At 42.5% G+C, this 54,598-nt stretch overlaps 1 protein-coding gene across 2 annotated transcripts; it reads right to left on the bottom strand.

The window, feature by feature from the left end:
• Nucleotides 1–492: 492 nt before the first annotated feature.
• bin2 (Bridging integrator 2) lies at nt 493–32,944 on the bottom strand. Of its 2 annotated transcripts, XM_014131735.3 has the most exons (12): nt 32,772–32,944; nt 29,046–29,126; nt 23,572–23,626; nt 20,162–20,256; nt 9,074–9,169; nt 8,791–8,898; nt 8,610–8,695; nt 6,776–6,851; nt 6,462–6,544; nt 5,529–6,216; nt 5,309–5,401; nt 493–931 (listed from the first exon to the last, which is right to left on the bottom strand). In XM_014131735.3, the coding sequence occupies exons 1-12, from the start codon at nt 32,862–32,864 to the stop codon at nt 860–862; spliced, it is 1,626 nt and encodes a 541-aa protein (XP_013987210.1). In that variant the 5' UTR covers nt 32,865–32,944; the 3' UTR covers nt 493–859.
• Between the last annotated feature and the right edge of the window lie 21,654 nt (nt 32,945–54,598).

The raw sequence follows: 54,598 nt of genomic DNA, 5'->3' as shown, positions 1-54,598 counted from the left end.
ACGTGCCACAGAATGCTGTAGCAGCCCACAAGCTGTGCTGGAGTATGACACAACTTTTAAATTAGCAACACTGTAGGGCATTAGGATTTATAAAGTTCATGCTAATATAGCTTCAAAATCACTGCAAAAAGAAAGGAAAAGCATCTCAAGTGGAAAAGGCTTGTCTCTGTAGTTTAAGTGTTAGACCGCTACTGCCACCTTGTGGTGTAAAGTGTGATACACAGGTGCTTGACTACTTAGGGCAGGGTTTCCCAAACTCTGTCCTCGGGACTCCAAGGGGTTCACGTTTTTGTTTTTGCCCTAGCACTACACAGCTGATTCAAAAACCAAAATGTTGCACCCCTTGGGGTCCCGAGGACCGAGTTTGGGAAACGTTGACTTATGGAAAAGTAACTGCCCTGAAAACAACACATGAAACCCATTTTAGACAGAATGGTAAGTATGCTGAAATCTAGCTTTTTTTTGTTACTGCTCTTTGAACAACACCTCCACTGCTCTCACGCTTAACTTTATTAAACTATACATCTTTCAACGGCATCAATACAAAAAGTGTTTCTATACATTTCAGTTTTTAGACTTACACAATAACAATACAAACAAGGGCAAAATACTGTAGATTAGACAATCATGTGTTAACAATCCAGAACATTCTGCAAAAATCTCTCGGTAGGAATGAAACTCATCAGTATCTACCAACAAGTTGCGACATGGAAGCATGTGAGTAATAATCACATGGGGCTTGCGTTCCTCTTTTTTCCTCTCTTTTTTTAAGAAGTCCTCCACACCATCTTGGTCCATTGCCATTTTGTGTGCAGCTGTGCTGAGTCATGACAGCAGGAAATGAAAGGCCACCATTGGCTCATTCTGAATCTGATAGATCGCCCTGCTTGATACACGTCTTCTCCCTCACCCCCTTCGCCATGCTTTCCTGCTGTAGTGGGTAAGGGTTAACAAAAAACACAACAATGTTATTCACATTTTAGTAGAGATCAGGGTCCATATTCATAAAGTGTCTCAAATAGATGTGCTGATCTAGGATCAGGTCCCCCCTCTCATTCATTATGATCTTAAAGGCAAAAATGATCCTAGTTCAGCAATCCTACTCAGACGCTTTGTGAAAACAGGCCAGGTTCTGCTATCTTGGTAAAAAGGTAACTCTAGAGAAACTCTCGTAATTTACATGCATTTGGTGTACATTGACAAGCACATTTAAAGTGACATGCATATGGGCAAACTGTTTTCAACTTCGGTGTCACTGAAACTAGGGCAGTCTGATGCACAGTTCTAATTCACAGCGCTAAGTTAAGACTGTGACCTTTAGTATTACTTACTTAGTGTTCCTATTTGGGAGTTACACTACACCAAGGAGCAGTGTTGCGATTGGTTACTTGAAAAAGTAATATTAGTCGTTACATTTAACAAAAGTAAAATGTTACTTTCCACACAAAGTAATATTGTAAAGTAATGTGTTTTTACTAATTATATGTGACCTGTTTCAGGAAGCTAGGCATATGTCGCATGTCACTACTTCACAGGAGAGGCATTTGAACGCAAAATGCGTTTTTGGGCAGAAATGCCTTCTGGAACATGTGAACTTTCTTAATAGCAAACTTGTATGCCATCTGTAAATACAAATAATATTGTTACTTTCATGAAAACTTCTCAAAATCTCACTGTTTGTTTGACTGTCGGAGGGAGCAAGGTGAGCCTCGCACGCTCTACCAAAGATAGTAAGTAGCCTAACTCAGGTTTGACCACTAGTTTCTCTTTTCATCTGTGGAGCTGCTTTTACTGTGCTAGTCTACAAGTGCTACACTATACAGTGCCTTCAGAAAGTATTCATACCCCATGACTTATTCCATATTGTTGCTACAGCCTGAATTCAAAATGTATTTAATAGATTTTCATTTACATATTCATTTACATATTCATACCCCCTATTTACATATTCATACCCCTTTGCTATGACACTCCAAATTGAGCTCAGGTGCACCAATTTCCTTTGATCATCTTTGAGATGTCACTACAAGTTGATTGGAGTCCACCGGTCACCAATTGACCTAGATGTGTGTATGTACTGATATGTAGGCTGTATGACTTTTACATTTATTTATTTCAGTCCTTGACTAATAATGTTCTGTACAATATATTATGTCATGTTTCATCTGGACTCCAGGAAGAGTAGATGATGCTTTTGCAGTGGCTTATGGGGATTATAATAAATACCAAATACAATTGGTTGGATATGATTTAGAAAGAAACACACCTGTCTATATTAGGGTTGTCACGGTACCAGTATTGCGATACAAGGAAGTCAGGAAGCAAAACATGAAGCAGACTCAATTTCTTGAGAAAAACAGTCCTAATCGGAAAACAGCCTGTTGTCACCGAGAGTCTAATTTGTTTATTTTGCAAGCTATAGCACACTATTTAACAAAAGTAGGTTTTAAAGGACCCTAGAGTTAAGTCTTCTTTGTGTTTTCTTTTTTTGCTAAATCTGGTATCGTAGTATCGCAATACTGGTATCGCGACAACAGTAGTCTATATAAGGCCCCACAGTTGACAATGCATGTCAGAGCAGAAATTATAGCATGAAGTCCAAGGAACTGTCCGTAGATCTCTGAAATATATACAGCATATATACAAAGGTATGTGGACACCCCTTTAAATTAGTGGATTCAGCTAATTCAGCCACACCCGTTGCTGACAGGTGTATAAAATCGAGCACACAGCTATGCAATCTCCATTGACAAACATTGTCAGTAGAATGGCCTTACTGAAGAGCTCAGTGACTTTCAACATGGCACCGTCATAGGATGCCACATTTCCAACAAGTCATTTCGTCAAATTTCTGCCCTGCTAGAGCTGCCCCGGTCAACTATAAGTGTTGTTATTGTGAAGTGGAAACGTCTACGAGCAACAACGACTCTGCCGCGAAGTGGTAGGCTACACAAGCTCACAGAACGGGACCGCCGAGTGCTGTAGTGTGTAAAAATCGACTGTCCTCGGTTGCAACACTCACTACCGAGTTCCACTGGAACTGTTCAAAAGAACTGTTCATCGGGAGCTTCATGAAATGGGTTTCCATGGCCGAGCAGCCGCACACAAGCCTAAGATCACCATGCGCAATGTCAAGCGTCGGCTGGAGTGGTGTAAAGCTCGCCGCCATTGGACTCTGGTGAGTTGGAAACACATTCTCTGGAGTGATGAATCACGCTTCACCATCTGGCAGTCCGATGATGAATCTGGGTTTGGCGGATTCCAGGAGAATGCTACCTGCTCGAATGCATAGTGCCAACTGTAAAGTTTGGTGGAGGAGGAATAATGGTCTTGGTTAGTTTTTCATGGTTCAGGCTAGGCCCCTTAGTTCCAGTGAAGGGAAATCTTAATGCTACAGCATACAATTATATTCTAGATGATTCTGTGCTTCCCACTTTGTGGCAACAGTTTGGGGAAGGCTCTTTCCCGTTTCAGCATGACAATGCCCCCGTGCACAAAGCGAGGTCCAAACAGAAATGGCTTGTCGAGATTGGTGTGTTAGAACTTGACTGTCCTGCACAGAGCCCTGACCTCAACCCCATATACGTATATTTACGTTCCAACAGGACAATGACCCCAAGCATACAACCAAAGCAACGCTGGAATGGCTTCAGAACAAGAATGTGAAAGTCCTTGAGTGGCCCAGCCAAATCCCAGACTTGAATCCCATTGAAAATCTGTGGAAAGACTCGAAGATTGCTGTTCACCACCACTCCCCATCTAACTTAACAGAGCTTGAGAAAATCTGCAAGGAAGAAAATCCTCAAATCCAGATGTGCAAAGAAGACACACCCAAGATGACTCATAACTGTAATCACCGCCAAAGGTGCTTCTACAAAGTATTGACTCATGTCTAAAAACATGTTTTCATTTTGTCATTATGTGTAGATCGATGAGATTAAAAAAAAGATTTTGTCCATTTTGAATTCAGGCTGTAACAACAAAATGTGGAATGAGTCAAGGGGTATGAATCCTTTCTGAACAGACTGTATATGGGCTGCTTTATTAGCCATATATCTGTACAGATGTAAAAAAAATATATATATAAAATCATTCACAATCTCTCAAGCCGCCAGCTCTGATTATAGACCGCATGTACACGGACCAATATAGATAAATAGAGGGCACACTTGCCACTAGATGGGAAAGCCCTCTATGGACTTTGCTATCACAGAAGCGATCAATGGCAAAGATCAGGTGCGCCCAGTATACATTTAAGGATTAAATGATTTCACTATTCGAATAATATCATGACATTTTTATTCGGATATTCGAAAGATATGTTTTAAAGAATTTTTTTTTTTGGGGGGGGGGGTTGAAACTTCAATGGAGACTTGCTCGCACGACTCAAGAGAGCCAGTGCTTGTTTCAGCAGAATGGTGGGGAGGGGTGAGAGAGGAACAGGGGCCAGTGTGTGTGACAGTCTGTGTTTGCACAGAGGGAGAGAGAGAACGTAGCCAAACCGGCTCACGCTAGTTAGACAAACTTGTTGCTGCCATAGGTTATCTATCATACCATCTGGTAGAGGCTAGCTAGCTACAGTAGCCAGCTAAGTTAGCTAGCTAGCGAGATAAAGTAGCGAGGCTCCATTCATATATAACAACAGCATACCTGTTGGTTGATCATTGTAGCCTACTTCTTATTTAGCCAACTTAATTCCATCATTTTTTGTCCATTTTGCATTGATTAGAAATCTCCCACTTCACTTGCTACACATGAAGCCTGTGACTGTATTGCCGCTTTGATTGACCGACAGTAACAAAAAGCTACACCTATGAAGGCTACCGGTGTATCTTTTTTAATGGGGAGCTGTCATGAAACTGTTGTTTTATACAAATGTCAAATGTAATGGTCTATCCTTGTAGGCTATGCATCAATGTCAGTTTTATTTCATTTTAGACAAACCCTTTTCATTGTTAAAATAGGCCTATGTTTTTTTTATTCTCAAATGAATATTCTCCAAGTAATCTAATTCCAATGTCCGTTCGGATATTCAAATAAATGTGCCCATTCCTTATACATTTCTATGGACAGCAGCTGTCATGACATTTCTCCAAACAGCCTTTCTCTGCTCGCTCGAGAACTAAATTAAGAAATAAGTTGAGATACATTTGACAAAGTAACTGTAATAATATTACCAAATGTCAAAAGTAACGTGTTACTTGTAACACTGTTACTCATAAAAGTAATGTGATTACATAACGCATTACCCCCAACGCTGCCAAGGACACAGAGGCTGACATACATACAAATATACACACAAACATACCTTCTCCTCTGTATCGGCGAACATGAGAATCACGTCTTCCACATCAAACTGCAGCGTCCCGTCTTCTGAAGCCTGACCCTCAAGCGCCACTCCCTGATATCAATCACAGCACCACATAAACAACGTTGTTAGATACACTCAGCAGAAATGCTAATAGTAACGTTGAATTAAACCTATAATATATTATAAAGAGAGTACCACTACTACAAAAGAGAATCACCTTGATAAGGAAACCAGGTGGATTCTGGGAGTCTGAGTAATTTCCAGTCCTCTTTGCATCACCTGCCTGCAGGGCCTGGGAAGCCCCTTCTCCCTCCTCCACCTTCATCTCCACCTGGCTGGCCTCCACAAGGGGGGAGGAGTGCCTCTCAGAGGGGGGGAAGGAGCAGCGTGGAGCAGGACGAGGTGGGGGCTTGGCTTTACTATTCTCTGGAGAAACAGGCGCACTCTCCTGCTCGGTGTCATGTGTGACGTTGCTCTCTGTGGACATTGGAAGAGCCTCCTGACTGATTGTGACTTCACACCCAGTCACCTCTGACATTTGAACTTGCCCTATTCCGACGGATTGGCTAGGGCCCTGCTCCTCTGAAGCCCCACCCTCTGGGACATCACTCAGACCCTCTGACGCAACGTCGCTCCCGACCCCGTTGTCGCTGTCACACGCCGACTGTCTGTTGGGCGTAGCAGCACCGTTGGAGCTCAGCTCGTCTGAGAAGTCGGACGTTTCTGACGTGAGGACGCTGTGAGTGCCCTCATCTGCCTCTCCTGCGAGGGAAACGTGCTCCTCAGAGATAGTATCTTTGCTGTTTTCGGGGGCTGCGGATGCTTGGAGGGATGTGTGGTCCGAGGGGAAGGCAGTGTTACAGGGGATGGGTGCTGAGATGACCAGGGATTTCTTATTCTTGGTGCTAAGAGAGGAGATAGAGGATGAGTTGATCTGGCTGGTGTCAGAACATTTGGTCTGATATTCTCAGATAATTTCCCAAATTTCAGACGTATTGAGAGAAAGTCAAGAGTAAATATTTGTTTTCTCAATTGAAAATAAATTGACTGTTGACTTTTACTTGATTAGCAATATACACAGTATATCACATATGGACTATGAGTGGTTAAACCAATGTGATACATTCTCATGGTCATCTAAATCACTGACCTGTTGAGGCCCTTGATGATGAATGCTTTTCCTGAATGCTGAGTCTCCAGCTTCTTCATCACACTGTAAAGCTCATGGTTCAGCTGCAATCAATAGTGGTTATTCTATTAGTCAATATCAGTTGACTTGCAGTACATTTCTTAATCTGAACAGTGAGATGCCATACTACATCACACAGAGTAACATCTATTATTTATATCAGTGATACAGATGTGTCAAAAATACTGTAACACCTTTATTCCTTTTGGGAGAATAAAATCCATATTTAGAATGTAAAAGAAAAAAATAATTTAAAAAATTTAAAAAAAACTCACCACGCTCATTTCCTTATAGAAGACATCCCTCAGGTTGGAAATGTTTTGAAAGACGGTCACATAACAGCCAATCCGGCTTTAGACAAAAGGGAAAATATTCTGTTACACTGGAGCCACTTGGTGCAAATAAGTTCAGGCTGTTTGCAGATAGAAATACACTAGACACAAAGAATTATTCATTCTACCCTGAATAGAAATATGAACTCAACATGAGACAATTTCAAAGATTTTACTGTGTTACAGTTCATAAGGAAATCAGTACATTTAAAATGATTGTATTAGGCCCTAATCTATGGATTTCAAATGACTGGGAATGCGACGCATTTCTATTGAATAGAGTTGACCACGCTGTTGATTGTGGTCTGTGGAATGTTGTCCCACTCCTCTTCAATGGCTGTGCGAAGTTGCTGGATATTGGTGGCAACTGGAACAAGCTGCTGTACACGTTGATCCATAGCATCTCAAACTGCTCAATGGGTGTCATGTCTGGGGAGTATGCAGGCCATTGGAAGAAGATGGACATTGTCAGCATCCAGGAATTGTGTACAGATCCTTGTGACAAGGGGCTGTACATTATCATGCTGAAACAGGGGATGGCGGCGGATCAATGGCACAACAATGAGCCTCAGGATCTCGTAACGGTATCTCTGTGCATTCAAATTGCCATAGATAAAATGCAATTGTGTTCGTTGTCCGTAGCTTATGCCTGCCCATACTATAACCCCACCATGGGAAACTTTGTTCACAACATTGACATCAGCAAACCGCTCGCCCCCACACGACACCATCTGTCCGGTACAGTTGAAACCGGGATTAATCCGTAAAGAGCACACTTCTTCAGTGTGACAGTGGCCATCGAAGGTGAACATTTGCCCACTGAAGTCGGTTAAGAAACCGAACTGAAATCAGGTCAAGATTAGCTTCCCTGAGACTGTTTCTGATAGAATTTCTGCACAAACTTCGGTTGTGCAAACCCAAAGTTTCATCAGCTGTCCGGGTGCAATTCTCAGATGATCCCGGAGGTGAAGAAACCAGATGTGGAGGTCCTGGGCATGCGTGGTTACACATGATCTGCAGTTGTGAGGCCGGTTAGACGTACTGCCAAATTCTCTAAAATGATGTTGGTGGCGGCTTATGGTAGAGAAATTGACATTCAATTCTCTGGTAACAGCTCTGGTGGAAATTCCTGTAGTCCGCATGCCAATTCCACCCTCCCTTAAAACTTGAGACATTGTGGGATTGTGTTGTGTGACAAAACAGCACATTTTAGAGTGACCTTTTATTGTCCCCAGCATAAGGTGCACCAGTGTAATAATCATGCTGTTTAATCAGCTTCTTGATATGCCACACCTGTCAGGTGGATGTAATATCTTGGCAAAGGACAAATGCTCACTAACAGAGATGGAAACAAATGTGTGCATAATTTGAGAGAAATAAGCTTTTTGTGCATATGGAACATTTCTGGGATCTTTTTTTTCAGTTCATGTAACATGGGACCAAGACTTTACATGTTGCGTTCATATTTTTGTTCAGTATACATGTTAGTTCAATTCTACCATGTCTGCTCTACACATTCTGAACACTCCATCCCATTAAATAGGCCCCTGCTTACATAGCCATTTTCAGGGCCAGTCTTTTGGAACCACTACTAGTTTACAGTAAGCTGGTCGAGTTCATTACGGCATGCAACTGAAAAATATTTGAAAACATTTTGTAACAGAAAATGAACATTCCTTATTTCATAAGTACAGTAGTCCACCCATTTCAGTAAAATATATATATTTTTCATGCATAATGAACATGACCCTGATGTGCTGTGGTCCATTGACTTTACCTTTGATAGAGAACGGGAAGCTCCTCCCTCATTTCTTTGTTGATTTCCTCAAACACACTCTGGGCTATGTTAAACTCCTCCTCTGCCTGGTTTGAGAGAAATGGCATTCAAATGCCTTCAGTACCTTTATCCAAATACATTGACAAGAAAATATAGCATTTACGTTTAATTTTCAACACACCTTTGTGATTTTGGCATCATCTTTCTTCTTGGCATTCTGCAGCGCCTCCAAGTGGTGACGTGAGGAATCGTAGTCTACTAGCTTCCGACCGCGTTTGGCCAATCGTTCCTAAGAAGCACGGGGAGAAGTGATATTTCTCAACATAATCCCCATGAGTCAAGTGACACGATAAGTCTCTTGATTGTAAGACAAAGCAGCAATGTAAACACATAGAGATAAAAGTTTTGATGTGAACAAGGTATATTGCACCAAAAACAGTTGATATGAGTACATCAGAAGCTACCTTGACTTCATGAAACTGGCCAGTGTAATTCTCCATGGTGCGGACTATTTGGTCTGTTAGTTTCTCTTCGTAATCGTTCCACAGCAAGTCCTCACTCTGTAGTAGAGGGAAGAAAAGGTAAAAAATAAATAAAAAACCTTCAGCCTGCTTTCGACATTTCCAAAATATTCACCGAAAGAACTGCCTCTGCCTCACCTGAAACATACTGACATGAAAATAATATACTGCCCAACACTAAGAGAATGTACAGTATAAGAGAATGTTGAAACATTTAAAATCAACACTATTCTATATGAGCACCAATATGGTTTTATTAAGAACTACAACACAGATATTGCTCTTTTGCAACTTGTGGATAAAATCTTTAGAGCCCTTAACAACAATGAATACGCTCTTGGCATATTTTCAGATTTATCCAAAGCATTTGACACGGTGGATAATGAAATATTACTTTCTAAATTGTATTATTACATTTTTTTCATAATAATACATATAGCTATGTTTATTATGATGAAGCACAATTTGTTCATGCAAATGGCAGTGTATCTACCAGGGCCAATATATCCTGTGGTGTGCCACAGAGTTCGATAATTGGACCTTTGTTATTCCTAACCTACAGTATATTCATGAACTTGCTGCTGTGTCTTCTACCATACTTCCCATTCTCTTTGCTGATGATACCAATTTGGTTTTATTACACAATTTTGATTCACTAATTAATGAAGCCAACTCAGGTATGGACACATTTTCTGAATGGTTCCAGATAATTTGTTTATCTTTAAATGTAAAAAAATTCAACTTTATTGTATTCACTAGTAAGAATAAGAAATTCTGTAAAAAAGAACCAGAATATTAATTAGGGGAAATGAAATGGAACAAATCACATCCACTAGATTCCTTTGAGTTCTAATTGATGAAAAGTTAACCTAGAAAGATCATATTCAATTTGTCCGTAGCAAAGTTATGAAATCTGTTGGTATCATCAGAAAGATTAGTGGTTTGGTGATAAGGGATTTATATGTTTAAATGTAATGATTAAATAATTCTACGCTGAAACTTAACTATTAGTGATTATTAGTTATGTAGCATGTATAATGAATGATTAAAGTGCTAAAGGTTTAGTAGAGACCTGTGAGGTTTAGTAGTAGAGACCTGTGTGTGCCTAAGAGTATACCGAGAACAATGAAGACTGTTTGGCTCGACCTGGCTACAACTGAGAAACCTATGATAGGACAGGGAGTACTCCTCAAGGTTCCTCTAATCTCGGGGGAATGAAACGGACAGCGCTGGGTAGTGATTAACAGTGGTGAGAACTCCGGGGAGGGATACAACTCACCTACTGTTTGTGTGAATGTATGTGTGTAGGATATCACACTGTTTGTGTGGAGGTATGTGCGTAAGTAGGGAGTGAGCATAAAATGAATGTCTTTGTATAATGGACTTCAGAATATTCTCTGAATAAACTGTACGAACCTTTTGCATAAGCTGAGTCTTTGCCTAATTATTATTAACCCTGTGTCTTACAAACCTTGTCGATTAGTCAAAGCTTATTGTTAGTTATTATCATTTGGATTGAAAATTCTCATGACATTTGGTTCATCAGGCTTCCTTCCTAACTCTATACTATAGCTTAATTTACCCATATCTCATTTACTGTAATATTGTCTGGGCCAGTACATATGCCTCCTACCTACACAAATTATTCATAATGCAAAATACATTTGCAAGTCTAGCCATATCCTTTAATTACCTGGCTCCATCTGCACCTTTGTTTAAGAAATGAAATATCTTGTCCATTTAGAATATTAATGTACACCAATTATGCACTACAAATACTCATACCTCCCAGACAGTTTACCTAAACCCTTCAATGGATTCTTTCAGGTTAATTCTGAAATCTATCTATATAACACAAGACACAGCGATTACCTTCATCCTCCCCACTGCCACACCTCACATACTTAATTCTCTATCAGATACAGTAATCATACCTCGGGAATTCTTATCTTCACATTGCCAAAACCTCATCATCCCTCAATAACTTCAAGTGAAGACAGGGGGTCAGCTTGATGAACCAAACTAGCCAATAATCCCCTCCAAGTAGCCTCAAACATGTTTTTTCTTGTTTACTGAGTATATCATGTACAATTATAATTAATATGCTTTGTTTAACTTATATTTGTGGTGTGGTTTTCATATACAGTGCATTTGGAAAGTATTCAGACCTTCACTTTTTCCACATTTTGTTACTTTACAGCCTTATTCCAAAATGGATTAAAGAAAAAAAAAATCATCAATCTACACACAATACCCGATAATGACAAAGCGAAAACAGGTTTTTAGAAATATTTGCAAATTTACATTAAAAAAAATTTGAAAACGTATTTACATAAGTATTCCGACCTTTTGCTATGAGACTCGAAATTGAGCTCAGGTGCATCCTGTTTTCATTGATCCTCCTTGAGATGTTTCTACAACTTGATTGGAGTCCACCTGTGGTAAATTCAATAGATTGGACAGGATTTGGAAAGGCACACACATGTCTAAATAAGGTCCCACAGTTGACAGTGCTTGTCAGAGCGAAAACCAAGCCATGAGGTAGAAGGAATTGTCCATTGAGCTCCAGGACAGGATTGTGATGAGGCACAGATCTGTGGAAGTGTACCATAAAATGTCTGCAGCATTGAAGGTCCCCAAGAACACAGTGGCCTCCATCATTCTTAAATGGAAGAAGTTTGGAACCACCAAGACTCTTCTTAGAGCTGGCCGCTCGACCCACCTGAGCAATCGGGGGAGAAGGGCCTTGGTCAGGGAGGTGACCAAGAACCCGATGGTCACTCTGACAGAGCTCCAGAGTTTCTTTGTGGAGATGGGAGAACCTTCCAGAATAACAACCTTCTCTGCAGCACTCTACCAATCAGGCCTTTATGGTTGAGTGGATAGATGGAAGCCACTCCTCAGTAAAAGGCACATGACAGTCTAAAGGATCCTAAAGGACTCTCAGACCATGAAACCAAGATCGAACTCTTTGGCCTGAATGCCAAGCGTCACTTCTGGAGGAAATCTGGCACAATCTCTACGGTGAAGCATAGTGGTGGTGGCATCATGCTGTGGGGATGTTTTTCCGCGGCAGGGACTGGGAGACTAGTCAGGATCGAGGGAAAGATTAATGGAGCAAAGTACAGAGAGATCCTTGATGAAAACCTGCTCCAGAGTGCTCAGGACCTCACCTTCCAACAGGACAACGACCCTAAGCACACAGCCAAGACAACGCAGAAGTGACTTCAGGACAAGCCTCTGAATGTCCTTGAGTGGTCTAGCCAGAGCCCGGACTTGAAATCATGTCCGATCAAACATCTCTGTAAAGACCTGAAAATAGCTCTGCAGTGATGCTCCCCATCCAACCTGACAGAGCTTGAGAGGATCTGCAGCGAAGATTGGGAGGAAACTCCCCAAACACAGGTGTGCTAAGCTTTTAGCGTAATACCCAAGAACACTCGAGGCTGTAATCGCTGCCAAAGATGCTTCAACAAAGTACTGAGTACGTACGTACGTACGTACATGTGAAATTTCAGTTTTTGTTTTACTTTTAATAAATTTGCAAAATTTAAAAAAAACAGTTTGTGGGTTGTGTGTGTAGATTGATGAGGGCAAACTATTTAATCAATTTTAGAATAAGGCTGTAATGTAACAAAATGTGGGCTTACAAACCTGTACACCGTTTTTACCAGTTTTTTTTATCTGTACTGTTTTTTCTTTCACTTCTTTTCTTTGGTGTGAATAATTAAATTAAACAAATTAAAAAGCAATAGTTTTTCAAACTGAAATTCTGGTCAACACACTGGTATTCTTGTCTTATTTGTAATCTCAAACAAACGTTTCTGTCAATAGAATCCTGATTAACGATGATTCATAACTATAGTCTAGAGATTTAGAGACATTTGAAATGATTTCACTATTCAAATATACCATGATATTTTTTCAGATATCCAGATAGTAGAAATACATGTGTTTTAAAGAAAACATTTTGCGGGGGAAACTTCAATGGAGACTTGCTTGCGCTACTCAAGAGAGAAGGTGCTTGTTTCGGCACAAGGGTGGGGGAGAGGCGAGAGAGGACGCGGAGGGGCCAGTGTGTGTGGTAGGTAGGGAGAGGTAGAAAGTAGCCAAACCGACTCACTCTAGTTAGACAAACTTGTTGATGTCATAGGTTATCTGTCATACCATCTGGTAGAGCACATCTTGACCGCATCAAATCGTTGTAAAGAATTTAGCTAGCTACAGTAGCGAGGTAAGTTAGCCAGCTAGCTAGCTAGCTAAAGTAGCAAGGCTAATTAAGGCAATTTTCCTATATTCCTCGTACATGTCTACAACAACTACATTCATATAAACAGCAGACCTGTTGGTTGATCATTGTAGCCTACTTCTGTAGAAGAGTTAAAATGGTTATTCCATCAAACTTCAAATTATTAGAATAGTACACAATGCAGAACAGAAAATCCAGGTTAAGTGTCAGTGGCCCAAGCCCGCAAACAGGATTGTTCCAAGTTCAGACAGAAGGGGAATAGATTCACAGTCCTAACAGATAATGACCCCTGACATATATATAATGACGAAGCCGAAGCTAGATGCCTGTGAGCAACGAATGGTCTCTAAACTGGCCCCCTTCGACTTTGACGTACATGCCCGGGGGAGCGGCTGCTCTTCCAGTCCTTTCTTCTGACGTGATACGGAGAAAACAGAAGGCGGATCAGGTGCTGGCCCAGGGTGGCATACTTTGTTGAGAGGAGGAGGAGACCTTCGCGGAGAGAGAGAGCTCATGAGACTGCCCGTTTTGAGAAATCTGAAGCATTGGGAGAAACTCAAAATCAAGGACGGGATCATCTACCGAAGATCTAAGGACAGAGATGTCAAGAAGAGGCACCGGCTGGTGGTGCCAGACTCCGTAAAAGCCATCGTTCTGAGGGGAACCCATGACGACGTCGGCCACCAAGGCCAGACTAGAACCCTCCATCTGGTACGTCGAAAGGTTCTTCTGGACTGGGAAGTCAAGAAGTATGTCTCCTACTGTAAACGCTGTGTGGTTGGCAAGGGCACTGTTGTAATCTATACAGACCAGCACAGCACTGGAAATGGTGTGCAGACTTCTGGTCAGCAGAAGGAAGGGATGGAGAGAGAGCGTTGATGTACTCGTCGTCACAGACCACTTTAGGAAGCTGGCACATGTGTTTCCTTGCCCGAACCAGACAGCAAAGGTGGTTGCCCAGAAGTTATGGAACCAGTTCTTCTGTGTTTATGGTTTTACCCAGCGGATACACTCAGACAATGGAGCGAACTTTGAGTCACTTAACTGCAAAAGTGTCAGGAGTCAAAAAGTCCCATACCACTCTACAGTGGGGGGAAAAAAGTATTTGATCCCCTGCTGATTTTGTACGTTTGCCCACTGACAAAGAAAGGATCAGTCTATAATTTTAATGGTAGGTTTATTTGAACAGTGAGAGACAGAATAACAACAAAAATATCCAGAAAAACGCATGTCAAAAATGTTATAAATTGATTTGCATTTTAATGAGGGAAATAAGTATTTGACCCCCTCTCAATCAGAAAGATTTCTGGCCTCCCAGGTGTCTTTTATACAGGTAACAAGCTGAGATTAGGAGCACACTCTTAAAGGGAGTGCTTCTAACCGCAGCTTGTTACCTGTAAAAAGACACCTGTCCACAGAAGCAATCAATCAATCAGATTCCAAACTCTCCACCATGGCCAAGACCAAAGAGCTCTCCAAGGATGTCAGGGACAAGACTGTAGACCTACACAAGGCTGGAATGGGCTACAAGACCATCGCCAAGCAGCTTGGTGAGAAGGTGACAACATTTGGTGCGATTATTCGCAAATGGAAGAAACACAAAATAACTGTCAATCTCCCTCGGCCTGGGGCTCCATGCAAGATCTCACCGCGTGAAGTTGCAATGATCATGAGAATGGTGAGGAATCAGCCCAAAACTACATGGGAGGATCTTGTCAATGATCTCAAGGCAGCTGGGACAATAGTCACCAAGAAAACAATTGGTAACACACTACGCCGTGAAGGACTGAAATCCTGCAGTGCCCGCAAGGTCCCCCTGCTCAAGAATATATATACAGGCCCATCTGAAGTTTGCCAATGAACATCTGAATGACTCAGAGGACAACTGGTGAAAGTGTTGTGGTCAGATGAGACCAAAATGGAGCTCTTTGACATCAACTCAACTCGCCGTGTTTGGAGGAGGAGGAATGCTGCCTCTGACCCCAAGAACACCATCTCCACCGTCAAACATGGAGGTGGAAACATGCTTTGGGGGTGTTTTTCTGCTAAGGGGACAGGACAACTTCACCGCATCAAAGGGACGATGGACGGGGCCATGTACTGTCAAATCCTGGGTGAGAACCTCCTTCCCTCAGTCAGGGCATTGAAAATGGGTCGTGGATGGGTATTCCAGCATGACAATGACCCAAAACACACGGCCAAGGCAACAAAGGAGTAGCTCAAGAAGAAGCACATTAAGGTCCTGGAGTGGCCTAGCCAGTCTCCAGACCTTAATCCCATAGAAAATCTGTGGAGGGAGCTGAAGGTTCGAGTTGCCAAACGTCAGCCTCAAAACCTTAATGACTTGGAGAAGATCTGCAAAGAGGAGTGGGACAAAATCCCTCCTGAGATGTGTGCAAACCTGGTGGCCAACTACAAGAAACGTCTGACCTCTGTGATTGCCAACAAGGGTTTTGCCACCAAGTACTAAGTCATGTTTTGCAGAGGGGTCAAATACGTATTTCCCTCATTAAAATGCAAATCATTTAATAACATTTTTGACATGTGTTTTTCTGGATTGTTTTGTTGTTATTCTGTCTCTCGCTGTTCAAATAAACCTACTATTAAAATTATAGACTGTACATTGCTTTGTAAGTGGGCAAACGTACAAAATCAGCAGGGGATCAAATACTTTTTTCCCCCACTGTATATCATCCTATGGGCAATGGTCAGACGAAAAGATCCAACCACACGCTTGGTAACATGATCCGGTCGTTGCCAGCAAGAGCAAAAGAAAGATTGCCCCAGATAATACAGGCGCTCACCTTTTTGTACAATTGTACCACAAACTAAATGACAGGATTCGTACTGTTCTACCTGATGTTTGGCCGAGTTCCACGGCTACCAGTGGACATCGTGTTTGGAAGCACCTTGAAGAGCAAAGATGTTTTGACTCATAACGAGTATGTCGACTCGTTCCAAAAGGTCTGTCAGAATCGCCCAGACCAACACCACTGACTCTCAGAAAAAGCAAGCAAGGCAGTATAACAAGAGAGTGAAGGGTACTGGCCTAGAGATTGGAGATAGAGTTCTCTTGGCAAACTGAAAGGAAAGAGGAAAAGGAAAACTTGCCAACTTGTGGGATTCAACGGTCTATGTGATCACATGGAAAGTCTACAGAGTCAAAAATCCTACTACCAAGAAGAGTAAGGTAGTACATCAAAACTTCGTACTGCCAGTGAACTTCCTACCGGTGGGACAGACAGACAAGGTGTCCACAGTCACCTCTACTACTTCAGAGTAGGACATAAATGCAGACAGTGGTGCCGAAAGACCGGTATTCGATATGGTTGAGGATTCAGAGGATCGAAGGACTGGTGCCTGGATTCTCGATGGCCAGAACCCTGAGGGGCCACGGAACCTGGCCAGAAACCTGAGGGGCCCACAGAAGCCCCAACATATTCGGGACTGGAAGATGGAGTAAACATGAGAGAAGCCGATCCTCCAAGTCCACGAAAGGACATGATCTCCAGAGACGCAGCTAGCTCGAGCACAGGAAGCACCTCAAGGATCCCGAGTGATGTTTCAAGTGATCTTTCCGAAGATGACACAAGTAGAAAAGGGATGTCAGTGAGCAGTCTAGATGGCATCAGCAGTAGAAGTGCATCAGTCAGCATCTCTAGATGCATAGGATCTACTAAGAAGAGAATGAGTAACCAGAGTGAGGAAGAGCACAGAAACAGCCAGAGGGCTGAGCTCACTGATACAGTCCTGGATCCAGTGAAGGCACCTTGAGAACTCAAACTGGAAGAGTTGTAAAGCCTGTCAGAAGACTTTTAGAGTCAACGAGTCAAGTGATTGCTGAGCCTGACAAAAGATTGATTGAAGTCCCATCAACTTTTGTTGAAGTGTAGGCCTAAGTGACAGTACCCCAGTGAAAAAAAGGCCCAGAGGATAGATTAATAGAGAAATAGATCTCAAGAAAGAATCAATAGATTAAGGGAATGAGAAATACTTTATTAGAGGTTATATGTATAAGGGCATATTTCTACCTGGCAAAGTCTCTTTGCTGTCCTTCTGGACAACTTTAGGTTAAGGTTACCCCTGTGAGGAAAACGTCTTGCTGAAATTAAGAGTGAGTGTAGGAGAGTTAAAATAGTTATTCCATCAAACTTCAAATTATTAGAACAGTACACAACGCAGAACAGAACATCCAGGTTAAGGGTCAGTGGCCCAAGCCCGCTAACAGGAGTGTTCCAAGTTCAGACAGAAGAGGGAATCAGATCGCTATGACCGCCAGGAACTTTACTTTTGGTTTATATTTCCATTTATTGTGCTACTAGTACTACCTGTTGATGTTAAGTTGGCAATTACAGTAGCTGGATGATATTAACATGAGCTGCCAACGTATGCTAGGGTTGCATTATGGGAGATGTAGTTTTAGCTCTTTAAGATCTGAATGGGATAAATGCAATTTCACTTTGTAGCTTGTTTGTATTACAGTGTTTTTGTACATAAGTTGTATTTTAATACTGTCAACACTGAAAGCACCTAGCAATGTATTAGAGATGTGAGACAGGATACGCGTTTCACTTTTCTTCATGCTCTTGTCATGACTGTCTCTCCTTGGTGAGGATCAAATGGACCCATCAGCTAGGCACAGATTTGAGGATGGCCTGTTTTATGACATAAATACCTTGCTGAAACTCTCCCCGACGCTGCAGAAATGGAAGGCTGAAAATCAGAGACTTTGCCACCAAAACTCCAACATCCAAAAGTGGATAATGAAACAATATTTCTAACAAAGAATGTTGGGAATGATGATAGATGGAATATGCAAAATTAATGTATATTTTGTGATGTCATTAAAACGATCAGAAAGATGTTATAACAGAAACATTAACTTTTTATTTTACCTTTATTTAACTAGGCAAGTTAGTTAAGAACAAATTCTTATTTTCAATGACGGCCTAGTGGGTTAACTGCCTTGTTCAGGGGCAGAACGACAGATTTGTACTTTGTCAGCTCAGGGATTTGATCTTGCAACCTTTCGGTTACTAGTCCAACGCTCTAACCACTAGGCTACGCTGCCGCCCTGCTGCTGCCACTTAAGAGCTTTCACAATGTACATATCAGATTTACATCTAAATGTTGTAAAAATTATAGGATTCATTATTTTTGAAAAGATAGAAATGTGATTTTAGCCTTTAAATGAGATGACTTTTCATATAAACCTGAGCACAGTCATAACCACGCCCACGTGAGCAGACATTGTGTCAACAGGACGGAACACCCTCCAAGGCCAGAGTGCTTAAAAGGACTTGCTGCGAATTTAAAAACAGTCCAGAGGACGTGAGAATGTGGTCCACACGTTGAAATGGTTAAAACTACAACACCAGAAAATGGTAAGACCCTCTGAAACTCTCGATGAGTGAAGAAGGTGAAGACTAGACCACCGTCTGCAGCTCTGCATGTAAAGTAGTCTAGGACAATTGACCAAAGAGGGGTAGACAGAACCCTCTCACCACTGTGTGGTACACCTGAAGCATCCATTCTAAGAAAACTCCAGAACAAAAGAAGCCTACAACTAAGAAGGACATTGTGACCTCAGGTGGTTTCAACAGAGAGACGACAGAGAAAGACACCTACAAGTAAATATATGTTACATTTCTAATCCGAATGAGTGGTTGTTAGGGTGCTAAATATTCATATTTACGGTGAGCATAGTTTCCAAATGTATGTACGATAAGTTCACCATCTTTGTCTCTCCCGCGCTTTATCTTTCCCCATCCTCTTTCCATTGTGTAACATGCCATCATATCGGGTTAGTCCACTAAAGGACTGTTTTCATTGCATCGTGTTAGTAATCAATAACCTATACCTTGTGTGTGTATGTGTGTGTGTGTATGGGTGTTTATGTATTTCTGTGTGATTATTTAGTTAATTAGTAAATACATAATTAAGCCAATTTGTGTATCGCTGATTCATCACTTAGGTTAGGGTTTGTGCAGATTTATGAAGTCAACGACGTTCAGAATGAGACTGATATGAGGAAATAATTAATAATTGACTGTTATTGATGTAAGAAATATTTAGATCATCTTTAGAGTTTAAGTCGGGAGATAGTAGCTCTGTAAACAACTTTTCCCGTGGTGCCCCAAATTCCTAATGAGTTAATTGTTATATGATTAATTTAATTGAGTAATAATTAAACATAGTAGGTAATTATTCGATAAATAGCAGTCATCACATTAATGATAGTCAGGTCACGACCCTCTATAGAACAACTTGTCAGATGGTGCATTGAAGACTGAAGTATCCCTGTCCTGTCTTTTCATAATACCATTGCAGATCTACATAAAAGCCCAAAAAGACAGCTGAGGTGTCACTCTTTATTTCTTGGTTCTTCTGTGGTACATATAAATACCGCTACACTTTCCATTTTGCATTGATTCTAAATATGCCCACTTCACTTGCTACACATGAAGCCTGTGACTGTAACGGCAATTTGATTGACCAAGCGTAACAAGCTACACGTGTGAATGCTACAGGTAGTATAAAAAAACTTGTATTATAATATATATCTATATCTATTATAATATATGTCTATCCTTGTAGGTTATGTAGCAATGTCAGTTTTATAAACATTTCGACAAAGCCTTTTCATTGTTAAAAATATACCTATATTTTTCTCTCAAATGAATACTCTCCCAAGTGATCTAATACTAACATCTGTTTGGATATTCAAATAACCGCACCCATCCCTACTATAGACCACAACAAAATACCCAGCTGTAGCCCACCTCCATGATGACAGACAGGTCCTCTCTTCCCTGCCAGTCAGGTTCGTAGACGTCTCTTAACGTCTGGGACAGTCGCTTGGATGTCTCATGCATCACTGTAGAGAAGGACAGAAGGAAAATTGACTGCATTTGCCATAAAAATGTTTGTGGGTAGATAACAAGTGATCTGCTAGGCAAGTGGTGTTGACTAGGCTAGGGGACAGTGTCTGGGGATGTTTTTATTTAATTTTTAATTTTAACTTTATTTATACAGGTTTATTCTCATTGAGATAAATATCTCTTTTCCAAGAGAGACCTGGTCCAATAGCAGCAAGGGGAACAACGTTTCAGACAAACCAAATTACATACACTCACACAACAAAAAACAAAACTATAAAACACACATACAGTACAACAAAAACATATTTCATTTAAAAACAAACATCTTGACTAAAAACAGCTGGCCTAAAAACAATTACACTCTTCTATAATATATACATCGATCAAGTGTTTCAACTCCACCAACGAAACTAGATCACATTTTACAATGTTCAAAAGAGAATTCCAGGACCACGGTGCTAAATAACTAAAACTATTTCTACCATGACCTGTTCAAATATTTGGTACTGTTAGAAGCAAATCAGAATGGGACCGTAATTGATACTTATTTACTGACCTAACTAAAAAAAGAACAGAGATAAAATGGCATTTTACCTAATATGGCCTTATAAATCAGTGTATACCAGTGTTTAAGCCTACGCAAGGTCAATGACGACCAGCCAACAGCGCTGTAGAGATCACAATGTGTTAGACGTTTCTGATTTGTAATGAACCTGAGGGCTGCATGATACAATGAATCAAGTGCTCTCAGGGTAATGGCTGAGGCCTGCATATATATAACATCACTAAAATCTAAAACCGACAGTAATGCACATCGTACCAGCTCATTCCTGGCCTCAAAAGAAAAACAAATCAAATTTATTTTTATATAGCCCTTCGTACATCAGCTGATATTCTCAAAGTGCTGTACAGAAACCCAGCCTAAAACCCCAAACAGCAAGCAAAGCATGTGAAAGAAGCACAGTGGCTAGGAAAAACTCCCTAGGAAAAACTCCCTAGAAAGGCCAAAAACCTAGGAAGAAACCTAGAGAGGAACCAGGCTATGAGGGGTGGCCAGTCCTCTTCTGGCTGTGCAGGGTGGATATTATAACAGAACATGGTCAAGATGTTAAAATGTTCATAAATGACCAGCATGGTCAAATAATAATAATCATAGTAGTTGTCGAGGATGCAACAAGCACGTCCGGTGAACAGGTCAGGAAAAGAAAAACAAGCCTTATGCCGGTAATAAAATCCTATTTTCAGCTTGAGCTTCCTTATCAAGTTGCCTACTAACTAAGGACTCCAGTACCTTTGATAGTACAGACAATTTTGAAATGGGTAGATAGTTGTAAAGTAGAGAGGGATCTCCACCTTTCAGGAGAGGCAGTACAAAAGCAGATTTCCATAACTTGGGGATTTCCTTAACATCAAGTGTAAGGTTAAAAATACATGTTAAGGGGGGAGCAATGATGTCAGCGGCTAGGTGTTGAAGGTGAGGGTCTAGTTCATCAGGGCCAGGGGATTTTTTTCATAAATTTCTTTCAGGGCTTTACACACGATGTAGTATTCACTACATCCCCAGACACTGTCAAGGGTAGTATTCACTACCAAACAAGTTGGGACTACATGAACACTTATTTTCTGCAGCAAAACATTTTGCTACGGTGTACACCAATAAGGATGTGTCTAAACTTCACAGTTCATGCAGCTTTAGTATTCTGATCGTAGTTCTGATCATGGAATTCCGAAGGCGTCATAAGTCTACATTTAAATGTGTCAAACGTGTCCACAGTGTTTCTGGATTCCCTTTTCCCGCTCTATATTCAAATGCCAGTATGCAGTCTACAAACGGTGGAATGGGTTAAATATGATAACACAATTGGCAGTAGCTAACTAGGCAGCTAACTTCTGTAGCTAGCCAGCAAGCTGGCAAGCAATGCTAAAGTGATTGCAAATGGATTAGCATAACTCTAGCCAGCCAAACATTATTTTCTAAATATTAGTTAGCTGGCTAGCATTTGAGTCCAGCAAACACTTTCCTCACACACTTGGTACCTATTTCCTCCGACGTTATAATGAAAAGGTGCCTCGGTCCCAAAATACACATTTTTTGGAGAATTGTGGGAGGGGTGCTGATGACATCGCCCACTGTATGCACTTTCGGTAGCCTGATTACATCAAGACTGAGGAGAAATCCGCACATAATCCATCCCTGACCACCTCCTGAAGGGGTCAGCCAGATCTGAACACAATCAGACCCGTCTTTTCAATGCGATCTTCGTATTCTGATAGCAGAAATCACAGGTAAGTGTCAAGTGTAAACCTAATAAATACAACCTGGCATGACAGAAATCATAATGGAAAGAACATTAAGATAAAGTTTTGGATTTTAGGCACAATGCTACACCTACGCAAGGTCAAAACAACATGGGCTTCATTTGAAGTGGAATGCAAACGGTTGCACTAAAAAAAAAAAAATATATATTAAAAAAAACAGTACTAACACAATAATTTCTAGCTCAAATGAATCATACATTCATTTGCTGAGTCTGCCCTTTTTAATGGTCCTCAGTTCTTTGCTTTTATAAATTGACAGTATAGACAGGATTGCAAAAACAAATAATCTAATAATAGATGGAATTCACTTCCCTCTTTACTTTCTCTCCCATGCCACCAGAGAGGATTTGAAAGTATTGTCAGTTTACAAAAAGAGACTTGGGCCAATGTGTCAAATTGAACACATTACTGTACAAAATATAGGCCTACAACTACATCAAAGCCAAAAGAAGAAAAAAAATAGGGTAAAGATTTCTGATCTTGTGGCCATGACAACACAAAGATTGTAGACATTTGGTTTTGACCTGAATATGAATATGGCAGCCTGAACTGCCTAAATTCACAGGGCAACACTAACAGCTAGCAACAATGACAAGAAACTACCTTGTGGGGAATCATAAGTGGCTCGTTTCAGCTAGTTTCATCTTGTTCTTGATACCATGTCTCATTTTGAGGTGTTTTGACTGATTTCATTGGTAATATGGCAAAAAAATTGCTAGCTAGCTAACCAACAATTGTAACAATGTATTTGAGAGACAAGTGCTCATTGTGCAAATGTATTTATGTTTTCAATAAAAATGTGATAACATTTGTCAACATTCTAAGCCAACCCTGCCTGTTTTGCCAGTTTTGTTGTTTAACAACTTAAATTAAGCCACCGGTTATGTAATTGATTTGATTAGACTAATCAGAACCGTAGGTGCTCCTGTGCCCATGAGAAACCTCTGCGATGGAGTGAGATGAAATAGACAACTCAAATAGACAGCTCCTACCTTTCACTGCACGGAAGTACGCTTGGACTTCTTTGAATAGTCTTCCCCCATCATTCTGTTGGTTGAAAAGACAGAAGATTCAATGAGCGAGTTGTTATAGTACATTTCTTACAGTGAGAGCATCCATCAATCAAAGACCCATTCCAGTAGTTGACGTCACCTTTACAGAAGACAAACCTCCAAAAACACTGAAAGAGAAAGACACCAGGATCTTCACAATTCAAGATGTACAATCATACCACAAACAATAACAGCAAAGAATGTACAGTATACATTCTTTACTGTTATTGTTTGTGGTATGATTGTACATCTTGAATTGTGAAGATCCTGGTGTCTTTCTCTTTCAGTGTTTTTGGAGGTTTATCTTCTGTAAAGGTTTTTTAAAGGTGTTTTAAAAGTGACACTGTCCTTTTCGAACAAGGATTACCTTTTGATGCTTCAAGGAGCCAGAGAAACTAACAACAACAAAAATTTTATCTGAATAAGGAGTATATAGTTTTACGCAAGGCATGGTGGACCAACCTGGTCTCAGAGCATTTCATATTATTCTCTACAGAAATCCAAGACACTCCATTTTTTATGATATGTTACCAATTACAATTCGTATTATGTTACCAATTTGCAAAATGTATGATATGTTATGTATTCTGTCTAGGTGGCTAACATTAGCTAGTTCGCTAACGTTAGGTAGGCTTGGGGTTAGGGTTAAGTTTAGGAATTAGGTTAAAGGGTTACGGTCAGGTTAAGTGAAGAGTTAGCTAAAAGTGTTAGGGGAAGGGTTAGCTAACATGCTAAGTAGTTTCAAGGTAATAAAAAGTAGTTTAAAAGTTGCTAATTAGCTGTGATGAGATGGATATACACCCACCCATCCACCCCCATCAACAACCCTCCTTTAATTTTAGCCTTAAGTAACCATCTGTCTTATGTAACCATACCTAACATATACTAAATGGAATAACATATACTAAATAGAGTGTCTCAGATTTACGTACAGAATAATACGAAATGCTCTGAAACCAGGTTGGGTGGACTTGTTTGGTTAATTAAATGCTAGCGGCAATGACTGAATTCAAACTTGAGTTAGTTATGGGGTAAGGTTTGATGTGGGTGTCTCGTGTGTGCTCATAGGTGGGAAGAGTGGCAAATTTGTTTTGACTTTGGATAGTCTATCTCTGGGGATAGTTAGGGACCGTCAATAAATGTCAATGTAAATGGGACAATATTTTCATGTTGTCTCATTAAATGCTGTCAATATTTATATATGAACTTCTACAATTTATAGTTGGTTTAAGATTTTTAAGTCATTAACATTTGGAGATATTGACCTTTAAAATATTGTCCCATGTACATTGTGTAATTTCCTGATGATCCCTAAGCCCAATAGGGATATCAAATGTCAAACCAAATTGACCATGGGCATTATGATCAGCTTACTTGGGTGCTGCCAGCTGTGGGCAGGATTAAAATAAGCCCAACCCACAGAAAACTGTTATGGTACCCTTCCTTTTCTCTTCTCCCAAAACAAATTTTTGGACAAGACTACTTTTTGACCAAAATTAACCCATTCACACTTTGTAGTCCATTTTGACACTAGAATAAATGTTTGACATATCAATGCCACATCGGCCATTTTCCAAACAAGAAATAGCTTTTTAGCGTCAGTCGCTCTTACATTTTTTTAATAAATTGTATATATTTAACCTTTAAGTCAGTTAAGAAAAAAATCTTATTTACAATGACAGCCTACACCGGCAAAGCCCTAACACGGACGACGCTGGGCCAATTGTGCTCCGCCCTATGGGACTCCCAATCACGGCCTGGAATCAAACCAGGTCTGTAGTGGCTCCTCTAGCACTGAGATGCAGTGCCTTAGACCGCTAAGCCACTCAAAAGCCCCTTTAAGACAACTTTTTCTTAATATGTGTTGATTTGGTGAAATGACCCAAAATACAGATATTTAAAAATGCACACAGATCTGAGGGCAGAAACAGTTAACCAGACGTCAGAGAAAGCTCCCTTGCAACATACAGTGCATTCAGAAAGTATTCAAACCCCTTGATTTTTTCCACATTATGTTACGTTACAGCCTTATTCTAAAATTGATAAAAATTATACATTTTTCTCATCAATCTACACACAATTCCCCATTATGACAAAGTGAAAACGGTTTTTAGAAATGTATTAAAAAAAACAAAATACCTTATTTGCATAAGTATTCATATCCTTTGCTATGAGACTCCAAATTGAGCTCAGATTCATCCTTTTTCCATTGATAATCCTTGAAATGTTTCTACAACTTGATTGGAGTCCACCTGTGGTAAATTCAATTTATTGGACATGATTTGATAAGGTCCTATAGTTGACAGTGCATGTCAGAGCGAAAACCAAGCCATGAGGTCAAAGGAATTGTCCATAGAGCTCCAAGACAAGATTGTGGTACAAGCGCAGATCTGTGGAAGGGTACCAAAACACTTCTGCAGCATTGAAGGTCCCCAAGAACACAGTGGCCTCCAGCATTCTTAAATGGAAGAAGTTTGGAACCACCAAGACTCTTCCTAGAGCTGGCAGCCTGAGCAATCAGGGGAGAAGGGCCTTGGTGAGGGAGGTGACCAAGAATCCGGTGGTCACTCTGACAGAGCTCCAGAGTTCCCCTGTGGACATGGGAGAACCTTCCAGAAGGACAACCATCTCTGTAGCACTCCACCAATCATGACGTTATTGTTGAGTAGCAAGACAGAAGCCACTCCTCAGTAAAAGATATGACAGCCCGCTTGGGGTTTGCCAAAAGGCACGTAAAGGACTCTCAGACCATAAGAAACAAGACTCTTTGGTCTGATGAAACCAAGAATGAACTCTTTGGCCTGAATGCCAAGCGTCACTTCTGTAGGAAACCTGGCACCATCCCTAAGGTGAAACATGTTAGTGGCAGCATCATGCTGTGGGGATGTTTTTCAGTGGCAGGGACTGGAAGACTATTCAGGACCGAGGTATATATATATATATATATATATATATATATATATATATATATATATATATATATATATATATATATATATATATATATATATATATATATGAATGGAGCAAAGTAAAGAGAGCTTCTTGATGAAAACCTGCTCCAGAGCACTCAGGATCTCAGACTGGGGTGAAGGTTCACCTTCCAACAGGACAACGACCCTAAGCACACAGCCAAGACGACGCAGGAGTCTCTGGACGTCTCTGAAAGTCCTTGAGTGGCCCAGCCAGTCTGGACTTGAACATCTCTGGAGAGACCTGAAAGTCGCTGTGCAGTGATGCTCCCCATTCAACCTGACAGAGCTTGAGAGGATCTGCAGAGAAGAATGGAAGAAACTCCCCAAATACAGGTGTGCGTCGTACCTCAGAAGACTCAAGGCTGTAATTGCTGCCAAAGGTGCTTCAACAAAGTACTGAGTAAGGGTCTGAATACATATGTAAAATGTGATCTGTTATTTATTTTATTTTTTTAAACCTGTTTTTGCTTTGTCATTATGGGTTATTGTGTGTAGATTGATGAGGAAAACAATTTAATGCATTTTAAAATAAGGCTATAACATAACAGAATGTGGAAAAAGTGATGGGGTCTGAATGCTTTCCGAATGCACTGTTCAAGATGAATCAGAGGACATTTCTATGTGAACACAAAAACAGTAATTTAGCACAGGGGTTCCCAAACTTTTTAACTTGGGGGGCCCCCCTTCCAGCATTGGGGAACATCCCACACCCCTAGCACACGTGCCACGTCTATATTTATGGGAACAAGCACTGTTCATGACAAACTGTTCACACTCCTCTTGCTGGTGGAAAGATTTCTTTGGGGTACTTTTACACCTTTTTCTCCCCCAATTTCGTGATATCCAACTGGTAGTTACAGTCTTGTCCCATCACTGCAACTCCAGTACGGACTCAGGAGAGGCTAAGGTCGAGAGCCATGCGTCCTCCGAAACACGACCCTCCCAAGCCGCACTGCTCGCTTAACCCGGAAGCCAGCCGCACCAATGTGTTGGTGGAAACACCGTACAACTGGCAACCAAAGTCAGCTTGCAGGCGTCCGGCCCGCCACAAGGAGTCACTAGAGCGCGATGGGACAAGGAAATCCCGACCAGCCAAACCCACCCCTAACCCGGACAACACTGTGCCAATTGTGAGCCACCTCATGGGTCTCCTGGTCACGGCCGGCTGTCACACAGCCTGGGATCAAACCCGGGGTTATAGTGACGCCTCCAGCAATGTGTACAGTGCCATAGACTACTGCACCCCTTGGGAGGCCCAAGTGGAGAGAATTGTACAGGTTTGAAGCTAATTTCCTACAATTCTACACGTTTTGTCATGGGGTGCAAAGAAAATGTTGCAGTTTTAAAGCTAGTTGATCTGGACATTTGACAAATTATAAATAGCTCTAAGGTATGCAATAACTAACATGACAAGAGGAAGTGATGTGTCTTGTGCATTCTACTATTACAACTTTCAAGACTAAATTTAAAGCCGGACCCTCACGCCCCACAGTTTAGGAACCACTGATTTAGCAGACAAAACAACCTCTGGTTTTTCCAATGCTTTTTCAAATGAGCGACCAACCAGTGGCTAGTCAGTTGGCCATTTGACAGCATATCAGTCAATGAAATTACATAGAAAAAATAATAATGTAAACAAAAAATGCAAGGAAGGCCACCATTCCTAATGCTCAGAGTTTGGATCCTAAAGTTATCAATGCAAAAAGATTTCATTTGAGTGAATATGGTCCTTATGTGCCTAAAGGCCCACACGGACTGTAAGATTTTTCAGTCTTATGCCACGGCTTTGCTGTCCCAGACAAAATGTACACGTCGTGTTCAGTATGACAGGGTATGTATAGATCTGATGATTATGTACCACTACGTGTGTTGTAAGCTCCGACAAAGTTCTGAAAGTGTCAGAAATGTTGAGCCTTTATCGTGGAGTTTGGCTAGTGTTACGAGCTCATATGAGTCACCAGGGATCGGGTGACTGACCAATAGGAGGAACACTGCAGGCAATGACACCTTGCTGGTGTGTAGTCGTTCTTTCGATGCCATGCTTGATATGCCCAGTTGACGCAGTTGATGTAGCCTACTTTGCTGAAGTATCCTTGCAATGCATGACAATCGCAGAATGTGACGAGAGAACTGAAGCAAATCATATAATCTGGCCAGGTTGATAATCAAGATTTGAATTTGATCACATCGCAAAGTGTGACATGTAACATGTGTGACATGTAATAAAGACTGAATCCGACGTACAGTGTGGGAAGGCCTTTAGGGGATGGAGAGACTTGAGCAACCAACAGTAACAGTCAGTATGACTCATATAGGCCTAGTACAGCATGTTACAAAAAGTGGGCTTATCGATACAAACATCTATTGCATCAGTGTTGCAGTTCATCATGGGAGACAGAAACAGCATGACATTGAAGCAGAGCTTTTCTTCATCAGTACCTGTTGTTTGAGAAGGTTCTGGGAGTACTGTTCAAACTGTTCATCTTTAGTCTCCATGTTCTTCCCCAGCTTCTGCATGACCTATGACAGGACAAAAACAAAAGCAGTTGATATATCCACAGCTTTCTTTCAATCAACATTAATGGGCATGACTCTCTATAATAGGTGTCGTACTGTTGTTCAGGTTGACCTGTGTGAGGTACTAACAATCACCCTTCAAATCAAATCTTATTGGTCACATGCACATATTTAGCGGATGTTATTGCGGGTGTAGCTAAATGCTTGTGTTCCTAGCTCCAACAGTGCTGTAGTATCTAACAATTCACAACAATACACAAATCTAAAATTAAAAGAATGGAATTAATAAATATATAAATATTAGGACTAGCAATGTCGGAGTGGCCTGACTAAAATACAGTTGAATAGAGTATATACATATGAGATGAGTAAAGCAGGATGCAAACATTATTAGAGTGACTAGTGTTCCATTATTAAAGTGGCCAGTGATTTCATGTCTATGTATATAGGGCAGCAGCCTCTTAAGGTGCAGAGTTGAGTAACTGGGTGGTAGCCGGCTAGTGATGGCTATTTAACAGTCTGATGGCCTTGAGATAGAAGCTGTTTTTCAGTCTTTCGGTCCCAGCTTTGATGCACCTGTACTGACCTCGCCTTCTGGATGAGAGCGGGGTGAACAGGCCGTGGCTCGGGTGGTTCATGTCCTTCATGATACTTACAGTATCTAGGCCCTACATTGTATTCCATAATGATCTTACTGGTGTTATGTTCACTATTTTCCAAACCCAGGCCAACAAAATTTATATTATTCCCCTTTCCCAAAAATGACATCTGTTGTTGACCCAAAATGATTGGATGGAACTTGGGCACAATTGAACCGATTTCATCTGTCAGACATTTCAAACCACACTCCCTGTCCTTTTTTGGGGGTTTCAGCAGCAAAGTGAAACTAGCAGAGCAGTACGCCAGCACCAAGGCCAAGTGAACCACAAAACCACCGAGTAAGAGCAGTGAGTGAGAGGAAGTGTATGCAGAGGCAGGAAGTGGAAGATTTTGTGTCCACATGCAACATCAACAAAATGGCATTAACAGACTAGCACAACATTAATGTGGATGCTTTCTGTTGGGATAGACAACTAACTTGATATAGGCTAGTTCACAATAAAAGGTAAATTGAATATTATTTGAACTGTTGTTTTTTTTGTCTTTTGAGGAATTACCCTGGGGTCATTGAGGTATCAACATCAACTACATTCAGTAGGTTATGATTCTTCAAACAGATTAAACTCTCAAACCTGTCTAAAGCCCTTTCACAAGCCATCAATTGCTTGGGTCTGTCAGTGGTAAAGAACACGCCAACAGTCAATAGAGAGACTGTCTGAAGAAATTATATTACTGTCAGGGGCGGAAATCCCGGGGGGGGACGGGGGGGACACGACCCCCCCATCCTGGGAAAAATATGATTTGTCCCCCCCAATATATCACTGAAACATAACTATGTAATTTCAATAATATTAATAATACGCAATGAAAGCAATTGTGCTGATTAGACACTTAATAGCGCGTTCTTAAGTTTCAAAAGATTGCGACCCCCCCACCCTTTGCCTCACAATGGTTTGATCCACTGCCAGTTCCTTAGTTGGCAAGGTAACAGAGGGGTCATATCCACTGTCTGAAAGGCACTCAATGAACGTAACTGACGTGAGGTTAATCCAGTCAATCGCGCACACACACTAGCTGAATATGCAGAGCTAGCGAGCAAATATTAACTATTAAGCTAGCTAGTACCTATTCCATTTATGTGGCCTCGTCAAAGATGGAATCTTTGCTATCGTCAATTTATTCCAAGATCGGCATGCAGATGATGTAAGTTAGTGCTTCAAAGTCCCTGTGATAAGGTTAGCGATAAACTGGAGTCCAAACTGAACAGAACTACACTCTCTTCTACCATTGTCTTAAATATATTTAATGGTCTCGTTGCAAAAGCTAAATTGTCGCAAGGGAACTTTTATTTATTTATTTTATTTCACCTTTATTTAACCCGGGTAGCAAAGATTATAGCAAACACCACTGAAACGGAATTGGTGCTCGCTAGCTTTGCAAATTCAGCTATTGTTGGAAGCCAGCCAATATGAAACAAACTATTAAAATTACAAAAGGTTGCAGCATATGTTGTGTAAATGGTGAACTCATACAGCTGTCAACTCTTGTCATTTTAATCCGTTTCACATTTGCTAGCTACCTTTTAGATCGAAGCCCAAATAGAATGATAAAAGATAAGATGATAGAAGCCCATCTCCTACTGTAAATAACCTACACACTGTGTGTGGGTGTAGCCAGCCAGCCAGGTAGAAAAATGGCAGAAAAATAAAAGACGGACATCAGAGTATTTTTCAGTACACCAAAACGCAAAGTAAGAACCCTAGTAGCCTAATATCTCAAAGACTAGTTGATAAAATGTTCATAAGAAAGAAATGAAATTCTAATGGAAATGTTTCACAATGATGTCATTAGGCAGAGCAGGCAACAGATGGCACACAGACAGCAGAGTTGGGGACAGATATGCAGGGACAGACTGGCAGAGACAGGGAGTCTCAGGTAAGTTTGTTGAGTCTTTGTTTGGCAACATTATGAAAGGTTCTCAATTTTTTTTACTTGTAAAATAGGAACATAATTGGAAAATGCCATGGATACCCCCACTCTCAACTTAAACTGGTGACTGAACTAAGATTTGTTAAAGGCAATGGTATTGCTGTTGTGATTAGTTGTGTAGTTTTGGGTACCGGTAGTTAGGAGTACGGCAAACACCTTATTTCTTTGGTTCCTCAATATACATTTACCATATTACAATGTAGGCTGTGTTACAGCACTACTTTTGGTGTCCCCCTCAGGAATTACTCTTGAGAAAATTTCATGTAATTGTCCCCTCCAAAGTTGATATCAGATTTTCGCCCCTGATTACTGTAGTGGACAATGTAGGCCTACTGTCACCAATATCATGTAGTTCAACTAATAATTTAACTACATTTTGCAGTAGCTTGGTGGTAATTGTTTTCAGTAGTTAATTACTTTTTTTCCTACTGGAACTACACACAACGTTTTTTGCAAAAAGAAAAGATCAGTGAAGTTGGCAAAAAAAATCCTTTATTTTTCGGCATCAGACCTGCCTAATTCGCACTTGAAACATCGTTTTTGTGTTTGATAGGATAAATGACATATTCTGTTAACATATGACCCCAAATTGTTCTGTTCTTGTAATTTATAGTCTGACATTTCTGATCTATACATGATCATTTTTCACAAAGTAGTTTGGATGTAGTTAACTACGTTTTCACAGTAACTTTAGTTAAGTAAACTATATTTTTTTGTAGTGGTAGCTTTAGTGTAGGTTAACTGCTTTTAATGTGAACTAATTGGTAGCTTGGTAAACTATCTTTTCAGAGTAGGTTCCTCCACACTGACCAAAATACATAAACAGGGCCTGGTTTCACAAAAGCATCTTAAAACTAAGTTTATCTTATGGTTCTAATGATGAACTTAGCCTGAAGATGCTTTTTGGGAAACCGGGCCCTGGCCAATAACAGTTAAGCGTCATTAAGTTCAAGTACCCCAAATGACTAAGCTAGTAGTTGTAGAATTGCCTAATGAATTGTGGCAATCTTGATTTCAGGATAACATAGAGATATCACGTTTCACTAACTTGTTGCTTACCTTTTCCTGAGCACGATTCAATGACTTTTGTACTCGTTTGGCAAGAATTCCAGCCCCAGCCCCAATGTTTTGCCCCATCTTGTTCTCTGCCATAGTTTCTTCTTCTCTCACTCTGGTCTGCTAATGCTTCCTCTTGTGAAATCACTGCTCTGGTGCTTATATCTTTGTTGAAGTACTTAGGGGCGGAGAGCAGAAGAGTCAGTACCAATGTCAGACAGGAATCTCTCTCTCTCTCTCACACACATGACTTTGCCATACCCATGTAACATTTGTGTCAGCCTTGTTAAAAAGGTTGCCTTGCAGTGAAACGGACACTAGCTTTCCTAAAAATCAGTCGACAGACATCATGAAACATGTTCCATCCTCTTGTTGAAACTTGTAAACGAGTCAGTCAATTACCCTGCGGCCGGTCTTTGTATGAGTGTTTAAATTACTATTTTATTTTTTACAATATTCTAGAAATCGCTTCCACAGGATAAAGCCTACACTTAACTCATCATGTTAATCCTACCATCGTCAAGGTAGACCGCAGGATGAATACAAAATATTATTTATTATATTGACAAGATGGTTGTCCGCTGTAACCATGTAAATAAGTATTGGCGGGAGGGAATATTCTAGCCCAGTCTTTCCAAAACTCTGTGCTGGTTACCCCAATGGCTGCACGTTTATATTTTTGGCCGAGCACTAGACAGCTGATTCAAATAATCAAAGCTTGATGATTAGTTGATTATTTGGATCAGCTGTGTAGTGCTAGGGCAAAAACCAAAACGTGCACCCCTTGGGGTCCCCAGGACAAAGTTTGGGAAACCCTGTCAGACGAATCTGGCCAATTATCTTTTGTAGAAAACATCAATATACTCGTAACAACCTACCATTGTAAAACTTAAATTTGATCAAATATTCCTCACCTATAAAAATACTGTAGGAATTCACTTTTATCTTGAACAAATTCGACACTCATTATCCCCCCATACAAAACGTCCTTACTTGGTTTGCTTACTTAACATCTGCTTAATCTGCATGGTCAAATTTACGGTGGAATCAACCTTCACCATTTGCCTCTTCCTCTGTGAATACTCACCTGAGAAATATGATACCTTAATTTGTTGTTACATTTTGCCGTAAAGAGCGGCAGGCAGCATCAAATGATGCGTATAGGTAGATGGATAGCCAATCAATGTTTTTTTTCTGTATAGTTTTTTTTCTGGTTCTATGAATGTCAATGATCTAAGACCAGACCCAACTGCTATTGCATTGGTGTCTATGGGAGATATACCCAGTTGTTAAGTATACTGGAACTGACGATTTTCTTCAATGGTAAAAAGCCTAAGTGACCTATCTACATTTATTCACCATCTTTGGTGTCTTTTGCCAATCAAATCAAACTTTATTTGTCACATGCGCCGAATACAACAAGTGTAGACCTTACCATGAAATGCTTACTTTTACAAGCCCTTAACCAACAGTGCAGTTCAAGAAGAGTTAAGAAAATATTTACCAAATAAAGTAAAAAATGATTAAAAAGTAACACAATCACATAACAATAATGAGGCTATATACAAGGGGTACCAGTACCTCACTGCATAGATAATAAACAGCGAGTAGCAGCAGTGTACAAACAAATGGAGGGGGGGGGGGGCAATGTAATAGTCCGGTGGCCATTTGATTAATTGTTCAGCAGTCTTATGGCTTGGGGATAGAAGCTGTTAAGAAGCCTTTTGGTCCTAGACTTGGCGCTCTGGTACCACTTGCCGTGCGTTAGCAGAGAAAACAGTCTATGACTTGGGTGACTGGAGTCTCTGACAATTTTATGGGCTTTCCTCTGACACTGCCTATTATATAGGTCCCGGATTGCAGGAAGCTTGGCCCCAGTGATGTACTGGGCCGTACGCACTACCCTCTGTAGCGCCTTACGGTCAGATGCCGAGCAGTTGCCATACCAGGCGGTGATGCAACCGGTCAGGATGGTCTCGATGGTGTAGCTGTAGAACCTTTTGAGGATCTGGGGACTCATGCCAAATCTTTTCAGTCTCCCGAGGGGGAAAAGGTTTTGTCATGCCCTCTTCATGACTTTCTTGGTGTGTTTGAACCATGTTCGTTTGTTGGTGGTGTGGACACCAAGGAACTTGAAATTCTCGACCCGCTCCACTATAGCCCCATTGATGTTAATGGGGGCCTGTTTTGGCCCACCTTTTCCTATAGCCCACGATCAGCTCCTTTGTTTTGCTCATATTGAGGGAGAGGTTGTTGTCCTGGCACCACACTGCCAGTTCTCTGACTCCACCCTATAGGCTGTCTCATCGTTGTCGGTGATCAGACTTACCACTGTTGTGCCGTCAGCAAACTTAATGATGGTGTTGGAGTCGTGTTTGGCCACGCAGTCGTGGGTGAACCAGGAGTATAGGAGGGGACTAAGTACACACCCCTGAGGGGCCCCAGTGTTGAGTATCAGGGGCAGATGTGTTGTTGCCTACCCTTAACACCTGGAAGCAGCCCGTCAGGAAGTCCAGGATCCAGTTGCAGAGGGAGGTGTTTAGTCCCAGGGTCCTTAGCTTAGTCCCAGGGTCCTTAGCTTAGTGATGAGCTTCGTGGGCAATATGGTGTTGAATGCTGAGCTGTAGTCAATGAACAGCATTCTCACATAGGTGTTCCTTTCGTCCAGGTGGGAAAGGGCAGTGTGGAGTGCGATTGAGATTGCGTCATCTGTGGATCTGTTGGGGCGGTATGCGAATTGGAGTGGATCTAGGGTATCCGGGATGATGCTCTTGATGTGAGCCATGACCAGCCTTTCAAAGCACTTCATGGCTACCGACGTGAGTGCTACGGGACGATAATCATTTAGGCAGGTTACCTTCGCTGCCTTTGGCACAGGGACTATGCTGGTCTGCTTGAAACATGTAGCTATTACAGACTGTCAGGGAGAGGTTGAAAATATCAGTGAAGACACTTGCCAGTTGGTCTGCGCATGCTTTGAGTACACGTCCTGGTAATCCATCTGGCCCCGCGGCTTTGTGAATGTTGACCTGTTTAAAGGTCTTGCTCACATCAGCTACCGATGTGAGCAAGACCAGCTGGTGCTCTCGTGCATGCTTCAGTGTTGCTTGCCTCAAAGCGAGCATAAAAGGCATTTAGCTCATCTGGTAGTGTTGCGTCACTGGGAAGCTCGTGTCTGGGTTTCCCTTTGTAGTCCGTAATAGTTTTCAAGCCCTGCCACATCCGACGAGCGTCCGAGCCGGTGAAGTAGGATTCAATCTTAATCCTGTATTGATGCTTTGCTTGTTTGATGGTTCATCTGAGGGCATAGCAGGATTTCTTATTGGCGTCCAGATTAACGTTCCACTCCTTGAAAACGGCAGCTCTAGCCTTTAGCTCGATGCGGATGTTTCCTGTAATCCATGGCTTCTGGTTGGGATATGTACGTACGGTCACTGTGGGGACGACGTCGTCGATGCACTTATTGATGAAACCGACGACTGAGGTGTAATACTCCTCAATGCCATTAGATGAATCCCGGAACATAATCCAGTCTGTGCTTGCAAAACAGTCCTGTAGCGTAGCATCCGCGTCATCTGACCTCGTCCGTATTGAGCGAGTCACTGGTACTTTCCTGTTTTAGTTTTTGCTTGTAAGCAGGAATCAGGAGGATAGAATTATGGTCAGATTTGCCAAATGGAGGGAGAGAGCAATGACTGTATATACAGTATGAATGGACAAAGCCATCAATCACGTGACACCATTCATTCATGTGAAGACTCAATAGCACATTGTAGCCAAATGAAGTCGGTTAAGATGGCGTCTCATGGAGACATAACATTTGCAGTTTGAGCTACAGTTTGAGCTACTCTAGGAAGTGACGTTGCAGCCTAGCTCAGTGCTGCCCCCTCTTATTGAGTAACTCAAGTTGAAGGCTGACTGAGGTACTGCAGGCTGCCATTAGCAACTTAATTATCCTTATAATTTCTATGTGATTTTTAAATATTCGGTTCAAGGACATACGTCTGGCGTATTAGAAGCAATTATTGGTACCTTGATTGTCTTGAAAACTTTTTTATTTACTGGAAGATTGACCGGTCGTCACTAATTAACACAGCCACAGTCATACACCCTGCCTATTTCTACAAATGATCTTCTTAAAATGTGATTTTAAACCTAACCTTATCCCTAACCTTAACCACACTGCTAACCTTATGCCTAACCCTAACCTTAAATTGAGACCAAAAGGCAAAAGAAAAAACCTGGAATTGTGGCTGTGGTAACTAGGGAAAGCAGAATAACCTCAAAGATTGCAATTTTTCCATTCACTGTAATAGGGGATCATGTTTTCTGCTAACAATGCCTGCAGTACTGCGGTCAACCTTGGATTTCCGTAGCTTCAATGAAAGGGGGCAGTCATCATTCTCCCATGGTAACTGTATACGCGGAGAGTGTAAGTGGGTGTTGCGAAATAAGTGGGAGGATCAAAATAAGCTGATCAACATAACTGAAAACATAGCTAATTGGGCAGATTGGTTGCCAAGATCGTTTTGGGTGGCTGCTTAATTGCTATTTCCTTGTAACATTTTAGCTAAGCTGGAGAGGCTGGTTAGGATAATTAACCTGGGAGGTTAGGAGAACTAATCTAGCAGGTTATGAGAACTAACCTAGCAGGATAAATAAAAATATAGGACAAAACACACATCACGACAAGAGACAACACAACACTACATAAAGAGAGACCTAAGACAACAACATAGCATGATAGCAACACAACATGACAACAACATGGTAGCAACACAACATGGCAGCAGCACAACATGGTAGCAGCACAAAACAGGGTACAAACATTATTGGGCACAGACAACAGCACAAAGAGCAAGAAGGTAGAGACAACAATACATCATGCGAAGCAGCCACAACTGTCAGTAAGCTTCAGTCTTTGAATGAAGAGATTGAGATAAAGTTGTCCAGTTTGAGTTGCAGCTCGTTCCAGTCACTAGAAGCAGCGAACTGAAAAGACGAGCGACCCAGGGATGTGTGTGTTTTGGGGACCTTTAACAGAATGTGACTGGCAGAACAGGTGTTGTATGTGGAGGATGAGGGCTGCAGTAGATATGTCAGATAGGGGGGAGTGAGGCCTAAGACGGTTTTATAAATAAGCATCAACCAGTGGGTCTTGCGACGGGTATACAGAGATGGTGTCACATCCTGACCAGTAAAAGGGGTTATTTGTTAATGTAGTTTGGTCAGGGCGTGGCAGGGGGTGTTTGTTTTGTGTGGTTCGGGTTTTTTGGTTTATGTTCTACATTTTCTATTTCTATGTGTTTATCTAGTTGTTCTATTTCTATGTTGGGGTTTTGGTTGGACCTCCAATTAAATCAAATAAAAATCAAATCAAATCAAATGTATTTATATAGCCCTTCGTACATCAGCTGATATCTCAAAGTGCTGTACAGAAACCCAGCCTAAAACCCCAAACAGCAAGCAATGCATGTGAAAGAAGCACGGTGGCTAGGAAAAACACTCCTAGGAAAAACTCGCTAGAAAGGCCAAAAACCTAGGAAGAAACCTAGAGAGGAACCAGGCTATGAGGGGTGGCCAGTCCTCTTCTGGCTGTGCAGGGTGGATATTATAACAGAACATGGTCAAGATGTTAAAATGTTCATAAATGACCAGCATGGTCAAATAATAATAATCATAGTAGTTGTCGAGGGTGCAACAAGCACGTCCGGTGAACAGGTCAGGGTTCCATAGCCGCAGGCAGAACAGTTGAAACTGGAGCAGCAGCACGGCCAGGTGGACTGGGGACAGCAAGGAGTCATCATACCAGGTAGTCTTGAGGCATGGTCCTAGGGCTCAGGTCCTCCGAGAGAAAGACAGAAAGAGAGAAAGAGAGAATTAGAGAGAGCATATTTAAATTCACACAGGACACCGGATAAGACAAGAGAAATACTCCAGATGTAACAGACTGACCCGGGGGGCCCGACACATAAACTACTGCAGCATAAATACTGGAGGCTGAGACAGGAGGGATCAGAAGACACAGCTGGTTGTCGTTGTCTCTAATTGGAGGCCATATTTAGTTGGGGTTTGTTTCACTTGTGTTTTGTGGGTGGTTGTTTCCTGTATAGTCTGTGCACCTTATGGGACTGTTTTCGTTGTTTGTTTATTTAAGAGTTTTTTCCTTCAATAAAGAAGAAGATGATAAATTTACCTGCTGCATTTTGGTCCACTCCTTACGACGTTCGTTACAGAACCACCCACCAAAGAAGGACCAAGCAGCGGAGGAAGGAGCAGAAGGAGAGCTACTTGGAGTCATGGACATGGGAGGAAATATTAGATGGAAAGGGACCCTGGAGGCAGGCTGGGGAGTACCGGCGACCGAAGGAGGAACTGGAGGCAGCAAAGGCAGAACGAAGGAGGTATGAGGCATTATATCCTCCATTTCAGGAGGAGAGGAGGCAGCCCCCAAAATTTTTTTTGGGGGGGCATACGGGTAGTTTGGCTGGGCCAGGGGTGAGCCCTAAGGCAACTCCCAGTGCTTATTATGGGGAGCGTTTGGCATGGAGAGCACCGTGCTATGCGGAAGTGTGCACGGTCTCGCCCATCTGCAAGCACACCAGCCGATACCAGCCTCCCGCAAGTGCCGTGCTAGAGTAGGCATCCAGCCAGGAAGGAGTATGCCTGCTCAGCACATCTGGCCACCAGTGCGTCTCCTAGGCCCAGGCAACCCTGCGCCTGCTCTACGCAAGGCAGCCATCATTCCTCAGCACAGCCCAATTCGCCCTGTGCCAGCACTCCGCCCGTGTCAGGCTACAGTAACAACTCAGCCAGGACGGGTTGTGCAGGCCGTGCGCTCCAGACCTCCAGTGCGTCTTCAAGAACCAGTGTATCCTGTTCCTGCTCCTTGCACTAGCCCTGTGGTGCGTGTTACTGTTCTGGCGCCTCCAAAGCCAGCCCCACACATCAGGCCTCTAGTGCGCCTGCCCAGTCCAGTATGTCCTGTTCCTGCTCCTCGCACTAGCCCCGAGGTGCGTGTCAATAGTCTGGCGCCTCCAAAGCCAGCCCCACGCATCAGGCCTCTAGTGCACCTTCCCAGTCCAGTACGTCCTGTTCCTGCTCCTCGCACTAGCCCTGTGGTGCGGGTTACTAGTCTGGCGCCCCATAGCCAACCCCACGCATCAGGCCTTCAGTGCGCAGTCCCAGACCAGAGCTTCCGGCGACAGTTCCCAGTCCAGAGCTTCCGGCGACAGTTCCCCGTCCAGAGCTTCCGGCGACAGTTCCCCGTCCAGAGCTTCCGGCAACAGTTCCCTGTCCAGAGCTTCCGGCGACAGTTCCCCCGTCCAGAGCTTCCGGCGACAGTTCCCCATCCAGAGCTTCCGGCGACGTCCTACAGTCCGGAACCGGCAGAGACAGCCCACAGTCCGGAGCCTGAAGGGACGGCACACAGTCCGGAGCCTGAAGAGACGGCCCACAGTCCGGAGCCAGCAGAGACGGCCCACAGTCCGGAGCCAGCAGAGACGGCCCACAGTCCGGAGCCAGCAGAGACGGCCCACAGTCCGGAGCCAGCAGAGACGGCCCACAGTCCGGAGCCAGCAGAGACGGCCCACAGTCCGGAGCCAGCAGAGACGGCCCACAGTCCGGAGCCCTCCAGCGACGCACCTCAGCCCTGAGTCTCCAGCGACGCACCTCAGCCCTGAGTCTCCAGCGACGCACCTCAGCCCTGAGTCTCCAGCGACGCACCTCAGCCCTGAGTCTCCAGCGACGCACCTCAGCCCTGAGTCTCCAGCGACGCACCTCAGCCCTGAGTCTCCAGCGACGCACCTCAGCCCTGAGTCTCCAGCGACGCACCTCAGCCCTGAGTCTCCAGCGACGCACCTCAGCCCTGAGTCTCCAGCGACGCACCTCAGCCTGAGTCTCCAGCGACGCACCTCAGCCCGAGGTCTCCAGCGACGCACCTCAGCCCGAGGTCTCCAGCGACGCACCTCAGCCCGAGGTCTCCAGCGACGCACCTCAGCCCGAGGTCTCCAGCGACGCACCTCAGCCCGAGGTCTCCAGCGACGCACCTCAGCCCGAGGTCTCCAGCGACGCACCTCAGCCCAGAGCCTTCAGCGGGGGTGGGCAGGTTAGAATGGGGACTAAGGTCGGAGCCAGAGCCACCTCCGTAGTTGGAGGATTGGGGGGGGGGGGGGTGTAGCACGGGAGCCGTCGTTGACGTTGGCCACCCTCCCTTCCCTCCATTTAAGTTTGGGGTTTATTTTTGTGGGGTTTTTGTTTTGAGGTGCATTTGGGGTCTGCACCTTTTGGGGGGGGGGGGGGGGGGGGGGGCTACTGTCACGTCCTGACCAGTAAAAGGGGTTATTTGTTATTGTAGTTTGGTCAGGGCGTGGCAGGGGGTGTTTGTTTTGTGTGGTTCGGGTTTTTTGGTTTATGTTCTACATTTTATATGTCTATGTGTTTATCTAGTTTTTCTATTTCTATGTTGGGGTTTTGGTAGGATCTCCAATTAGAGGCAGCTGGTTGTCGTTGCCTCTAATTGGAGGCCATATTTAGTTGGGGTTTGTTTCACTTGTGTTTTGTGGGTGGTTGTTTCCTGTATAGTCTGTGCACCTTACAGGACTGTTTTCGTCGTTTGTTTGTTTAAGTGTTTTTTCCTACAATAAAGAAGAAGATGATAAATATACCCGCTGCATTTTGGTCCACTCGCCTGTTACAGATGGCCAGATGGCCAGTTTACAGAGGAGTATAGAGTACAGTGATGTGTCCTATAAGGAGCATTGGTGGCAAATCTGATGGCCGAATGGTAAAGAACATCTAGCCGTTTGAGAGCACCCTTACCTACCGATCTATAAATTATGTCTCCATAATCTAGCATGGGTAGGATGGCCATCTGAATCAGGGTTATTTTGGCAGCTGGGGTGAAAGACGAGTGATTACGATAGAGGAAACCAAGTCTAGATTTAACTTTAGCCTGCACCTTTGATATGTGCTGAGATAAGGACAGTGTACCGTCCAGCTATACTCCCAAGTACTTGTATGAGGTGACTGCCTCAAGCTCTAACCCTCAGAGGTAGTAATCACACCTGAGGGGAGAGGGGCATTCTTCTTACCAAACCACATGACCATTGTTTTGGAGGTATTCAGAACAAGGTTATGGGCAGAAAAAGCTTGTTGGACACTAAGAAAGCTTTGTTGTAGAGCGTTTAACACAAAATCCGGAGAGGCCAGCTGAGTATAAGACTGTTACATCTCCAGATAAATGGATGAGAGAGCTTCCTACTGACAGAGCTATGTTGTTGATGTAAATTGAAAAGAGTGTGGGGCCTAGGATCGAGCTTTGGGGTACTCCCTTGTTGACAGGCAGTGGCTGAGACAACAGATGTTCTGACTTTATACACTGCACTTTTTGAGAGAGGTATGCTTAGAATCAAGGGCAATGGTGACATCATCACCTGAGCGGAAACCAGATTGCATACTAGAGAGAATACTAGAGACATCAAGAAGAGACATCAAGAATGCCAGTCAGTTGTTTTTCCAACACCTTTGATAAACAGGGCAAAATAGAAATAGGCCTATAACAGTTAGGATCAGCTTGATCTCCCCCATTAATTAAAGGACAAACCGTGGCTGCCTTCTAAGCAATGGGAACCTCCCCGGAGAGAAGAGACAGGATTAAAAACGTCAGATATAGGCTTGGCGATTATAGGGGCAGCAACCTTAAAAACCTGTTGAGGACAGACGTTCCGCTAGCGCTAGAACAGCAAAGGTAATCCAATTTTTCTAATAGTAATTCTGAGTTTAGGCTGCCCCGACGTTGGTGGGTCTGAATAGCTAGCCTTGATGGCCGAGCTATGTACTCAGAATATTGCAAAATGTGCTTTCGCAGAAAAGCTATTTTAAAATCGGACATAGCGATTGCATAAAGGAGTTCTGTATCTATAATTCTTAACGTTCACAAAATACATAACAATTATTTTAAGAATTATAGATACAGAACTCCTTTATGCAATCGCGGTGTCAGATTTTAAAATAGCTTTTCGGTGAAAGCACATTTTGCAATATTCTGAGTACATAGCCCGGCCATCACGGCTAGCTATTTTAACACCCACCAAGTTTGGCACTCACCAAACTCAGATTTACTATAAGAAAAATTGGATTACCTTTGCTGTTCTTCGTCAGAATGCACTCCCAGGACTTCTACTTCAACAACAAATGTTGTTTTGGTTCGAAATAATCCATAGTTATATTCAAATAGCTCCGTTTTGTTCATGCGTTCAGGTAACTATCCGAAGGGTGATGTGCCGGCACGTTTCGTGACAAAAAATATCAAAATATTCCATTACCGTACTTCGAAGCATGTCAAACGCTGTTTAAAATACATTTTTATGCGATTTTTCTCGGAAAATAGCGATAATATTCCAACCGGGAGACGTTGTATTCGTTCAAACACTGAAAGTAAAACATGGAGTCGTCTCGTGAACGCGCGCTCCAGTGTCATTGTTCCCAGAAGGACCACTCACAAAAACCCCTGCTGTTTTTCGCCCAGAGACTGGAGAGCTCTCATTCCACTTTCTGGCGCCTTCCTAGAGCCAATGGAAGCCTTAGAAAATGTCACGTTACAGCAGAGATGCTGTATTTTTGATAGAGATGCCCTAGTAGGAGAACAAATTGTCAGACAGGGCACTTCCTGTATAGAATCTTCTCAGGTTTTGGCCTGCCATATGAGTTCTGTTATACTCACAGACACCATTCAAACAGTTTTAGAATACTTAGTGTGTTTTCCATCCAAATCGACTAATTATATGCATATTCTAGTTTCTGGGCAGGAGTAGTAACCAGATTAAATCGGGTACATTTTTTATCCGGCCGTGAAAATACTGCCCCCTATCCCTAACAGGTTAATCGTGAGTAATTTAGTAAATTCACCGGAAGTTTGCGGTGGGAATGCTAGTTCAGAGCATCACATGCTAATGTAAAAAGCTGTTTTTTTTATATAAATATGAACTTGATTGAACAAAACATGCATGTATTGTATAATATAATGTCCTAGGAGTGTCATCTGATGAAGATCATCAAAGGTTAGTGCTGCATTTAGCTGTGGTTTTAGTTTTTGTGACATATATGCTTGCTTGAAAAATGGCTGTGTGATTATTTTTGGGAGGGTACTCTCCTGACATAATCTAATGTTTTGCTTTCACTGTAAATCCTTTTTGAGATTGGACAGTGTGGTTAGATTAAAGAGAGTCTTATCTTTAAAATGGTGTAAAATAGTCAAATGTTTGAGAAATTGAAGTGATAGCATTTTTGAGGTGTTTTGTACACTGCTCAAAAAAAGAAAGGGAACACTAAAATAACACATCCTAGATCTGAATGAATAAAATAATCTTATTAAATACTTTTTTCTTTACATAGTTGAATGTGCTGACAACAAAATCACACAAAAATAATCAATGGAAATCCAATTTATCAACCCATGGAGGTCTGGATTTGGAGTCACACTCAAAATTAAATTGGAAAACCACACTACAGGCTGATCCAACTTTGATGTAATGTCCTTAAAACAAGTCAAAATGAGGCTCAGTAGTGTGTGTGGCCTCCACGTCCCTACAACGCCTGGGCATGCTTCTGATGAGGTGGCGGATGGTCTCCTGAGGGATCTCCTCCCAGACCTGGACTAAAGCATCCGCCAACTCCTGGACAGTCTGTGGTGCAACCTGGCGTTGGTGGATGGAACGAGACATGATGTCCCAGATGTGCTCAATTGGATTCAGGTCTGGGGAACGGACGGGCCAGTCCATAGCATCAATGCCTTCCTCTTGCAGGAACTGCTGACATACTCCAGCCACATGAGGTCTAGCATTGTCTTGCATTAGGAGGAACCCAGGGCCAACCGCACCAGCATATGGTCTCACAAGGGGTCTGAGGATCTCATCTCGGTACCTAATGGCAGTCAGGCTACCACTGGCGAGCACATGGAGGGCTGTGCGGCCCCCCAAAGAAATGCCACCCCACACCATGACTGACCCACCGCCAAACCGGTCATGCTGGAGGATGTTGCAGGCAGCAGAACGTTCTCCACGGCGTCTCCAGACTGTCACGATTGTCACATGTGCTCAGTGTGAACCTGCTTTCATCTGTGAAGAGCACAGGGCGCCAGTGGCGAATTTGCCAATCTTGGTGTTCTCTGGCAAATGCCAAACGTCCTGCACGGTGTTGGGCTGTAAGCACAACCCCCACCTGTGGACATCGGGCCCTCATACCACCCTCATGGAGTCTGTTTCTGACCGTTTGAGCAGACACATGCACATTTGTGGCCTGCTGGAGGTCATTTTGCAGGGCTCTGGCAGTGCTCCTCCTGCTCCTCCTTGCACAAAGGCGGAGGTAGCGGTCCTGCTGCTAGGTTGTTGCCCTCCTACGGCCTCCTCCACGTCTCCTGATGTACTGGCCTGTCTCCTGGTAGCGCCTCCATGCTCTGGACACTACGCTGACAGACACAGCAAACCTTCTTGCCACAGCACGCATTGATGTGCCATCCTGGATGAGCTGCACTACCTGAGCCACTTGTGTGGGTTGTAGACTCCATCTCATGCTACCACTAGAGTGAAAGCACCGCCAGCATTCAAAAGTGACCAAAACATCAGCCAGGAAGCATAGGAACTGAAAAGTGGTCTGTGGTTACCACCTGCAGAACCCCTCCTTTATTGGGGGTGTCTTGCTAATTGCCTATAATTTCCACCTGTTGTCTATTCCATTTGCACAACAGCATTTGAAATGTATTGTCTATCAGTGTTGCTTCCTAAGTGGACAGTTTGATTTCACAGAAGTGTGATTGACTTGGAGTTACATTGTGTTGTTTAAGTGTTCCCTTTATTTTTTTAGCAGTATATTTTGCGCCACGCTATACTATTGGATATTGGTGAGGCGTTCCGCTAGCGGAACGTCTGTCCCTAACAGGTCTTAAAATAGTTGTTCTGTATTTTGTCAACGTTTTTTCATGAGTAATTTAGTAAATTCACCGGAAGTTTTCGGTGGGTATGCTAGATCTGAACATCACATGCTAATGTAAAAAGCTGTTTTTTGATATAAATTTGAACTTGATTGAACAGAACATGCAGGTATTGTATAACATAATGTCCTAGGAGTGTCATCTGATGAAGATCATCAAAGGTTAGTGCTGCAGTTAGCTGTGGTTTGGGTTTATGTGACATATATGCTTGCTTGAAAAATGGGTGTCTGATTATTTCTGGCTGGGTACTCTGCTGACATAATCTAATGTTTTGCTTGAAAAATGGCTATGCTTGCTTGGAAAATGGCTGTGTGATTATTTGTGTCTATGTACTCTCCTAATATAATCTAATGTTTTGCTTTCGCTGTAAAGCCTTTTTGAAATCAGACAATGTGGTTAGATTAACGAGAGTCTTATCTTTAAAATGGTGTAAAATAGTTGATTGTTTGAGAAAATTGAATTGTGGTATTTTAGTTGGTTTTGTATTTCGCGCCATGCGATGCCATTGTCTGTTGGCTAGGGGTTCCGCTGGCGGAACGGGGTTCTGCCAGCGGAATGTCTGTCCTCAACAGGTTAATCCAACCACATTGTCCGATTTCAAAAAGGCTTTACAGCGAAAGCAAAACATTAGATTATGTTAGGAGAGTACATAGACCAAAATAACCACACAGCCATTTTTCAAGCAAGGACATGTGTCAATAAAACCCAAAACACAGCTAAATGAAGCACTAACCTTTGACGATCTTCATCAGATGACACTTCTAGGACATCATGTTACACAATACATGTATGTTTTCTTCGATCAAGTTCATATTTATATCCAAAAACAGCATTTTACATTGGCGCGTGATGTTCAGAAAATGTATTCCCACCAAAAATCCCGGTGAATTTACAAAAATACTCTTCATAAACGTTGACAAAATACATAACAATTATTTTAAGAATTATAGATACAGAACTCCTTATGCAACCACTGTGACAGATTTTAAAATAGCTTTACTGAGAAAGCACATTTTTCAATATTCTGAGTACATAGCTCGCCATCACAGAAAGCTATACAGACACCCGCCAAGTTCGGGGCAACCTAAACTCAGAATTAGTAATAGAAATATGCTCTTACCTTTGCTGATCTTCATCAGAATGCACTCCCAGGACTGCTACTTCCACAAGAAATGTTGTTTTTGTTCAAAATAATCCACAGTTATGTCCAAATACCTCCGTTTTGTTTGTGCGTTCAGGTCACTATCCAAAGGCTAACGCGCGAGTGCAATTCGAGACACAAAAAGTCAAAATGTTCCATTACCATACTTAGAAGCATGTCAAACGCTGTTTAAAATCAATCTTTATGGTATTTTTAACGTAAAATTGCGATAATATTCCAACCGGACAATAGCGTATTCATTCAAGGAGAAAAATTAAAAACAGCGTGCTCGCGGGACCGCGCATATCCAATCCCTTTGTTGCCAGGTAGACCACTCAGTAACTGAGCTCCTATACTCTGCCCAGTGACAGGAGAATGCTCAAACCACTTTCTGAAGGCTTTAGACAGCCAATGGAAGCCTTAGAAAGTGCAACATAACCCCACAGATACTGTAGTTTCGAAAGGGACTAGAAAGAAGAACTACAATTCTCAGATCCTCCACTTCCTGGTTGACTTTTTCTCAGGTTTTTGCCGGCCATATGAGTTCTGTTATACTCACAGACACCATTCAAACAGTTTTAGAAACATCAGAGTGTTTTCTATCCAAATCTACTAATAATATGCACATTCTGGGCAAGAGTAGTAACCAGTTTAAATCGGGTATGTTTTTTCATCCGGCCGTGAAAATACTGCCCCCTATCCACATCAGGTTTAAAGAAGAAAGGGTCTAAACCATCTTACCCAGATGTTTTTGGGGGTCAAGTTTAAGGAGCTCCTTTAGCACCTCGGACTCAGTGACCGCCTGTAGGGAGAAGCTTTGTAGCTGGATAGGGGAAGAAGAGGGAGGAGCATCAGGGCTAGTCACATTAGAAGGGGTGGGAGATGAGGAAATGTTGGACGGGCAAGGAGGCATGGCTGAGTCAAATAGGAATCCTGACTTTATGAAGTGGTGACTAAAAAGCTCAGCCATGTGCTTCTTGCCAGTAACAAACACATCATCAACTTTAAGGGACATGGGCAGCTGTTAGGAGAGTTTATTCTCCAGGTCTTTAACCATTTTCCAGAACTTCTTGGGGTTAGACCCACAGAGAGAGAACGACTCCTTAAAGTAATTAACTTTGGCCTTCCGGATAGCCTGAGTGCACTTATTTCTAATTTGCCTGAATGAGAGCCAGTCAGCCTGAGTATGCGTTTGCCGAGCAAAATGCAATTCTTGAGGCGGAGTAACTCTGCAAGATCACGGTCCAACTTTAATTGTCATTTTCTTTACTGGGGTGTGTTTGTTAACAATATTACTGAAAATATCAAAAAAATAAGGTCCAAGCATCTTCAGTAGAGGGGATCAAGCTGATTCTATACCAATTTACAGAGGCCAGGTCATGAAGGAAGGCTTGCACATTAAAGTTTTTTTAGCAAGCGTCTATGACAAATCAGGACAGGTTGTTTTCCGTATCAGCCATTACTAACGCAGGCTATAAAACAGTGATCACTAAGGTCATTACAGAAAACACTAGACTGATACCTATCAGGATTATTTGTGAGAATAACATTGAGGAGAGTAGCCTTCTCTGGGTGTTTGGGCTCATACCTTGTGGGGTTGGTAATAATCTGAAAAAGATTTAGGAAGTCCCATTGCTTTAGGACTTGGTCAGGTGGTTTAAGTATGTCCCAGTTTAGTTCACCTAGCAGGACAAATTCAGACTTAGTGTAAGGGGCCAGGAGAGAGCTTAGGGCAGGTAGGGTACAGGCCGGTGCTGATGTAGGACGATAGCACCCAGCAACAGTCAACAAAGAGCTATTTGAAAGTTTAATGCTTAAAACCAGGAAATCAAATTGTTTTGGGACAGACTTTGCGGACACAACCGAGCACTGAAGGTGATTCTTGCTAAAGATTGCCACTCTCCCATCGTTGGAAGATCTGTCTTGCTGAAAAAGGTTATAACCAGAAAGGTTAACATCAGTATTCAAAGCACTCTTTCTTAACCACACCTCAGTAATGACCAACACATCTAGATTTGAGCTGTGAACCCACACTTTCAATTGATCCATTTTAGGTAATAAGCTTCTAGTGTTAATGTGCAGAAAACCCAGGCTTTTACGAAAGCAGAAATCAGTGAAGCAGATATCAGAGCACAAGTCAAAATTTGGGCTAGCAACAGTAGATGGGCCAGTGACTGCCAGTGTGGCGGTAATTCGTTCACCGTAACAGCCCTAGTCCAGCATAAGGAGCAAGGCTTAATCTGTGTTTGGGAAGAATCTATTACCATGGCTTGCTGTGAAGTAACTGTTTTGTAATTGAACTCACATTTGATAACATTGTACACACTCATGTTCTTACAGTAAGTGCAATTTCCCCCCGTTTCCCTTTCAGGCTACAGTATAGTGCCTCCAAACTTGGCTTGTTGTGGGAGTCCTCAGAACCCTCCTTGTACACTCTCCGGGGTTGGCCCCACCTATAAGGCTGAGATGATGAGTCTGCAACGTAACACAGAAATTGAATCAGAAATGCTGTTGGGAAAGGGCATAACGTTTTTAAGACAACAGGTTTGATGTCAGTATTTACACACTTGTGAAATTGTTTAATGCCATAAAGTTGTGGCAGACAACAGAGCTGTGTGCCAGCCACACATTTGTGCACATTGGCCATTGAGGAAGTAGACTAATGTTGATGGCAAATTGGTGAGCCTAGTTGATTTATTTCATGACCCATTTTCTAAATAATTATCGGGCCAAGGGGTGATATGGGGATATTGAAACTCAGTCAGGACTAACTGTTACATGGCCAGGCCAGGTCTCCTTGTTTAGCAGCCCACATCCTTCACAAATGAAGGAAGATCTCTTGTTGTGTTTCTTTAATGACCTCCACTTTTTGAATGAAAACCTGTAGTATGTCTGTTTGAGATACTGTACACAAAGGTTTAAAATATATATTGAATAGTAAATGATTGCCTCAATAACTACAAAATGCAGTACTTTATTGCAGGAAAACTTAAATCCGTTTTACCTTATTTCTATCAGCATGTCACATGTGCAACCAGAGGAAAAACAACTCACGACCACCTTTAGTCCACACACAGAGATGTGTACAAAGCTCTGCCTTTTCCTCCATTTGGCAAATCTGACCATAATTCTATCCTCCTGATTCCTGATTACAAGCAAAAACTCAAGCAGAGAAATAACAGACTCGCTCAATACGGAAGGGGTCAGATGTCGCAGATGCTAAACTACAGAACTGTTTTGCTAGCACAGACTGGAATATGTTCCAGGATTCATCTGATGGCATTGAGGAGTATACCACCTCAGTCCCTGGCTTCATCAATAAGTGCATTGATGACGTTGTCCCCACAGTATTGTACGTACATATCCCAAACAGAATCCATGGATTACAGGCAACATTCGCACTAAGATAAAGGCTAGAGCTGCCGTTTTCAAGGAGCGGGACACTAATCCGGACACTTATAAGAAATCCCGATATGCTCTCAGACAAAAAATCAAAGGCAAAGCATCAATTCAGGACTAAGATTGAATCCTACTACACCGGGTCTTATGCTCGTCGATGTGGCAGGGCTCGCAAACTATTACGGATTACAAAGGGAAACCCAGCCGCGAGCTGCCCAGTGACGCGAGCCTACCAGACGAGTTAATGCCTTCTATGCTCGCTTCAAGGCAAGCAACACTGAAGCATGCATGAGAGCACCAGCTGTTCCGTAGCTGATGTGAGTAAAAACTTTAAACAGGTCAACATTAACAAGGCCGCTGGGCCAGGTGGATTATCAGGACAAGTACTCAGAACATGCACAGACAAACTGGCAAGTATCTTCACTGACATTTTCAACCTCTCCCTGACCGAGTCTGTAATACCTACATGTTTCAAGCAGACCACCATAGTCCCTGTGCGCAAGAACGGCAAGGTAACCTGTCTAAATCACTATCGCCCTGTAGCACTCATGTCTGTAGCCAAGAAGTGCTTTGAAAGGCTGGTCATGGCTCACATCAACACCATCATCCCGGAAACCCTGGACCCACTTCCAATTCACATACCACTCCAACAGATTCACAGATGACACAATCTCAATCGCACTCCACACTGCCCTTTCCAACCTGGACAAAAGAAACACCTATGTGAGAGTGCTGTTCATTGACTACAGCTCAGCGTTCAATACCATAGTACCCACAAAGCACATCACTAAAGCTAAAGACCTTGGAACTTGATCCTGGACTTCCTGAAGGGCCGATAAGACAGCCCACATTCACGTCGACAGGGGTGCAGTGGAGCTGGTCAAGAGCTTCAAGTTCCTTGTTGTCCACATCACCAACAAACTATCATGGTCCAAACACACCAAGACAGTCATGAAGAGGGCACAACAACGCCTATTCCCCCTCAGGAGACTGAAAAGATTTGGCATGGGTCCCCAGAGCCTCAAAAAGTTTTACAGCTGCACCCTGGAGAGCATCCTGACTGGTTTCATCACCGCCTGGTATGGCAACTGCTCAGCATCCAATCGTAAGGCGCTACAGAGGTTAGTGCATACGGCCCAGTACATCACTGGGGCCAAGCTTCTTGCCATTCAGGACCTTTATAATAGGTGGTGTCAGAGAACGGACCAAAGAATTGTCAAAGACTCCAGCCACCCAAGTCACAGACTGTTCTCTCTGCAACAGCACTGCAAGCGGTACCAGAGCATCAAGTCTAGGTCCAAAAGGCTCCTTAACAGCTTCTACCCCCAAGTCATAAGACTGCTAAACAATTAATCAAATGGCCACCCGGACTATTTGCATTGACCCCCTCCCGCTGCTGCTACTCGCTGTTTATTATCTATGCATAGTCACTTTACCCCTACCTACATGTACTTATTACCTCAATTACCTCGACTAACCTGTACCCCCGCACATTGACTCGCACATTGAATCAGTACTGGTAACCCCTGTATATAGCTTTGTTATTGTTATTTTGTTGTGTAACTTTTTAAAATGTATTTTTTAATTTAGTAAATGTTTACATAAACACATTTAGCAACTCCCGGCTTCCACACATGGCCTACAAGCCACTGATGCAGACCTTTGAAACATCTCCAATTTAAAAAGTCTAATAAATCCATGTAATATAAATTCAGCAAAAAAAGAAACGTCCTCCCACTGTCAACTGCGTTTATTATCAGCAACTTAACATGTGGAAATATTTGTATGAACATGACAAGATTCAACAACTGAGACATAAACTGAACAAGTTCCACAGACATGTGACTAACAGAAATTGAATAATGTGTCCCTGAACAAAGGGGGGGTGGGTCAAAATCAAAAGAAACAGTCAGTATCTGGTGTGGCCACCAGCTGCATTAAGTACTGCAGTGCATCTCCTCCTCATGGACTGCACCAGACTTTCAAGTTCTTGCTGTGAGATGTTACCCCACTCTTCCACCAAGGCACCTGCAAGTTCCCGGGACATTTCTGGGCGGAATGGCCCTAGCCCTCACCCTCCGATCCAACAGGTCCCAAATGTGATCAATGGGATTGAGATCCGGGCTCTTCGCTGGCCATGGCAGAACACTGACGTTCCTGTCTTGCAGGAAATCACGCACAGAACGAGCAGTATGGCTGGTGGCATTGTCATGCTGGAGGGTCATGTCAGGATGAGCCTGTAGGAAGGGTACCACATGAGGGAGGAGGATGTCTTCCCTGTAACGCACAGCGTTGAAATTGCCTGCAATGACAACAAGCTCAGTCTGATGATGCTGTGACACACCGCCCCAGACCATGACGGACCCTCTACCTCCAAATCGATCCCGCTCCAGAGTACAGACCTCGGTGTAATGCTCATTCCTTCGACGATAAACACGAATATGACCATCATGACCATCACCTCTGGTGAGACAAAACAGCGACTTGTCATTGTAGAGCACTTTTTGCCAGTCCTGTCTGGTCCAACGATGGTGGGTTTGTGCCCATAGGCGACGTTGTTACCGGTGATGTCTGGTGAGGACCTGCCTTACAACAGGCCTACAAGCCCTCAGTCCAGCCTCTCTCAGCCTATTGCGGACATTCTGAGCACTGATGGAGGGATTGTGCATTCCTGGTGTAACTCGGGCAGTTGTTATTGTCATCCTGTACCTGTCCCGCAAGTGTGATGTTCGGATGTACCGATCCTGTGATGGTGTTATTACACGCGGTCTGCCACTGCGAGGACGATTAGCTGTCATCCTGTCTCCTTGTAGCGCTGTCTTAGGCGTCTCACAGTATGGACATGGCAATTTATTGCCCTGGCCACATCTGCAGTCCTCATGCCTCCTTGCAGCATGCCTAAGGCATGTTCACGCAGATGAGCAGGGACCCTGGGCATCTTTCTTTAAGTGTTTTTCAGAGACACTAAAGAGAAAGGCCTCTTTAGTGTCCTAAGTTTTCATAACTTTGACCTTAATTGCCTACCATCTGTAAGCTGTTAGTGTCTTAACGACCGTTCCACAGGTGAATGTTCATTAATTATTTATGGTTCATTAAACAAGCATTGGGAACAGTGTTTAAACCCTTTACAATGAAGATCTGTGAAGTTATTTGGATTTTTACGAATTATCTTTGAAAGACAGGGTCCTGAAAAAGGGAGGTTTCTTTTTTTGCTGAGTTTAGCAAAGAAACAGCTGCTACTATCTGCTTAATTTAGAGTTATTTATGTAACTTTAATTGTTATACAAACATTGGGCTATATGTTTAGATTTTTAATACGTTCTAAGGCTGCATGATGCGACTCTAATGATGATTTGGAAAAAAAGCTGCATGAAAGGCCTTTAGTTATGCTTTGTTTTTGTTACAGGCTGTACACACTTCCTCAGTCTCTCATTCACAATTTGGCAAGCACTTCGAAATTCCCAGCGGAATCCCCTAAAAAAATCCATGGCTTTTGCGGCTGAAGCACCTCTCACTCACATGGCTCTCTGTCAGGTGATCGGTTCTTTCTCATAGGCTACAAGTGAAGACAGACACATCGGGGTCGCAACTGCATGCGTCCTTATCCAATTCCGAGGCTCATACTGAAGATATTGGATGAAATGTACACATTTACTTTTCGTCAGCCAACAAGATGAGTAGGCCTAACGAACAGCAAAAGCACAAGCCTATGTCAATCTACTATCCCACATAGTACAAAAGTAAACCTATTCTATTCTGTACGAGAAAGAAATATTTGCGATAGATCCCAAATTAATACAACCACTAGCATCAAAAAAACTTTTTTACGCAATGAGGCTGACGCAACAGATTAGAACGTTTAGCTTAAAATGTTGATAAACTATTAGGCTATTTCTTCACAATATAAGCGCAGCAATGCGCACACGGCAGTAGGCTTTTGTTCCATTAGCAAATGCGGTTATGCATTTAATGCTTTTTTAATAAAGGTGCATTTTTATGGTGAAAATGATGTCCCCCAAACTTCAAACTCACATGCTGAGTATGTATGCTAGTTACGCTCTGTAAAGTGGATTTATGTGCTTAATTTTAAGAAGTTATTTGGCCACTTTAGTTGTGATTTTATTTTATTTAACAAGGCAAGTCAGTTAAGAACACATTCTTATTTACAATGACGGCCTAGGAACAGTGGGTTAACTGTCTTGTTCATGTGCAGAATGAAAGATTTTTACCTTGTTAGCTCGGGGATTCGATCTAGCAACCTTTCGGTTACAAGCCCAACATTAACCACTAGGCTACCTGCCG

This window comes from Salmo salar, chromosome 12, assembly GCF_965601325.2.
Source record: "Salmo salar chromosome 12, fSalSal1, whole genome shotgun sequence".
Taxonomy (NCBI): domain Eukaryota; kingdom Metazoa; phylum Chordata; class Actinopteri; order Salmoniformes; family Salmonidae; genus Salmo; species Salmo salar.
The sequence above is the reverse complement of the archived record's forward strand: the minus strand, read 5'-3'. Positions and strand labels throughout refer to the sequence as shown.

Excerpts from the sequence above, each read along its gene's own strand:
- bin2 (XM_014131735.3), bottom strand. The coding sequence starts at position 32,864 with ATGGCAGAGAACAAGATGGGGCAAAACATTGGGGCTGGGGCTGGAATT. Across the intron at positions 23,627-29,045 it reads AGAACCTTCTCAAACAACAG|AATGATGGGGGAAGACTATT; the intron begins GTACTGATGAAG and ends TTCAACCAACAG. Across the intron at positions 5,402-5,528 it reads CACCTGGTTTCCTTATCAAG|GGAGTGGCGCTTGAGGGTCA; the intron begins GTGATTCTCTTT and ends GATTGATATCAG.